This window comes from Rutidosis leptorrhynchoides, chromosome 9 (genome assembly GCF_046630445.1).
Source record: "Rutidosis leptorrhynchoides isolate AG116_Rl617_1_P2 chromosome 9, CSIRO_AGI_Rlap_v1, whole genome shotgun sequence".
Classification (NCBI taxonomy): Eukaryota; Viridiplantae; Streptophyta; class Magnoliopsida; order Asterales; family Asteraceae; genus Rutidosis; species Rutidosis leptorrhynchoides.
In genome coordinates, this window is record NC_092341.1 from 331,691,689 (window position 1) to 331,763,777 (window position 72,089).

The 72,089-nt window shown below is 33.0% G+C and overlaps 1 pseudogene; it reads left to right on the plus strand.

Moving 5' to 3' along the window:
* Nucleotides 1-32,554: 32,554 nt before the first annotated feature.
* LOC139869063 (subtilisin-like protease SBT1.3) lies at nucleotides 32,555-37,267 on the plus strand (annotated as a pseudogene).
* Nucleotides 37,268-72,089: the final 34,822 nt, after the last annotated feature.

Consider the following 72,089-nt stretch of genomic DNA (forward strand, 5'->3'; position numbering starts at 1 on the left):
CAATATTGAACCTCAATATTGATACGTTCGTGAATCCGAGGCCAACCTTGCATTTGTTCAATGATGTTATATGTATTTTTACTACAAAATACAGTATGGTGAGTTTCATTTGCTCCCTTTTTATATATATTTTTGGGCTGAGAATACATGCGCTGTTTTATAAATGTTTTACGAAATAGGCACAAGTACTAAAACTAATTCTATGTGGGTTTAAACCAGAAATATACCCTTAGCTTGGTAACATTAAACTACTTGTCTATGTACGGTAGGCGCGAATCCTAAAGATAGATCTATTGGGCCTGACAAACCCCATCCTGACTATGGGATGCTTTAGTACTTCGAGGTTATTTTAAACACACCTGATCTGGTGTACTTCAGAGGGTAAAACATGAACGTTAAGGCTTGTTACCGGGTGCCTACAACTTATAGAATACTTTTATACACTTGCGAGTGTACATATATTTATAAACGGAAATCTTGTGGTCTATTAATATATTGAAATGATTATTATGATAAACCTATGAACTCACCAACCTTTTGGTTGACACTTTAAAGCATGTTTATTCTCAGGTATTAAAGAAATCTTCCGCTGTGCATTAGCTCATTTTAAGGATATTACTTGGAGTCATTCATGGCATATTTTGAAAAACGTTGCATTCGAGTCATTGAGTTCATCAAGATTATTATTATGTCAATTATAGTTGGATGTATTATGAAATGGTGTGCATGCCGTCAACTTTCGTTGTAAAGAAAGTTTGTCTTTTAAAAACGAATGCAATGTTTGTAAAATGTATCATATAGAGGTCAAATACCTCGCGATGTAATCAACTATTGTGAATCGTTTATAATGTATATGAACGGGTCCTTTCAGTTGGTATCAGAGCGGTGGTCTTAGCGAACCAGGTCTTGCATTAGTGTGTCTAACTGATAGTTGTTAAGATGCATCAGTGAGTCTGGACTTCGACCGTGTCTGCATCTCAAAAGTTTTGCTTATCATTTTTAGTCTGAAATCATCTACTTACCACTCTTAGGAAATTATCTGCTTATCATTCTTAAGTCTAGACGCGTTTTCCTACATTTATTGCATAATAGTGTATAGACGAATTCTTATCTTAGCATATCTGTTACTGTGAACTTTGACTGACATCTTTCAAAGATTCCTCCGTAATTTATGGGATTTTGGTATTATATATACATATGTAAATTATGTAGTGAAGAATACCAAATCTAAATTCTACAATCTATTTCATACAAAAAAAAAAAAAAATTCTTTCCCTGATCATACAAGATGCATCCCTCAACCAGTTTGAGTTCCTCGGATTCCGACAGCTATGCCGATATGGATTTCCACATGAGCTCCGAAAGCAGCGTGACCGGAATGGATCAACCAATTAGCCATCATCTATTCTGGATGAATTGGGGATGGGTTCGTAATCTACTTAACCATTGGAGACAAGAAGAAGGCGATCCCTTTCATCCACCACATTGCCCTCTTGGCAATGAACCTGAAGCACTTACTGGCGAACCTGTCCGAAACACCATTTTCTCTCTCATTTCCAGAGTATCTCGCCATGATTATATACTACACCAAATTCTAGATCTTATTTATCCGCTCGTCCGAACCGACAATCACCCCGGTGTAATAGAAGAAGTCAACGAGCTTCGCGCTCGGGTAGTGGCTTTGGAGAATATGGTGCAAAGGTTACAAACACCAGCAGCAGCACCAGCAGCATAACCAGTACCACCATCAACAACATCAACAGTACCATTACCACCACCAAGAACAACCGCATCGCAAAACTCAACTTCACAATCTGTCCCACGAGCATCGACGTCATACGCCATGTAGATACCAAGGAATACCACAACGATTAAGTATTGATTCATAACTTCATTGGGGAAACATTCTACGGCGATTATGTAATTTCTAAAGTTTAGAAATTATCTATCCTAGCCTTAACCATAAATCAAATGAGTTTAATTTAATATTAACTCATTAAATCTATATTACATCTGAAGAAATATACACATATATATTTCCATAAAGACTGTAATAAAATTCTTTTGTACAAAATATTAATTGTGATTTTTTTTTATTTTTTTTAACGGGTAGGTAATACCCGAGAGATATATAAATTCACAATTAATATGTTACATTCTTCGAATCTGATTCAGCAAGTCATCCATTATACTCCCTACTTTCACAACAATATACATTCTTTTATAGAAATCAAAACAACCATACTCATTCAAAATATAATTACATATTCTGATTTTAAAATCTCAGAATTCGATTCAAGATATAACCGAAATCATCACTCTTAGATTCCTACATCTTTCAAAACTATACTTTGACTTCAAAACTGTCCTAGAACCTCATTTCTATTCATGGAACTCACAAAAATATTTATATCATTCAAAATCTTAGAACATCATATGTATATTAACAATTACAATATGTGTTCAAACACTTCGAAATTCCTAAAGACATGCGAGATGATTATCCAACCACACATTACCCACTGTCATGCACCTGAAAAGCTCTCGAAACCAAATTTATAGTTTAACATGTTTCCATATCAGATCCTTTGATATTTATTACCAAATATAATTTTTCAATCTCTTTCCAAAATAGACAGTTTTGTCACAGCTCCAGCAAATCACCTTCATTTGTTTATACGAATAAACCCTTCATCATGGTTACCGGGGAACCTTTCATATCTCGTCACATTAGCAGTAAACTTATCAACAACTTCATTAACCTTCGACTTAAGCCTCTCCGAAAATCCACTATACTTATTCATTAAAACCCCATCATGTACTCACCTACATCCTGTAACAATAATTGTCACACCAACTACTGGGAATTATCAATCAGTATTTTGAATTTCGCGACAATTTTACGTCAAAAGTTATACATATAACGTCTATCTCCTAGACTTACATACTTCGAATGTGAATTTTCTGAAAAACATCCCAAAATATGAACTAGTTCTCCGAAATTGGAAAAATGCCGATGAAGTAGCAAAAAAAAAAACTGTAAACGACTTTAACAGTCAAAAGTTTGATGATAAAGAATAGTATGGTGGTAAAGCTGAGAAAAAGAGAAGGTTTGAAACTGAAAAACGGATTGAGCAGACCATGAAGGAGGCTGTGGATAAATCACAAAGACTAAACCTGCCTTCAAAGGATCAAAATGATTCAATGTCTACTGAAATCGTTAGCAAACAACTTACTTCTTATTCTAAACCTTCACAGACAAATCTTCTTCATCATCCATATTATCGTATCTTTTATTATAATATCTTCGATATTCCTGAAGATATTTTCACAACTATTCTTATCTGAAATCTTTTATCTCTTCGCAATATCTGCGTTACAACATAAAAAGAAACTGTGTTAGTTTCTAAATTCTAAAAAAAAAAAAAATTGAACTTAAAATATGAATGTTTTTGAAGTGGTGTTGGGAACTGAGGCATGGGTTAGTATAATATAATGACACTTGATCAACGTCATTATATTACAATAATTCATGCTGAGTTTCTAATGGACGTGATGATTCACAGAACATACCGTCATCATGTGTCATTTACACGACTCTTGCATTCTACTTAATCTCTAAATATATCAAGAAAATATTTCTTGATGATTCGGTCTTTTCCAGGATATTCTGGTAATTTGACAAATCAAGATTGTACCCTTTCAAATTCCTTCTTAGAACATTAACAATGTTCATTCCGAAATCCATAGTTAGGAATTCCGGACCATTACCAGAGTTATTTAATCGCAAGAAGAAGAAACGAAAGGACAAAGCTCCGAAATAGAAATTTGGGGTATAAACCACAGCAAATAGAAGAGAGCATTAACTATGTATGACGATGACTATAGAAGACAGAAGCAGGGACATCGAAATATAAGGGAGAGTGTAAAATCTAACAACAACCCGGAAATTACAACCCGTATATATCAATGTATATAGTAATGTAAAGACATGGGAGAACTAGAAACACTATAAACCCAAGAGTATAATAGAAGTAAATGGATTCTTTCGGTGGCAGACTAAAAAGAAGAATGACAGATATGAACGTTAGGAGTATATCAAGGATCAGGATGGGATGGAGCATATTAACGAATATTTTAAAGTATGAATTGAGGAATGAAGAATAGAAGATGTGAGTTGTAAAGAAATGGAGAGGGTGGATTATTAGGAAAATATTCGACAGAGCAATCGAAGCAGATTATCGCGTTTAACCAAAGAATATCTGAATCTCCTCAATTATCGAAGAATCAAATCTTAATATGAAGATTTCTTCTAAATTCCTTAAATTCCGGAAATCAATCTTGACTACGACACCGGTTAAGTCAAACTTACTTTTATTCATTTTCACTCTTAAGTGATAGCTTCATTCGTACTCTTCACAAAAACAAATCGTTTTATCTATATTAATCAATGATGATAAAATACTATTTATCGGTTCATATACGTCATGAAAACATTCTTACTGTTAGCCATGACGACCTCTATCAAATTTCGGGACGAAATTTCTTTTAACGGGTAGGTACTGTGATGACCCGGAGATTTCCGAACAAATTTAAACTTTAACCTTTATATATATCCTACACGATAAGCAAATCTGTAATGTTTGAGTCTCGAAAGTGGTGAAACTATATTCATTTAATCAAATACCCTTTGACCATGCCAAGCGATTCACGAACAATTACGTGTAAATAAATATATATGTATATATACATGTGTACTTATTAGATTGACATATATTATAAAACATTGAACGGATTAGTTGATATGAACATAAGCTATGAGATCTATTTTATGAACTTGGAAATGCTATCAAGGTATTGAATAGATAATACTTTACATGAACGTATTTGTTCGATGTAAGTTAATCAACAAGATTAAAAGATGATTTCAAATGATTGAATTACCAGATACATTGATTTATGATTTCGAGTCTCTGTTATGAGGCCCACTTTGAATTAGAAAACTCTTACTTTTAACGGTATTCGGAATAAATGGTAATGTGATTTACAAGTAAGAATAAAGTATCACTTATTGGGAGTTAGACAAAAGTTAGTGGAGAATCGAATTTCATAATACTCGATTTATCATATAGAAGGAATAATTGGGATAAGATTCGTTGACTAGATAAACCCTTTTGATATGTTATATTAAGTTATATTATTTAGAAAGTTAAGAAAATTAATTAAACATCTGCGCATACAAGAATTAAATCAAATTAAGTTTTAAAGCATAAACGTTATAGGATTTTCGATTATGTAAATGATCTTAAATTATACTTTGAAATATATCTAGTTTTGAAAAGTTAACTAGTATGTTATTAGATAAATATTTCAAAAATATGTATTGTGTATAAGATTATAAATTTTAAATATATATATATATTTAATTAGTCATAAAACGTTTTGATTTTTTTAAAACTAATATTAATAAATAGACTTTGATAAATAACAAGATTATGAATTATAAAAGGAAATGACCAAAATACTCAAAAGTTTAAGTTACACTTTGAGTGGGTTAATTTTTCATTTATTAAGTCTATATTTTGATAAAGGTACGAGTCATAAAACGTCCTGATTTAAAATAATATATTTTGATAAATAACGAGTCATTGATTTATAGAAGTAAATGACCACAACGGTCAATTTTATAAGTTATATTTTTATAAAAGAAATTTATTGATGAGTGAGTCTAATTTTTGTAAAAGGTACACGTCACGTAACTTAAAAGGCTAGTTTTCTAAACGTACGAAAGTGCGCCCGAAAAATCGAAAGTGGTACATGAGTCGTGAGACCACGACCGTGTCATTTTTGTAAAAATTATATTTTTACCATGAACGTAAATATAATATAATATTTAATTAATTCTAAAGATTAAATATATTAAATATTAAATAATATTATAAAATCTATATATAAAGTTTAGTTGGACGTGTTTATGTGATGTTATGTTAGGCGCAAATTACGGACCTTATTTCCTTCATCACTCCGAGATTGCGCAGTTAATGGGTCCCAGCAACATTATATAAATCTAGAACGCGTTTTTTGTTCAAACTGAATTCATTATTTTCATTCTTCCATTCTCTCGTCTCTCAAATCTCTCTACATATATATTAATTATAATTATTATTATTAATAATATTATTAATAAGATCAATATTTATTTTATGATTAGGAGTATTATTATTAGTAGTATTATTATTATTATACATAAAATATTACGACGAGTTCATGAGCGGGTCATTTCAAGACAAGTTTTATGAGTAGGATAGGGCTAGGGAAATTATGGGTTATGGCTATGGAGGTGATGGGTAATGTTCGAGGGTTATGCTCGTGGGTCAAATCTAGTGTTTGTCATCTCCGTTGCGTCTACGTACCTTTCCTACAATATTGAACCTCAATATTGATACGTTCGTGAATCCGAGGCCAACCTTGCATTTGTTCAATGATGTTATATGTATTTTTACTACAAAATACAGTATGGTGAGTTTCATTTGCTCCCTTTTTATATATATTTTTGGGCTGAGAATACATGCGCTGTTTTATAAATGTTTTACGAAATAGGCACAAGTACTAAAACTAATTCTATGTGGGTTTAAACCAGAAATATACCCTTAGCTTGGTAACATTAAACTACTTGTCTATGTACGGTAGGCGCGAAACCTAAAGATAGATCTATTGGGCCTGACAAACCCCATCCTGACTATGGGATGCTTTAGTACTTCGAGGTAATTTTAAACACACCTGATCTGGTGTACTTCAGAGGGTAAAACATGAACGTTAAGGCTTGTTACCGGGTGCCTACAACTTATAGAATACTTTTATACACTTGCGAGTGTACATATATTTATAAACGGAAATCTTGTGGTCTATTAATATATTGAAATGATTATTATGATAAACCTATGAACTCACCAACCTTTTGGTTGACACTTTAAAGCATGTTTATTCTCAGGTATTAAAGAAATCTTCCGCTGTGCATTAGCTCATTTTAAGGATATTACTTGGAGTCATTCATGGCATATTTTGAAAGACGTTGCATTCGAGTCATTGAGTTCATCAAGATTATTATTATGTCAATTATAGTTGGATGTATTATGAAATGGTGTGCATGCCGTCAACTTTCGTTGTAAAGAAAGTTTGTCTTTTAAAAACGAATGCAATGTTTGTAAAATGTATGATGTCAAAGCTAAGGGGTATAAAATACTATTGAAGTTTACAACGAAACACTATTAAACACGATACAATTTTACACAAGATATTTATTTATTTATAGAATGGATATACTTAAACCTTGCTACAACACTTATAGGCAGTGTACCTAATCGTAAAGTAGTGTAGTTTTTAGTAAGTCCGGTTCGTTCCACAGGGAAATCTTTAAACAAAGCTTAACGCTATATTAATTTACTTTTATAAAAATACAAACATATATCTAAGTAATTTTATTATAAAGGGGGGGTTTTTACCGTTTAATGACCGGTTTGTCGATTTTAAAACTTTAGTCGCAGTTAAAACCTAATGTAAAATATTAAATAAATAAAAGACTTAATTTAAAGCGTAAAGTAAATAACGATAATGAAATTGCGAATAATAAAAGTGCGATAAAATAAAATTGCGATAATTAAAAAGTACGATAATTAAAAGTGCGATTAAATAACAATAAATAAAAGTGCGATAATTAGAAGTGCAATTAAATATAAAATAAAGGAAATTAAATATGAAATAAAAGAATTATGCTTATTTAAACTTCCGTAATCATGATGTTTGACGTGTTGATTTTAGTTTTATGCCCATGGGTTAATTGTCCTTTGTCCTGGATTATTTAATATGTCCGTCTGGTTTTTGTCCATAACAGTCCATCAGTCATAAATATAAAGTGCGAGTGTCCTCATCAAATTATTCTTATACCCGAAGTTAAATATTCCAACTAATTGGGGATTCGAATTGTAACAAGGTTTTAATACTTTGTTTAATGAATACACCAGGTTATCAACTGCGTGTAAACCAAGGTTTTACTACTTTGTTAGCAATTACACCAATTACCCTTGAATGTAATTTCACCCCTGTTTTAATTATTCTAGTGGCTATTAATCCATTCCCGTGTCCGGTTAAATGAACGATTATTCGTACATATAAATACCCCGCCCATCGTGTCCGATCGAGTGTATATGGTAATTTATAGGGACGCCCAATTGTAAATCTTTATATTAACATTAACAAACTATCATTTAGTTAAACAAATATAAAGCCCATTAATAGCCCATAGTCTAATTTCCACAAGTGTCGTTCTTTTGTCCAAACCCCAATTATGGTACAAAGCCCAATTACCCAATTTTAGTAATTAGCCCAACATCATGATTACTTCGTTTTAAATAAGCATAATAATAACTTAGCTACGAGACATTAATGTAAAAAGTTTGAACATAACTTACAATGATTAAAAATAGCGTAGCGTTACACGGACAGAATTTCGACTTACACCCTTACAATATTCGCTAACATACCCTTATTATTAGAATTATAATTAAAATTAAAATATAAATTATAAATATAAATATAAATTTTACGTATGAATGAGGAAGAAAAAGATTATTTTTACGATCAGAATTCGGTTGGCTTTATAGGCAGTTTTTCATTTTGGGGCTCCGCGACTCGCGGCATTTTTGCCTTCAAACTCTGCGAGTCGCGGAGAATGAAATTACAGCTCAGTCCCTTGGAGTCTTTCTCTGCCGACGGTTTTTATTTATAAATATAATATATATATAATTAATATAATTAATTATATATTATATTATATTTATATACATAGTTAACTTGTAATTTTTAGTCCGTTGCGTCGAGCGTTAAGAGTTGACTCTGGACCCGGTTCCGGATTTTTGAACGTCCTTGCGTACAATTTAATATCTTGTACTTTGCGTTTTGAATCTTGTACTCTTGTAATTTCGAGACGTTTTTTATCAATAATTGGAACCTTTTTGATTGTCTTTTGTACTTTTGAGCTTTTTGGTCGTTTGCGTCTTCAATTCGTCGAATCTGTCTTTTGTCTTCACCTTTTATTATTTAAACGAATATCACTTGTAAATAGAACAATTGCAACTAAAAGCTTGTCTTTCTTGAGGAATAATGCTATGAAATATATGTTAGTTTTTAGCATTATCAAATATTCCCACACTTGAGCGTTGCTTGTCCTCAAGCAATATCGTCTTGAAATACTAGAATCACTTCTTTATTTTTCACACTTTGTACATCAGTGATTTCTATACGGTGGTATGAACAATGGTAGTAACGATATGGTTTACAGTCCCACATGACTATAAAAAATTAGATCCATTAAGGAAATTGGATCTTTATGAAAACATTTGATCTTTTGAAAATTAAATCTAGTTTTTACCCTAGATAAGTTTTCCGGAATAACCCTTTACCGGTGTTTGCAAAATATTTTTGTGGGTTTGGTGGGTTTCAGATTTGAAAATTTTAGCTCAAAACTTATGGTTTTGTGTCACCCACTTGCTAACCTTGTATTTGGAAAGCAACACGTCCAGTTTACTTGTCCCGTATATTACCTTTCGGTAAACTACCGTCCGGTTGTAAAGGAAAGCGTTGAACAAGCAACTGTTAAGGCAATGTCCCCTGACATGCTTTTAATTATGGTCTATAACGTGTCGGACGCAATTACTATCCTTGGTAGAAGCAATAGTAAAGCTCACCCTTAAAATTTTTCGGTATGGCACAAGATCCTGTCTTTGACCACTATGCAACCACCGTTCTTACGGTTGACACCCGTTTTAGTTCAGGTGACCTAATGAATTTCAGGTGAATTCCTAGGATTTTACGTTCAATGGTAATGAACGCATTGAAAATAGGGTTTTCAGAAAACAAATCGGTTTGTAATTTTGATCAAAATATTTTCTCGTTCAAGCTCGAGTTTAGATATCATTGAATTCCATGAGTTTGTAATTCTCAATCTTTAAGGTCAATCTCAAGGATTGAGTAATATCAGTCTTAAAAGCTGATTTTTAATCTTTAAGGAGATTATCCTTTCTGGGGATCTGATTCATTAGTCTTGTCCAGCTAATTTGCATGGTGCCCCCCCATTGTACGAGATAAATCCTTCTCATGGTTAGGATAAATCTGACCACTTGGCAACCCTGTTTAATGCTGAGGTCCGTGGATTTCCTGCTGATTTTAGTGATGACTTTTCTAGATTTTTCGTCAACCTACAGCTGGTCTGGACGACAACTTCATGACCTAAATCAAGAAGCGCGTTTCTTTTTCGGAAGACTTTACTTCCTTTTAATGATGGAATTGATTCATCGTGTAGATCCATCTCTTCTTTTCTTTCATTGGGTAAAACAGTTTAGTTTAGTCCAAAGCAGAAGTATTTTCAGTTATTTGTTACAGATATATGTGACATATGTTTAAGATAACTTGGTAAATTTTCTCACACTTGGCTTTTATTTTCCTTTTTATCGTCCTCTATTCCATTTTAAATGAATTTTAACATTTTGGTTTGTTTCTCAATTTATGTCCTTTTTGAGGTAACAATAATTTCGGTGTTAAAACCTAGTTTTATCGTTCATAAATATATATAAACATGAATTTGAGTTCATTTAGTTGAAAATTTTTAAAAATTTTACTAGAATTGGGTAGTTAGTATATAAGACTAGGGCTGTTCTTTTTTATCAGAGAGCACTAGATTCTAATACAACTACTACTTTACTAGTATTTTTAATGGTAACCAAGTGTTTAAGATAAAAATTTTAAAATCCGAAAGAATTTAACCCCTTCCCACACTTAAGATCTTGCAATGCCCTCATTTGCAAGAAATCAGTAACAATTTAAATTATTGAGGGTGATTAGTGTGAAAATGATTAAATTTTTACCAAAGTTTCCAAATATATTGGCGTTTGTTTGCTGAATGATAAATGGTGCACATCATTTGTTCATTCCGTCTTGTTGTTATTTCACATATATTTTGCATCTTGTCGTCAAAATTAGTTGCTTTTGCTGAACTTAATGCCAGTCTTTGAAAATGCGTTGTTTTACCTTGTTGTGTACATAAGATAAACTGCAAACATATATACATATTTTTGAAGTTTGGTATATTACCCCACATTCAAAAATTATTAAAATCTAAGAATAAAAGTTAGATAATTATAAAAATGATTACAATATTAACAAAAGCATTAAACGTATCTATAATTACAAATTACAAAAAAAAAATAAAACTAAGTATACTAGGGATGATACTGGTACCAATAGGGGTTCCAGGCATAACCATAGGTGCTATAGAATGCTTCGGCAGGGTCATACGTAGGATACGGTGGCTGCATCTCTATAGACCAGGGAGGGAAGATGGGTTTCGGTGTAGGAATATAGTTTCTACCTATATGTTGGCAATGAGCTATGATTTGGTTCTGATGAACTTGCCAATCTTCAAATGCTCTCTGTCTAGCATTTTCGTATTCCTGAGAAGCTATAAACCTTTGCATTTCTTGCATCTCATTCCCCCCTCCTACATTACCTTGCTGTTGGTTTCTCTCCACCTGTGGATGTCTACCATGGTATCGTACTGCGGTGTTATTTCGCCTCTTCAAAACTTTCGCACCATGGTATACATTTAAACCTATAGTATCGCGGGGTTCTGGTTCTTCTACTAATAATCCCCCCCGACTTATATCCACACCGAGATATTCACCAATCAAAGTAATAAAAATACCACCTCCTATTATGCTATGCGGTCGCATCCCCCGAACCATAGCTGATAAATAATAACCCACACAATATGGTATACTTACAGCGCTTTGTGGGTTTCGAATACACATATGGTAAAACAAATCCTGTTCATTTACTTTTTCCTTGTTCTTACCCCTTTGTGTAATCGAATTAGCTAAAAACCTATGTATCACTCTTAATTCGGCTCTATCTATATCCAAATAAGAGTAATTTCCCCCTTTGAAACGGTGATGGCTTGTCATTTGACTCCACACACCGTGTGTATCAAAATTTTCATCTATCTTTCTACCGTTTAGTATCAACCCTCTACAATCAGCGGATGCTAACTCCTCAGGCGTATATATACGTAAAGCCTGAGCCATGTCCAGTAAAGACATGTGGCGCATCGAACCGCCTAACAAAAATCTAATAAAAGAACGATCGGTTAAACTAGCTACCCGATCATTCAACTCTATACTACATAACAATTCTTCACACCATACTTTATATACAGGTCTACGCATGGTGAATAAACGTACCCAGTCATTAAAAGAAGAATTACCATACCTCTGTACAAGTAATTCCCTAATTGGCCCGGCCAATTCTACAGCTTCTAAGGGTCCCCATTCTATGACCCTCGGTACCTCAACAACCTTAGAATGAAGAGTATGCAAACCCCTTTGATATTTTGGATAATCTATCCAAAGTCTGTCAAATCTCAGGTTCGGGTGCAACTCTTCCAAGTGCATATCGGAAAAGGTCATGACTGGATGAGGTATATCCTGCTTGTAGTAGTTATCCACCTCCTGTTGTTCCAAATTCTCAGCAGGAGCATTGCGGGCTTGGGATGAAGATTCACCCCTTTCATTCTGCAAAACACATCAAACACAATTTTTGTGCATCCAAATATGCATTAGTGTCAGCAAAATCATCAATCAAAATAATTACAATGACATTATCAATTTATATCAAACTTAAGCTCATTTTTATCAATCAAAATAATTACAATGGCATTATCTTTCAAAAATCAAGTTCATGAATTTTAGACTTGAAAAAGTCCACTTTAATTCTCAAAATCATGTTTAGGCTCAAAGTTTGGATCATTTAACTACCTAAACATGTTACACTACTTAATTTAGCAACAATTTATGACAAAAATCGGCCATAACCTGTTTATATCAAAAAGCCCCAAATTTGCTCAAGAACACAAACCCTAGATTACTCAAAATTTGAAGTTTAAGGCTTCTAATCATGTTAAACAGCATCAATCTAGGTTATACAAGCATAATACATAAACAATTTAAGTCTAATTACACTAAAAAGCATCAAAATCAAATTGGAAAAAAAATGACTCAAGAACACCAAATTTCGGATTAAATGGTGTTTAGGTGTAGAAATTTACCGTTTTTCTTGAGTAATTCTTAGATAGCATCCTTCTCAACATGATTTTAGCAAAAGATTTGGTGATTAACGGTTAAAAATTGTGATTTTGGGGTGTATTTCGCGGGGTTTTTCGGCAGTTTATTTCGCAGTATTTTGCTGTTGTTTGAGTTGTGTGGTGCACTGATCTGTTTTTTTACGTTTTATTTTTTTCTGTAAATTGGTCCCTCCGCGACTCGCGGCATTTAACCCTTCAAACTCCGCGAGTCGCGGAGTTTGCTATTTATTTTTTTTTTTATTTTTTTTTTATAATCATTAACTTATGAAACAATTAAGTACTTAATTTTAAAATTTTGTTTCCCTTGTTATTTAGGACGAGGTCATTTCGGATCGATGTCCTAGTCCGTCCCTCGACAAAATTTTAAAATTTGTCTTTTTGTAGCGATTGTTTTAAAAGCTAAGATTTTTGAGTTTTTTCAATGTTTTTGGCATACTTTAATTCAATAAGATTAAAAATAATGATATTAAAAGTTCTCGTCCCTTCCTTGGGTAAAGCAATTTCGGTTCAAAGACCTAGTCTTCAACTTACGACGAATTTTAAAAATCATATTCTTAACTTAATGAGATAAAGTAAATTTTTGTTTTTAAATTACACAACTTAAATATAAAATTCAAAATTTATATTAAAAATTCACACCAAACTTAAAATTTGAAATGCATAAAATTAAAATTTTATATTTTAAAAATTAAAAATTCACACCAAATTTAATTTAAAAATTTATAAATTCATATCAAACTTATATTAATTTTTCAAATATTTACAATTTTAAATATATTGTTTTTACAAAGTTTACAATATTAATTTAAGATTTAAATATTAATTTTAAAAACATGGTAAAAATAAATTTAAAAATCTTTTTGTCTTTTTATCTCACTTTAATCAATCAAATATTATCAAAAATATGCGCCCCTCTTTTCGGTAAAGTAATTTCGGTTCCAAGACCTAATTTAACTCATGACGAATGTTTGAAATATTTTGGGTTGATTGTTTAAAGATATTTATACCTTAAGAATAAACGTTAAATTTCGCAGTGATGTAATAAATTTTTGAATGATATCAATAATTTCGGTCGCCAAACCTAATTTTATTCAATACCAATTTAATACTTTTTAGCGAACAAATTAGCGTTTATTATCAAAAGGTTAAAAATAAAAATAAAAATAAAAACTGTACAGACATACCTGTGAAATAGATTTCTTAGTTATATGATCTATCCCATTCATAAGATAGTCGGTTTAATTGGTTTTCCATGGCTACATAGGCGTAACCTCGCGCATTCAGTGTCTTTTCTTCTAAACATATGAACGGTCCGTCTCTGCATAAAGTAACAAATTCGGTATTTGAATAGGTTTGATTATTTGAACATTTACCTCCATGTGACCATTTTCCGCATTTTTGACATCGTTCTAGGTGTCGTGCTCTTCTTTTCGCTGCGGATTTTGATTTTCCTTTACCAAATTGTAACTTATTATCTTCGCATCTGGATTCTTTTCTAACTCCGTCCATTCTTTCTCTGATTACTGATACTAATTCACTCGGTAGTATGTCATTATTACGTTTAGTGATCAAAGCGTGTAGCATTAGACCATGGTTTAGTTCACAGGCAGTCTTCATTTCGTAAAAACCTAAAAAAAATAAAAATTTAGAATGGGGGGAGAAGACTAGTTCTTTAGGGTCTGCTAGGGAAAGACCATTCGAGTTCCATTTTCGAGAACTACACGAAAACAGACAATCTAACTCTAACAGAAATACATATTATCCTTTAAAGACTTGATTCTCCCCACACTTAGTTAGCTGTGGTGTCAAAATTGTGATTAACTTCGTTGTCGACTTCCATCGGACCATGTATGTAATGTTTAACTCTGTGACCATTAACTTTAAATTCAATCCCATTTGAATTTATCAATTCTATCGTTCCGTATGGGAAAACTCTTTTGACTATGAATGGTCCAGACCATCTTGATTTCAATTTTCCAGGAAATAGCTTGAATCGTGAATTGAAAAGAAGAACTCTGTCTCCTTCTTTAAATTCTTTTGAACTTCTGATTCTTTTATCATGCCATTTCTTCGTTCTTTCTTTATAGATTAACGAATTTTCGTATGCTTCATGTCTTAATTCTTCTAATTCATTTAGTTGACTTAATCGTAGACGTCCAGCTTCATGTAAATCAAGATTACATGTTTTCAAAGCCCAAAATGCTTTGTGTTCAATTTCTACTGGAAGATGACATGCTTTTCCATAAACAAGTCTAAAAGGTGTGGTTCCAATTGGAGTTTTGTAGGCTGTTCTAAAAGCCCAGAGTGCATCCTCCAATTTAATGAACCATTCCTTCGGATTTGATCCTACGGTTTTCTCTAGAATACGTTTTAAAGCTCGGTTGGTATTTTCAACTTGTCCACTTGTTTGTGGATGATATGCGGTGGAGATTTTATGAGTTACTCCATATCTTTTAAGAACTTTCTCAAGTTGATTATTACAGAAATGAGTACCCCGATCACTTATTAAAGCTTTCGGTGTTCCAAACCTTGCAAAAAGACGTTTTAAAAAGTTGACTACAACTCGTGCATCGTTAGTTGGGAGAGCTTGTGCTTCCGCCCATTTAGATACATAATCAATGGCTATGAGTATATATAGATTATTATTAGATTTTGGAAATGGACCCATAAAGTCAATACCCCAAATGTCAAATACTTCACATACTTGGATGACATTTTGTGGCATTTCATCACGTTGACTTATTTTTCCGGCCCTTTAACATGCATCACAGGATTTGCAAAGAAGGTGTGCGTCTTTGTAAATTGTAGGCCAATAGAATCCAGCATCATAAAATTTTCTTGCTGTTAGTTGAGGCCCATAATGCCCTCCTGTTGGTCCTGTGTGACAATGGTTTAAAATTTTACTAGCTTCATCTCCAAATACACATCGGCGTATTATTCCATCGGGACAACTTTTAAACAGATGTGGATCTTCCCAGAAATAGTGTTTTATATCACTGAAGAATTTCTTTCGTCTTTGGTACGATAATCCTTTTTCAAGGAATCCACAAACTAAGTAGTTTGCATAGTCTGCAAACCATGGGATTTCTTTATAATCTATCTTCAATAGATATTCATCAGGAAAGTTGTCTTGTATGGCCGATTCATTTAGAACTTCTAATTCGGGATTTTCAAGACGAGAAAGATGATCAGCGGCGAGATTTTCTGCTCCTCTTTTATCTCGAATTTCAATATCAAACTCTTGTAAGAGTAAGATCCAACGGATTAATCTTGGTTTAGCATCTTGTTTTGAAAATAGGTATCTAAGAGCAGAATGGTCGGTATAGACCACTGTTTTTGCTAGAACGAGATATGATCGAAATTTGTCAAAAGCAAAGACAATAGCAAGGAGTTCTTTTTCAGTAGTTGTATAGTTTATTTGTGCTCCTTGTAACGTCTTACTAGCATAATATATAGGTTGAAATCGTTTTTCAATCCTTTGTCCTAAAACGGCTCCCATTGCAAAATCACTTGCATCGCACATTAGTTCAAATGGTAGATTCCAATTTGGTGTTATCATGATCGGCGCATTAGTGAGTTTCTCTTTAAGAATATTAAAAGATTTGATACACTCGTCTGAAAAGATGAATGGCGCATCCTTTTCTAGGAGTTTATTCATAGGAGTGGCAATTTTAGAAAAATCTTTTATGAAACGTCGGTAAAAACCGGCATGCCCTAGAAAACTCCTAACTCCTCTAACATTGGTGGGATGTGGAAGTTTAGCAATTACATCTACTTTAGCTCTATCCACTTTAATTCCTTCTTTTGAAATTTTATGTCCAAGAACGATGCCTTCTTTAACCATGAAATGGCATTTCTCCCAATTAAGTACTAGATTTGATTTTTCGCATCTAATTAGCATTCGTTCCAGATTAACTAGACATGATTTAAATGTATCACCGAAGACTGAAAAGTCATCCATGAAAACTTCCATGCATTCTTCTATCATGTCGTGAAAAATCGCCATCATACACCTTTGAAAGGTTGCAGGGGCGTTACAAAGTCCAAATGGCATGCGTTTGTAAGCAAAAGTACCATAAGGGCACGTGAATGTGGTTTTCTCTTGATCTTCGGGTGCTATTGGAATTTGAAAATATCCGGAAAATCCATCTAGAAAACAATAGTAACTATTTCCGGCTAATCTTTCCAACATTTGATCAATGAAAGGTAAGGGAAAGTGATCTTTTCTAGTGGCGTCATTTAATTTTCTATAATCAATACATACACGCCATCCTGTTACAGTCCTAGTAGGAATAAGCTCATTTTTCTCATTTGTAATGACAGTCATGCCACCCTTCTTAGGTACACATTGAACTGGGCTTACCCATGGACTATCAGAAATTGGATATATCAAACCTGCATCTAGCAGTTTAATAATCTCCTTCTTAACTACATCTTGCATATTAGGATTTAGTCTTCGTTGGCGTTGCACATACGTTTTATGACCTTCTTCCATAAGGATTTTATGTGTGCAATACGAAGGACTTATTCCTTTAATATCATGAATCTTCCATGCAATGGCTGGTTTATGAGCTTTCAACACAGAAATGAGTTGTGATTTCTCATTTTCAGTAAGAGAAGATGATATTATTACAGGTAATTCAGATTCACCATGTAAATAAGCGTATTCCAAATGGTTTGGAAGTGGCTTTAACTCTAATTTCGGAGGTTCTTCTATCGATGATTTGTATCGATATCTGTCTTCTTCTTTTAGCATTTGAATTTCTTCTGTTGTTGGTTCATATCCATTAGCTATAAGTGTAGCTAACATTTCAGCTTCATCAATTGGTTCATTACCTTCTCCTAAAGAACATTCTCCTGTTCCTTGTAATTCTGGAAATTCTTTTAATAATTCTGCATGTGCATCTATAGTTTGAATATAATAACATGTATCATCTGCAGATTGTGGTTGTTGCATTGCTCTATTAACTGAAAAGGTAACACTCTCATCCTCTATACTTAGGGTCAGTTTCTTACCGAACACGTCTATCATTGCTTTAGCCGTGTTTAAGAATGGTCTTCCTAATATGAGAGGAACTTGAGAATCTTCTTCCATGTCCAGAACAACAAAATCTACTGGAAATACTAAAGTACCAACTTTAACTAGCATGTTCTCCATTATCCCTCTAGGATATTTTATTGATCTATCGGCTAGTTGTATGCTTATTCTGGTTGGTTTCAATTCTCCAAGGTCTAGTTTAGTGTATAGTGAATACGGCATTAGATTTATACTAGCACCTAAGTCTGCCAATGCTTCTATTGAACTAAGACTACCCAGAAAACATGGAATTGTGAAACTTCCTGGATCAGATAATTTTTCTGGTATCTTATTCAACAGCACTGCTGAACAATTAGCATTCATAGTAACAGCCGAGAGTTCTTCCATTTTCTTTCTATTTGAGATTAGATCTTTCAAGAATTTAGCATATCTAGGCATTCCTGAAATCACATCAATGAAAGGAAGATTTACATTTATCTGTTTAAACATATCCAAGAATTTGGATTGCTCGGCTTTAAGTTTCTCTTTCTTCATTTTACTCGGGTAAGGAAGTGGTGGTTGGTACGGTTTAACATAAGGTTTATCCTTAACTGTGTTATCTTCATTAACCTTTTCAACTACCGGTTCTTTTTCCTTATCTTGATCAGGTTGTGGTTCTTGTAGAGTAGGAATAGTTTCATCAGAAGTTACAGGTATTTCAGGTGGTTTAAGTGTTATACCACTTCTTGTGGTAATGGCTTTAGCTGTTTCATTCCGGGGGTTAGCATTTGTATCACTAGGTAGACTTCCCGGTTTTATTTCACCTATTAACCTTGCTAGGTTACTCAATTCTTGTTCCAGATTTTGAATAGAAGCTTGTTGATTTCTAAATGCTTGAGCATTTTGTTCATTAGTTTGTTTTTGAGAGGTGAAAAACTGCGTTTGAGTTTCAACTAGCTTCGTCATCATATCTTCTAAATTCGGCTTTTTATCATCGGTTTGTTGTGGTGGTTTGTTTTGAAAATTAGGTCTTTGCTGATTATAAGTATTATTGGATACTTGTTGATTGCTAGGACCTTGTTGGTTGTTGTATGGAATATTTCGGTTATAATTCTGGTTTTGATTGTAAATTGGTCTTGGCGGTTGATAATTATTCTGATAATTATTTCCAGGCCTTTGGTTTATGTATGAAATATTCTCTCTTTGTTCCATTGTTAATTCAATACTGAGACAATCTTTTGTCAAATGTGGTCCTCCACACTGCTCACAACTAATTCGTATTGAGTGAATATCTTTAGTCATCTTTTCCATTCGTCTCTCCACAGCATCTATCTTTGCGGAAATGGAATCTAAGTCATGGCTAGAATCGGCTCTAGCTGCTTTAGATGATCTAATGATATCTTTTTCTTGGTGCCACTCATGTGAGTGGGAAGCAGTGTTATCAATAATTTTGTAAGCATCAGTTTCGGTTTTCTTCATAATTGAACCACCAGCTGCTATATCTATGTCTTTTCTTGTAGTGATGTCGCATCCTTGGTAGAATATTTGTACTATTTGACAGGTGTCTAAACCATGTTGCGGACATCCTCTTAATAACTTTCCATATCTTGTCCACGCCTCATATAGAGTTTCATTTGGCTTCTGTGTGAACGTAACAATTTCTGCTTGAAGTCTTACGGCTTTAGATGCAGGAAAGAATTGTTTAAGAAATTTGTCAACTAAAACATCCCATGTATCAATCGCCCCTTCAGGTAACGATTCCAACCAATCTTTGGCTTCTCCCTTTAAAGTCCAGGGAAATAACATGAGATATATCTGTTCATCCTCCACTTCTCGGATTTTAAATAGTGTGCAGATCCTATTAAAGGTACGTAGATGTTCATTTGGATCTTCCTTCGGCGTACCACTAAATTGGCATTGATTAGTCACCATGTGTAGAATTTGTCCTTTGATTTCATAATCTGGCGCATTAATGTCTGGATGAGTAATTGCGTGTCCTTGGCCAGTGCGTTTAGCTCTCATTCGGTCTTCCATACTTAAAGGTTCCAGATTCTCCATAATTGAATTTGTTGAATCGGTATCACTAGATGATTCTGATTTAATGGTTCGTTCCTCAACAATCTCTGTTTGAATGATTGGTGGCTCCGGAGAAAAGTTTAGTGGTTCAGGATCTACGAACCGTTCCTGAATATTTTCCGGATTCTCAATTGTGAGGCCGGGTTCAAAAAATGGATTATCGGAAATTTGAACTGAAGTACTTGGTCGACTGGATGATGATTCTAAAGAAAAATCAACGGCGGTTATATTTGCTAAATGTCTTGATCTAGTTACAGGTGGTGAACGTACAAAAGGTGGTGAACGTCTTGCTCGGTGCATTCACTGAATATCCTATTAGTTTAAAAAGGAAAGAAAAATTATAATAAGTTATCCAATCAATAGACTTTTCTGATTTTGCCCACGTTTCGAATAGCCAAAAGATGCAGCAGAGGGGCAGGATTCGTTTGGTCTCAATATAATTGAGGATTGTTTGGCTCCAATAACCCGGTCCACATACAAATCCAACTATTACTACGAACCAGAAAATTTTGATGTCTATCAATTTAACCACTCAAAATAAATTTTCGTAATTTTAAGAAATTTAGATAAGAAGTAGAATAAAAATCTATGTCCTAAAACTAGAATAGCGAGAAATAAGAAAGAAAAAGAGTTCTTCGAAAAAGGTCGAAAAAGAAAAATGGTTGAAAAATAAAAGGTGACGAAAAAAAATAAAAGAAACTTATAAAACTTAAAAATACTTGACTAACCTAATCTTATTACTACAACTAACTTAAAATTATAATCGCAAATTGAGATTACTAATTGAAATGATAATTGATACATAGTAAAAGGTGTCTAAAAATATTAAAGCTTACAGGAAAAACTAAATCCCAAATGGAAATAACTTAAAAAGAAACTAAAACTTAAAAAGGCGTCGCAAAATTCTAAAGCACCTAAATCTTAGTCTAAAGAAAAAGCACTTAAGGAATTCTACGGCAAAGCCTAAAAATCTAGGAGTAAAAATGACTATGGTAAAAACTAAGTTTAAAATTAAATATGAGCTAAAAATACAAATATTACGCTACAACGATTAAAAAGGGACAAAATATAAAAATATACAAAAAGTTGTAAAAATTACAATTTTTATAAAAATATTATTTATTTATTTAAACTATTAATTTTACAATTTAATTAAACTTAATAAACTAAAATATAAATTAAATAAAACTTAAATTAAAATAAAACTTAATTATAATATTAATAATAATTAGGGTTAATAATAATTATAATTAATAATAATCCGTAATAAATGCAGTTTAGGGTTTCTGTCGGTGTCAGAGAAACTCCGCGATTTGCGGTAATTTATAAAGAAAACCCCGCGAGTCGCGGGGTTCAGAAATTCAGATGACAGCTTATTAAATTCGACGCGTTTTTCTTTATTTATTTTTTTTTTATTTTCTGTTTTCTGTTTTTATATAAATAAAAGATATTTAAATAAAACTTATATTTTTATAAACTAAAATAAAAATAAAGAAACTTATAAAACTTAAATATTTAACAAAATCTTAAAAATACTTATATTTTTGTTTTTCTTTTTATATTTTTGAATAATTAAAACGTATTTTTACAAAAACGAATTTTAATAAAAGTTAACTAAAAATCTTTTTTTTTTTTTATATTAGCGTTGCGCTTTCGGCGTTTAAGAGTGTCCCCGGCAGCGGCGCCAAAAATACTTGATGTCAAAGCTAAGGGGTATAAAATACTATTGAAGTTTACAACGAAACACTATTAAATACGATACAATTTTACACAAGATATTTATTTATTTATAGAATGGATATACTTAAACCTTGCTACAACACCTATAGGCAGTGTACCTAATCGTAAAGTAGTGTAGTTTTTAGTAAGTCCGGTTCGTTCCACAGGGAAATCTTTAAACAAAGCTTAACGCTATATCAATTTACTTTTATAAAAATACAAACATATATCTAAGTAATTTTATTATAAAGGGGGGTTTTTACCGTTTAATGACCGGTTTGTCGATTTTAAAACTTTACTCGCAGTTAAAACCTAATGTAAAATATTAAATAAATAAAAGACTTAATTTAAAGCGTAAAGTAAATAACGATAATGAAATTGCGAATAATAAAAGTGCGATAAAATAAAATTGCGATAATTAAAAAGTACGATAATTAAAAGTGCGATTAAATAACAATAAATAAAAGTGCGATAATTAGAAGTGCAATTAAATATAAAATAAAGGAAATTAAATATGAAATAAAAGAATTATGCTTATTTAAACTTCCGTAATCATGATGTTTGACGTGTTGATTTTAGTTTTATGCCCATGGGTTAATTGTCCTTTGTCCTGGATTATTTAATATGTCCGTCTGGTTTTTGTCCATAACAGTCCATCAGTCATAAATATAAAGTGCGAGTGTCCTCATCAAATTATTCTTATACCCGAAGTTAAATATTCCAACTAATTGGGGATTCGAATTGTAACAAGGTTTTAATACTTTGTTTAATGAATACACCAGGTTATCAACTGCGTGTAAACCAAGGTTGTACTACTTTGTTAGCAATTACACCAAATACCCTTGAATGTAATTTCACCCCTGTTTTAATTATTCTAGTGGCTATTAATCCATTCCCGTGTCCGGTTAAATGAACGATTATTCGTACATATAAATACCCCGCCCATCGTGTCCGATCGAGTGTATATGGTAATTTATAGGGACGCCCAATTGTAAATCTTTATATTAACATTAACAAACTATCATTTAGTTAAACAAATATAAAGCCCATTAATAGCCCATAGTCTAATTTCCACAAGTGTCGTTCTTTTGTCCAAACCCCAATTATGGTACAAAACCCAATTACCCAATTTTAGTAATTAGCCCAACATCATGATTACTTCGTTTTAAATAAGCATAATAATAACTTAGCTACGAGACATTAATGTAAAAAGGTTGAACATAACTTACAATGATTAAAAATAGCGTAGCGTTACACGGACAGAATTTCGACTTACACCCTTACAATATTCGCTAACATACCCTTATTATTAGAATTATAATTAAAATTAAAATATAAATTATAAATATAAATATAAATTTTACGTATGAATGAGGAAGAAAAAGATTATTTTTACGATCAGAATTCGGTTGGCTTTATAGGCAGTTTTTTATTTTGGGGCTCCGCGACTCGCGGCATTTTTGCCTTCAAACTCCGCGAGTCGCGGAGAATGAAATTACAGCTCAGTCCCTTGGAGTCTTTCTCTGCCGACGGTTTTTATTTATAAATATAATATATATATAATTAATATAATTAATTATATATTATATTATATTTATATACATAGTTAACTTGTAATTTTTAGTCCGTTGCGTCGAGCGTTAAGAGTTGACTCTGGACCCGGTTCCGGATTTTCGAACGTCCTTGCGTACAATTTAATATCTTGTACTTTGCGTTTTGAATCTTGTACTCTTGTAATTTCGAGACGTTTTTTTATCAATAATTGGAACCTTTTTTATTGTCTTTTGTACTTTTGAGCTTTTTGGTCGTTTGCGTCTTCAATTCGTCGAATCTGTCTTTTGTCTTCACCTTTTATTATTTAAACGAATATCACTTGTAAATAGAACAATTGCAACTAAAAGCTTGTCTTTCTTGAGGAATAATGCTATGAAATATATGTTCGTTTTTAGCATTATCAATGTATCATATAGAGGTCAAATACCTCGCGATGTAATCAACTATTGTGAATCGTTTATAATGTATATGAACGGGTCCTTTCACAATACGTCTTAGTTAATTCTAAGACAATACGTATACAATACGTCTCTGGGTTGATGCAAAGACAATACGTATACAATACGTCGTGGGGTAATTCTAAGATTATATATATAAACCGATTATTGGACAATTAAAAATGAATTAAAATATTGATTATAACATATGAAACTAAACAATTCTTCAAGTTTGCCACTTGATTTCATCTTAAACCTCATTTGTACCTTGACAATTTTAATCTGCGTTCAAACCTTTCATGATTCTTAAAAACACCTCAATCAAGAGAATGAACCAACCGCACTTCATCTACGGAAGGAAAGATTTATGCATATAGTTATGCACCTGAAAAACTCTCGAAAACTGAGTAAACGTTTAACAAATAGTTGTGCTAATTCCTTTAGTGTTATTATTACCCAAAATAACTTTACAGTTCTTTTTCAAAGTAGCAAATTTTGTCACAGCTCCAGCAAGTCAACTTCGACTTTTCACTCAAAATGACCTTATTATAACCTTGATATATATGCGTGCTCATTTATTGTTACCAGAGAACCTTTTATATTCCACCATATTATCATCAGCGTTTAATCATCTAAAAACACAATTCTCTTGAAACTCCTCAGTTTGATAACCAATGATCCAGATCTGTTAACTTTGAAAATGCTGACGAAGCAGCATGTAGTAAATGGTCTTAATGGCCAAAAGTGATGATAAAGAAAATGGAGTGTTGGGAACACCCGATAGAAAATTTGGTACTAAAAGATGAATTGAGCTAACCATTAATGAGACCAAGGACAAATACAAGGACCAAACCCTATATTCGAAGAATTCAGGTAATTCTAGATCCGATGAAATCTTTAGAGAATATCTTGCTCCGAAGTCATGTTAAAATCTTGCGAAAAATTTTTCTTCATAAACCTTCGAACTTAGAAATTCTAAAATATCATCATAAATATCTTCGATATTTCTGAGGATATTTTCATAAATATTTTTGTCCGAAATTATCTACCTCTTCGTGTTTTCTGTATTCCATTATATTGGAAACTACTGTAAGATCTAAGTATAAATTAAGAATGAATTGTGGAGATGTGTTGAGAATTGAAACATGAGTTAGTATAATATAATGACGCCCGGCCAACGTGATTATATTACAGTAGGTCATGCTGAGTTTCTAATGAAACGTGATGATGGTTCACAGTAGATCATACCATCATCATGTGTCATGTTACATAACTCTTTCATTCTGTTAACTTCTAAACATATCAAGAAAATATATTCTTGATAGTTCCATCCTCAGAGATTCTGGTAATTTGACAAATCAAATCGTGCTATTACGTTCTTTCTTGATTAGAACATTAAGTTCATTCAAAACTCCATACTTACGAATTCTGGACCGTTACTCGCTTTACTAAAGATCGAGAAGAGAATAAAAAGGCAAAGAGCTCTGAAATATAAGGGAAGATATAAAACCCGACAATAACACAGAAATCACAAACCGTGTACATTAATACGAATAGCAATATAAAGACACGGTAGAATTAAGAATAGTATCACCCCAAGGTAATAATAGAAGTAAACAAATTCTTCTGGTGGAAGATTAAAAAGAAGGATGACAGAAATGATAATTAGAAAAATATCAAGGTTTAGAACTGGATGAAGCATTTTCACAATCTTTTAGAAGTAAGAATTAAGAAAGAAAGTATAGGAGTGATCAAAATAATGGAACGGAAGGGGTTTAATTTATAATGAAAATATCAGACGTAGCAATCAAGATAGATGACCACATTTAATTAGAAAGATCCTAATTTCCTTAAATTCCGAAGACTCAGATCTTATTTAGATTTTGAAGATTTCCTTAATCCCTTGAATTCCGGAAATTCAACCAAGACAACGTTAAAAGATTAGACGCACCTTATTTTCTAAATTCAAACGTGATAACGTCAAAAGTTAAGATGAACTTTATTTTCTAGATTCACTCTTTAAGTGATAGCTTCATTCGTACACTTCGAGAAATCAAATTGTTTTATCCGTATCACTCAATAATGATAAAACTCTATTTATCAATTCATATTCGTCATGAAAACATATTTATTGTCAGCCATGACAATCCCAATCAAATTTCGGGACGAAATTTCTTTAACGGGTAGGTACTGTGACGACCCGGAAATTTCCGACCAAATTTAAACTTAATCTTTATATAATTTCGACACGATAAGCAAAGTCTATCAAATCGAGTCTCTAATAATTGAACTATTTTTTTTCATGAATGCATGTGACTTTGATTATTCTGACGATTCACGAACCATTGTTTGTAAATATGTGTACATAAATAAATATATATATGTGTATATAACTTGAATTACATTAATATTATATACAATTATTGTTATAAATATGTAAAATAATAATGTGCGTTGTAATGAAAACTATTACCTTATATATATATATATATATATATATATATATATATATATATATATATATATATATATATATATATAGGAAAATCACTTAATATATATATTGTTACAATTCAAATTATTCTGTACAAAATATATATTTAATATATTCATTTATGTAATAAGAACTTGTAATGTAAATTATATATATATTTTATTTCGGAATATATATAATTATATATTTTACGAACTTTTTTTACATTATTTAGAAATACTCATTCTATTTTCTTAAGAAAGTTAATGATGATTATTTTATATATGTATAATTGTAAGTTAACATATGATATATATATATATATATATATATATATATATATATATATATATATATATATATATATATATATATATAATTTCTATACATAGTTATTTAAATGAATATTGTAATATATGTAATTTACAAAACTTATATTTATAGAAATTGTTAATATTTCATAATTATGTGTTAATATTAATATGTTATATTCATATTCATATTATTATTATTATTATTATTATTATTATTACTATTATTTTTATAACATTATTAATATAGATATTTATTATTAATTATTAATATTAATATAATATATATATAATCAGATATATACAAAAATGCGCAAGATTTTTCCTCATCTGCTTTATTTTTTTATTGCGTTCCCCTTGGATTGAATAAACTGTCGGGTTATCCAGCTATATATCAATCGATCATTTGAAGGACAAAAGCCATTCAATATTCCATCATCCATCAATTATACACTACTGCTTATGATCATTATATCTGTTAAGTTATTTTTTTTATTTCTTTTATATATACAGCACGATATCCTATTAATAATCGATTAAATCAAATAGCCTATTCTCGAATCGATTTTCAAAATCTATATTTACAGTTGTGTTAGTAATCTTCTAACAAATCTTTCTGCAAAATTTGAATTACCAATTCCTCATATCGAATTCGAAATTTACGAGTCAAACTGGATTTTAAAAAGTCAACCGTTTTTATTCATGAGGGAATTCGAAATCGTTTTCATGTTTTTGGTTTAATTGATGATTCATATAGTTTTAAACAACGATTTAGAACATATTTCATTTAGGATTCACGAGCTAAAACATCCTCAAATTGAAAATCAATTTTTTTTCCTTCTTGTATCGCGAACAGAATACCAGGTTTATTTTTTTATTTTTTTTATTTATTGTTTGATTTAACAAAAATAACCAACTCAAGTTATTTATAACCCATTTCAATTCTCAAATCTTGTTAAGTATTCGTATTATGAAAAGGGTAAACTGGGTCGATTCAGTTTCATGGTGAAGAAGGAGAAGTAAGAAAAACAGAAACAATATAAAGTAATTAAATTGTAATATAAATCAGAAAAGCAAGAGTAGTGGGATGGTCGTGGGTGTTGTCGGGTTTTCAAGAGGTCGGGGGTTCGAGCCTTGCATGAGGCACAATTTTTTTGAAAACCTTTCCTAAGGTAGTTTTCTATTTTATTATTATTATTGTTATTATTATTATTAACATACTTATTGTTATTATGTTAAAATGTTATTATTAACAAAATGATTATTAATATACTTTATGATATTATCATTACTATTACTAGTATTATACTTAGAAATTACTAGTATTATCATTTAAAACTTATTATTATTATTATTATTATTATTATTATTATTATTATTATTATTATTATTATTATTATTATTATTATTGGTATTGTAACTATTATTATTATTATTATTATTATTATTATTATTATTATTATTATTATTATTATTATTATTATTATTATACTTATAAGTATTATAAAATTATTATCATTAGTATTATAGTAATTATTATTATTAATATAATTATCATTATTAGTAATATTATTATTATTATTATCATTTTTATTATTACCAGTATCATTATTATTTTTCTGAAAACCCTATTATTATTATTTTCAATATTACTATTAATATTATTATTATTACAATAAAAGTTAGTTATATAAAAATGTACTTAATATAACTATATTAATAACTTATAAATTTTTATAAAAAAATATATTTACATTAATAACGAAACACATAACTTATTAAGATAACATTTATATCACTAATAATATATAAATTTATTCGATTACGATTATGCGTGTTAATATATATATCTGATATAGGTTCGTGAATTCGAGGCCAACCCTACACTTGTTCACTGCTGTCATATGTATTTTTACTACGAAATACAGTATCGTGAGTTTCATTTGCTCCCTTTTTAATTGCATTTGCAATATATATTTTTGGGCTGAGAATACATTCGCTGCTTTTATGTTTGACGAAATAGACACAAGTACTTAAAATATATTCTACGTTGAGTTGTACCACCTTGCATATCTTCCCTAATAGCTTGGTAACTAATATTTACATGTTGTAAGAACATGTAAGCGCGAATCCTATTGATAGATCTATCGGGTTTGACAACCCCAACTGGGCTAGTCGCTCTAGTATCGTAAACGGTTGCATAGTACTTCGTTTTTACTACACTTGGTACAGTGTAGGGAGATTTCATAATAAAGGGAATATGCCACATTAATTGTTAAGTATGGTTACCGAAGCGCTCAACAACTTATAGAATACTTTTATACACTTGCGAGTGTACATATATTTATGAAACTGAAATCTTGTGGTCTATCAAAATTACTGAATTTTATGATTGTATATGATAAACCTATGAACTCACCAACCTTTTGGTTGACACTTTTAAGCATGTTTATTCTCAGGTATGAATGAAATCTTCCGCTGTGCATTTGCTCATTTTAAAGATATTACTTGGAGTAATTCATGGCATATTTAGGCCAGTACCTCGCAATGGGACCAGATATTGATGACTTCTTCCAGGTGGATTATGACGGGTTGTTAAACCTACTAGTGAATTCAAGTTGGAACGTGGGGTTAGACAAGGTGACCCGTTATCACCATTTCTCTTCATAATTGCGGCGGAAGGTTTGAATGTGATGACGAAAAGAACCGTATGTAATAAGAAGTTCATTGGTGTTGAAATTGGTTCCCGAAAAATACCTATCTTGCATCTTCAATATGCGGATGATACGATTTTTTTGGTGAATGGAGTGCGAGGAATCTCCGAAATCTTTTCAAAATACTAAAGTGTACTGAACTCACTTCGGGGCTTAAGGTTAACCACCTCAAAGTAATTTGCTTGGGATTGGTGTCGGGAAGAATGAAATTGAAAGCATGGCTACAATGTTTGGGTGTAATACCGGATCATTTCCATTCACTTATATTGGTCTTCAGGTTGGGAGTAGAATAAATAAATTAGAAAGTTGGAATCCGGTTTTAGATAAATTTTTATAAAGACTCTCGGATTGGAAGGCATGTTCGGTATCTTATGGTGGACGCTTGACTCTTATAAAATCGGTGTTGAATAGTCTCTCGTTGTACTACTTCTCTCTCTTTCGCGCCCCGCCATGTGTGGTGAAAAAACTCGAGTGTGTAAGACGTTCTTTTTTTTGGGGTGGGTCGGGTTCAAAATCTAAAATTTCATGGGTTAAATGGGAAGAAACCCTTCTTCCTTTCAAGAAAGGAGGGTTAAATTTGGGTTCTTTAGAAAGCAAAAACTTAGCTTTGATTGGCAAGTGGTGGTGGAGGTTTAAATCCGAAACTAACTCCTTGTGGGTCAAAGTTATTTCTAGTATTTATGGGTCTTCGGGGGCTTTACTACATCCTTTTGATACTAATGCGTTTCCTTACAATTCGGTGTGGACTAACATAATAAAAGCAGAAAAATGTATCGATGATCTCGGAGTTCCATTCCGGAACTCTTTTATTAAGAAGATTGGGGCGGGAATACGAATTCTTTTTGGAACGATCTTTGGGTTGGGGACTTTACTCTCAAAAGCAGGTTTAAACGCCTCGTGTATTTGGAATCAGATCTCTCAGCTTCGGTTGGCTCCAGAATGTTGCGGGTTGGGTCAGAATGGGTGTTAAACGGCTGCTGGGTTCGAGAACCAACGGGTCGGGCGGTTGGTGAGCTGTACGAACTGAAATTGTTGTTGCGTTCGACTGTACTTCAGCTAGAAAATCCGGATCAGTGGGAATGGACGTTGAGTAACAAAGGTGTGTTCTAAACAAAATTTTATCGGAGCTTGTTGACAATCAAATTCTCCCTTCGAATACTAATACTTCTTCGGGTACCTTGCGTAATGTGCTTGTACCCAAAAAGGTAGAGGTGTTCGTTTGGAGGGTCTTAAAAAGTAGAATTCCGGTGTTGATTGAATTGGATAAGAGGGGTGTCGGCCTACATTCGGTTCGTTGTCCAAAATGTGATAACGATATCAAAAGTATTAGCCATTCCCTCTTATCTTGCGAAAAAGTTCGTGACGTTTGGGTTAGAATCTTTGATTGGTGGAGTATTCCAAGACCACCAAATTTTGATCTTCGAAATCTTTTAGAAGGTAACTTGGGACAATTTGGTTCGGATTTGGGTAAAAATATATGGCAAGCGGTAATATGGACGTGTGTGTATTTAGTGTGGAAAAACCGTAACGAAAGGGTCTTCAAAAACAAAGATTGGAATGTACTGGTAGTGGTTTGTGACATCCAAGTCAAGAGTTTCGAATGGGTTGCGGAAAAATGCAAAGTAAAAGTTATCAATTGGAATAGAGATATTTCACCCTAATTAGTAGTGCGAATGTAATTGTACATATTGTTTCTCTTGTTTGTTGCCATCTTGACACCTTTGATTGTAATTCTTGTGAACCGGGTAGCTACTTGTATTGGTTTTGCAACTCTCCGTGTGAGATTATAATAAAATTTTTGGTTGTCTTTCAAAAAAAAAAAAAAAAAAAAAAAAAAAAAAAAACTTGACAAGCCTTTATACCCTTTTTGTTCTTGTCCGTGTCTACCCAAAATTATATGAGCATATTTATTTTATTTTTTTAACCTAAAAATAGAATTAGCCCATCCAATAATTTTATGGTCCAGCGACCTGTTAAGTTTTTTAATTTATATATAATTAAATCACATTTAATTAGATTATCTTTTTCAAACTATAGGTTATAATTATAATTATATATTAACAATATATAATAATTGGTGATTATAAATATGCATATACGATATATACATATAGCCGAATATCTAAGTGCCCATTATGTGTGATCATGTACTTGTATATAAGCGGTAGTATAGATTTGTGTTATGACCACACTAAACCAACGGTACTATCATTGATTGAAATGGAAACCACATGGACTCTAAGTGATGGGAAAAAGTACATGGACTAGCAGTAATTTTTGTTACAAATCACGTGGACCTTTTTCCTTGATGTTTTTTTTTTCTTTTTTTGAACGGCGATTTTTTAGAATCAGTAGATCATTTATTTTAACGACCCTCATCATTTGCACGTAACACATACGTTCGGGCGGAAACCCGAACCCGATTGACGGTACCCGGGGAACACATCCATTCGGGCAGTGGTCCAGGCAGAGGTCCGTGAACGAATCCGGTAAAACCTCCCTATATGGTCCATATATACCACCATTATTGGTGTTCAATTGGTTTAAAGAAAATCATGTCATCCCTAAAAATCGAACCATGACCTCTCCCTATTCCATGACACAAAGTACATGGGAGGAACCGTTGAGCTATGCCCGCAAGTTCTGTTCCTTGATGTTATGTCTAGTTTTTAAGGATGAAATCATATATACCGTAACCAATTGCATTCGTCCTTGCATTGCATTTATAAGAGCTTACAAAATTCTTCTTTCTATTGTTTGAAAATAAATCAACATGAAATATGTTACTTAGAAATTAAGATAAAGTTTTTGTATAGGCTAACAACTATAAACAATAGTTATATCTGATCATAAAAGTTTGAACCAGCAGAGAAAAAGAGGCGAGTGTCTCCTTTTATTAATAGTATTGTTTAATTTGCATTTGTTTAATTTGCATCAAATTCAAACGTGAAGCAAAGAATGGGTACATCCCCAAAAAATTTAAATCTTGTACAATTGAATGCTATATTCAGATCCACTGAAGCTCATTTTTGTATTTTCTTTTTCAAAAAAAGAAAAATAAAAAATGGGCGAGATTCGAGTGAAATGGTGTATATTGCTATTTCTGCAAATGTTAAATCTTGTTACTGTCAGTTGTGTTATGAAAACTTACATTGTTCATATGGATAAATTATCCATGCCTACAATGTTCACTTTTTTTTTTGAACAGCAGCTAAATTTTAAAAAGAGACTAGCAAGAAGCTAGGAAGAAAAAACAATTACAGAGCGTTCATAGGATTGTCTAACCACACATTCCAATTAATTCTACATTTTTGCCATCTAGCGTAAAGCCAATTAAAACTACAAACAATGATATTATCAACGATATTGCCTTTGCGGATCTTATTGTCTTTGAAGATGATATTGTTGCGAAGAGACCAAATGTGCCAAAGAGTAGCGATGACAATAACTCTGATGATGACTTGTTGGTGTTGTGAGTTCGGAAAGCCGTCCACCCAAGCCCAAATACTAACCAAAGAATCCCATGCTGGAATATTGAGATTAACCCACGTTGCTATGCAAGACCAAATCTCTTTTGAAATAGAACATTCAACGACCAGGTGATGTTCGTCTTCTTCGTGAATACCGCAAATGCCACAACGAATATCAACCGTATCAATACCACGGGTCAGAAGGTTCATCCTAGTAGGTAATCGACAAAGGTTGAGACGCCAAATGAAAGTATTAATTTTGATCGGAACCCATTTACACCACATTGTAGGCCGAGAAAAAGATGAAAGCGAATGATTGTCGATAAGATGACGAGCTTCTGAAACCGAGTAAAGACCATTAGAGAAACCGTGCCATAACCAAGAATCGTGATTGTCTGAAAGAACCACGTTAGTGAGAGAAGCAATGAGATTTAAAAGTTGTTGGTTTTCAATACCCCCCCTAGGATCTCTTCTCCAAGACCAAACCATTCCTTGAGCCGAGAAGTGGCTTGAAACTGAGCTACTGGGGTCAATATTAAGAGCATATAAGCGAGGGTATCTGGAATCAAGGGGAGATTTATCGTGCCAAGGGTCGGTCCAAAATTTAGCAGTTAAACCATTTCCAATCGACAATTTCAATGAGGAATCTGAAATGGAAGTAGACAAATGTATGAGGTTAATATTTTTGCAGATTGAACCCCAGACCCGCGAGGAGTAATTGTTACACGGTAATTTATTTCCTTTAGCTGAACCATGAATCGCTTGAATAAGTTTAACCCAGTTTGCTTCTTTTTCTTTGAAGAATCTGTCACGCCATTTATATACTAAGGCTTCCTTTAGCCTACAATGTTCACTGATCATGTTGAATGGTATGCATCTCTTATACAATCAGTATCAACAATTTCACTACAAGATATCGACAATAAAGAAAACGAAAGAGTCATTTACGCGTACAAAACCGCTTTACATGGCGTTGCAGCCCGTTTAACCGAAGAAGAAGCAGAAAGATTAAAGGGCGTAAAAGGAGTTGTGAGTGTCTTACAGGACACAAAATACCAACTGCAAACTACAAGAAGTCCTATATTTCTTGGGCTTGAGTCACAAGATGGAAGTAATATGGGCTCAGAGGAATTGGCCCAAAATGATGTTGTAGTTGGCGTTGTGGACACTGGGATTTGGCCCGAGAGCGAGAGTTTTAATGACACGGGCTTCGTCTCTATCCCAGCCCATTGGAAAGGAGCATGTGAAGTGGGGTCGGGTTTTGAGGAACGACATTGAAATAACAAAATTGTGGGTGCGAGATCGTTTTATCGAGGATATGAAGCAGCTAATGGAGGTACCGTTGGTAATACATGGTTTTCATTTTGGTAACATAGTAATAATAATTCTAGTACAAACTAGTTTTCGAACCATCGCTTCGCGGCGGAGGTTCGATTTTTAATGTATTTTATTGTATTTAGTTACGGAGCCTGCGAGTGAAAAATCAACATATATGAAAAGTACCCTAAATATTTAACGTTTTTTTAAAAGTGTCCGTTTTGCGTATAGTTAGTGACATTGTGTTCATAAAATTATTTCGAGTTTAAGGATGGTGTCGGAAAAATTTAACTCGTTGCGAGCGAGAAGATATGACCTGTTGAATATTTGAGTGGAGTTTATTTAAGATATTTTATGAAAATTTTGATTTGACGCTTTAACCCCTTGTGTTGGGGGCCGATTTTAATTTTTGAACAAAGTGTGGGGGGCTTTTGTGGTGTTACTTGAAAGAAAGAAGGGGTAAAAAAAAAGTGGAAAGACGAAAATACCCCTAATACTATTCATAAGTTTTGTTTAGTAGTTAATATGGTAATAACTAATAAGTTGCGCATTATCTTAAAACATGCATCTAGCCCTTTATCTAGTAACCATTTTAATAACAATTTGAAACTTTTGTTACACTTACTTCAATAAAACAAAATAATTAAGCGTTAAAATAGTTCAAAAGATCTGAGTGATATAAAATTTGGTTTTGAAATACACTTCGTATCGTACCATGTTTAATAATCATTCAGAGTGCACTGAATGAATGATGTAATATATACGCGTGATAATTTTTAGATGAATAAACGTAAAATAATAATTGTTTGATAAATGTTTATATATAATTGAAACATAATTTTAATTGAAAATGGATGTGCTTAAAGAGTAATTCACACATATTTTTTTTAACGTTTAGCATCACTTGTCATTTAGAAGTTACAAGCAAATGCGTTAAATACTCAAAGGTTAAACATCAAACAGAAAATTATCAGTTTAGCCAAAAAAAATAATAATAAATAAAATAAATAAATAACTCACCAAACATATAAAAACTGTAAAATTTGAACTCTTGAATAACGTTAGTTTCAACTATTTCTGCTAAACATGTTACTTTTAAATTAAGAGACAGTACAATTAGCTTTGAATAATCCTTGAGTCGAGAAACCTATAATTAATCGGAATTTCAAACTATAAAATAAGTTATTATCAGCCCAACTTAATATAACATGTTTAATTTGGGTCATGCGAGTTGAGTTGTACGGAGTAGTTGTTATGATTTCGTCTTAAACAAAATTTACAGGTATAGATGAAGCCATCGAGTACAAATCTCCAAGAGATCAAGACGGCCACGGAACACACACAGCAGCAACGGTTGCCGGATCACCGGTGCCGGGAGCTAATCTTTTCGGGCATGCACGTGGCACCGCACGTGGAATGTCACCCGATGCAAGAATTGCAGCTTTTAAAGTTTGTTGGAGTGGTGGTTGTTTCAGTTCAGATATTCTCTCAGCAGTTGATCAAGCAGTTGAAGATGGTGTTAACATCTTGTCGAACTCTTTAGGAAGCGGTTCGTCATCGTATTATCATGATAGTTTGTCGATAGCGACATTTGGTGCGATGGAAAAAGGTGTCTTTGTTTCATGTGCTGCTGGTAATGAAGGGCCCGAACCGTCTAGTGTCACGAATGTTGCGCCGTGGATGATGACGGTTGGAGCGAGCACGATAGATAGGGAGTTTCCGGGCAGGGTGAAGTTAGGGAACGGGCAGTTATTAACCAGAGTTTCGATTTATAAAGGGGGAAGGAATCACCTAGTAGGAAAACAATATTCTTTGGTTTTTGTTGAAAAAAATTTAACGAGCCCTGATTCAGGCTCGTTATGTATGGAAGGAATGCTGGATGAAACTCTGGTTAAAGGAAAAATTGTGATATGTGATCGAGGGGTCAACCCTCGGGTTCAAAAGGGTCAAGTAGTGATTGATGCAGGTGGGGTTGGTATGATTTTGACTAATAGCGCGGCTAATGGGGGTGATTTGGTGGCCGATAGCCACCTTCTTCCTACGTTAGCTGTTGGTCAAAAGGAAGGACAAACGATCAAGGAATACGCGATGTCAAATCGGAAGCCCGTAGCGAATCTGGCGTTTTTGGGGACGAGAATAGGTGTAAGATTGTCCCCGGTGGTGGCTGCTTTTTGTCTAGAGGACCGAATGCTATATCGAAGGATATCTTGAAACCGGATGTCGTGGCTCCCGGTGTCAACATACTTGCAGCTTGGACCGGGGATGCGGGCCCGTCGGGTCTTGAAACGGATCATCGAAGAGTGAAGTATAATATGCTCTCGGGAACTTCAATGTCATGCCCTCATGTTAGCGGGGTGGCTGCTTGGCTCATGGCGCAACATCGGGATTGGAGTCCAGCTGTTATTAAGTCAGCATTGATGACAACGGCTTATATTCATGCTCACACGTTTGATCCGTTAACAGACTCTTCAACCGGTGCACCATCTAGTCCATATGACCATGGTTCGGGCCACATAAACCCGTCTAGGGCAATTGACCCCGGTCTAGTTTATGATGTCAACCCACAAGATTATTTCGACTTTTTGTGTACTCAAGGTCTGACTCCATCCGAGCTTGCCATTTTTGCCAAATTCTCAAATCGAACCTACGAACACTCATTTTCTAAACCGGGCAAATTGAATTACCCGGCTTTATCAGTTGTGTTCCCAGACGATGATCAGGTTCGATACGTGACACTTGAGCGAATAGTCACTAATGTTGGCCCTCCTAATTCTAAGTACCATGTAGTAGTCTCAGATTTCAAAGGGGTTGATGTGAAAGTTGAGCCAACAACCTTAAATTTCATGGATAAAAATCAAAAGTTGTCATACAAGGTTACGTTTACTACAAAATCTAGGCAACACACACCTGAATTTGGAGGGTTGATATGGAATGATGGTGAGCATAGAGTAAGAAGCCCAATTGTAATAGAATGGTTGCCACAGGTATAAAATAAATCATGTTTTTAGAGTCTACAAATACTAGATGGTGAAATAATTACTGTGTTATAAAATTAACACTATCTCATTTGTAATACTACTTATGTTTTTTTTCTTTTTTTTAATCTATATGTGTTGTATTGTGGGCTGGTCTTTCGAACCCAGTCTTTGTTACAAAAGCATATAAAGTTCAAAGGCCCATCTATCTATCTATCTATCTATCTATCTATCTTCTATCTATCTATCCACTTGTATAAATCGTGTAGTATAATCCTAGGTGTCAAATCAAGATTAACTCACTAATTAATATGCTGATGTGTTAATTACAGGATTAATCAACATTAATCCCGATTAAGCCCAAGAAAGTACACGTGTCGGTAGTGATATTCTATCAGGGTCATTCGCTTTAATCATCTTTTAGGGTTTCAACATTTTTTTTCTTTGCACACAAATTTTCACAAAACAAGCCGATTCAATCTCTACAATTATTATAATTCGTAAGTATGAAATATATACACAATTTTAGGGTTTTAGTTATCGCTCCAATTGATTAGGCAACAGAAAAGCCTGAACAGCAAGCATTGAAATGATGTTCGATTGCAAACGGAACCGCGATATTGAAGATCTACGATTTGTATACGAAGCAATATAACTACGATTTTTAAGATCCACGATTTTGAAGCGTTTTTTTAATCGACAGATTCGGCAACAGATTACAGAAGTAATTAAACGAAGTATATCCGCTGGGATTAATCTTGAAGAAATAATATCGATCTCCATGACGAAATAATTAGTACAGGTTTGTTATTAACTTATTATCCATGAACGAAAATTTCAATTTTTTCCGATTTTCAAGTTTCTTATTAGTTTTTCCTTTTATGTTTAATAATGTACTCTGACGACTTTAGTATTTCTTTAGGCAAGCGTTTTCAGGGTATGCGTTTTTATTATTGATATGGGTTTCTTATCAATTTGTGTTTGAATATGATCCGATTTATGAACACATAAGTTTGTATGTCTTCATAGTCTAAAGCATTATTTACATGCTCTTATCAATATCTGATATGACACTTTATTTCACAATATGCTAGAACAATATCATGTTATATTGCATAACTAATTTTGTAACAATAACTTTATGATTAGGGTACCAATACTGAAAGTCATCTGGGCACGTCTAACTTGGATAACCAAATTCACAATTATGTTTTCTTTTCCTTGTATATTGGATAACCAAATACTAAATGGTCAAATGGATGGGTCGTGTCATGGGACAAAACATGTTATTTTGAAACTAAATAAAAAATGTATGGGTCGGGTCAATAGGCAAAAGTGGTCGGTGCATAACCAGTTCAAACGTGTTCCATCGGATCATATAAAGTTAACCTACTACTTGTTATATTTAGTTCGGAACCTTTTAAACAAGTCAAAATGAAATACTACATTTTATTGTTACCAATTCCAGGATGGGTATAAGACTCAAAATTATTTCACACCGAATAGAACTTTTGAGTTACTGACTATTGGTTAGAAGGAAATTACAGATCAATCAAGTGAGTTTGTATAGTTAGAGTTGATGCTTTGTTTTTTTACAATGACTTTTGTGTATGATATATGTTAGCTGCATATATGAATTTATTTCTATTAAATATACAAATGAAGTTTACCGCCTTCATATGCTTTGTTTGTATAAAAAGGTTGATCAACTTTATTTGTATTCCTTTTTGAAACTTCTTATCCCATCATTTCGCCACCGAGTTCTGATAAATATAGTTTAACAAGTTGGGTTTTGATTTTTCTTATTTTGACCAGGTGTTCGATATAGTTGATAAGAGAATTGAAAAAGTCGTTCGTTGAGGAGAAAAGGGTTGGATGTCTTTCGTGTTGGAGATAATGCCACGATTGCGAATTAGAGCGTGCATATCCAAAAGACTTGGGCATCTTTACCAGCATGTGACTCAATTGAACTGTCACCATCACCTTTTTTTACTGGTAATATTATAATAAACTGTCTCTATCTTTTGGTTGGTGTTTGTTCCTATTTAGAATGGGATATGGGTTATTCATATTGTCTTGAATACATTTAAGCTTAGTCTGTAAGTGATGAAGAAAGTAGTTCTTCAAGAAGAAGCAGCAACCTTTGCCCAACAATCCATCTTACAAGTAGTAATCTAATGGAACTTCAGGTTTGAATTTTCTGTTAACAAATAAAATGAAATACTTTCAGGGTATGTTTCACTCATATTTTTTACTATTCTTGGTCTACCACAACAGAATTATACAAGTTTCCATCTTATATAATAAGTGTAGAAGCCTAATTTTCTTCGATAATCTGAAGGTAGTATTTTATATCTTAATTGGTTATATTTTTAATCTAAGTTCTAATGTAAAAGGATGAAGGACACTATCTGAACAAGAAATACACAGAGGCAAATTTGTATATGTTTCACCCTTTATATTAAATGTATTCCAAACCAACCCTTTCATTAAGTAGTTGGGCTGAATTGACCACCTATAATATGATCGCATCATGGTTTTTCTTTTTCAATTTTGAGATACTTTATTGGGTTCCAAGGTTGTCTTTTATTTAATGATGATGATTCTAGATTCTAACAACCCGACCTAATCCATCTGGACGAATACATTACAATTGGTTACATTGAGAGGTACTTGACCTCTATATGATACATTTTACAAACACTGCATTCGTTTTTAAAAAACAAACTTTCATTTCATCGAAAGTTGATGGCATGCATACCATTTCATAATATATCCAACTATAATTGACTTAATCATAATCTTGATGAACTCGGCGACTCGAATGCAACGTCTTTTGAAATATGTCATTAATGACTCCAAGTAATATCTCTAATATGAGCAAATGCACAGCGGAAGATTTCTTTCATACCTGAGAATGAACATACTTTCAAGTGTCAACCAAAAGGTTGGTGAGTTCATTAGTTTATCATAATCAACCATTTCCATAATTTTAATAGACCACAAGATTTCATATTTCCATTTTTCAATAACATGCAAGCTGCATAAAAATCATTCATATGGATTGAACACCTGGTAACCGACATTAACAAGATGCATATAGAATATCCCAATCATTCCGGGACACCCATCGGACATGATAATTTCGAAGTACTAAAGCATTCCAAATTCCAGAAAGGGGCTTGTTGGGCCCGATAGATCTATCTTTAGGATTCGTGTCAATTTGGGGGTCTGTTCCAAAATTCTTAGGCTACCAAGCTAAAAAGGGGCATATTCGGCTTCGATCCATTCAACCATATAATGTAGTTTCAATTACTTGTGTCTATTTAGTAAAACAGTTATAAAAATAGCGCATGTATTCTCAATCCCAAAAATATATATTGCAAAAGAATTTAAAAAGGGAGTAATGAAACTCACTATTCTGTATTTTGTAGTAAAAATACATATGAAAACATTGAACAATGCAGGGTTGGCCTCAGATTCACGAACCTATATCATTTGTATATTTATTAATATACATAGTTGTAACCGAACAATATATATATATAAATTTATTAGTTATATACTTTTAATAATATATATGTTTCATATATTCATTTTGTTATTACTTTTCGTTATGTCATATGTATTAAATATATTTTTAACATATATATTTGTTTATTAATAATAATAATAGTAGTTATAATAAAACCAAAATAATAGTAATAGTAGTAAAAATGATAGTAATTATAATACTTAATGATAATTATAATGATATTAATAATTATAATTGTAAAATATTAATTTTACTGTTAATGATAGCTATGTTACTTTTTAGTAATTACATAATAATAATACCCGTGATAATACAAATAATACTACTTATGTTATTATTAATAATTCTATTATTTATAGAAAGATACTAATACTAATATTTACGAAAATAATAATAATTCGTATTATTTTCATACTAATAATAATCATAATCATAATTTTGATAATAATACTAAAGTGGTAAAAATTATGTTTTTTTAGTAATACTTATAATAATACTATGATAATATTAATAACATTACTACTTAATAATAAAACTAGAAATGGTAATAATATTAGTAATAACAATAATAATAATCATATTTGTAATTTTAATTATGATAAATAATAAATGGTAACTAATACTTGTTTTAGTAATAATAATAATAATAACCATAATGCTTGTACAAATAACAATCACTAATAATAAAAATAATTAGAATATTAAAATAATAATAATAATGATAATAATAATAATAAAGATAATAATAATAGAAGTATTAGAAAAAATACCTCAATGTGATAAGCCTTAAAAAAAAGGCTTACGCCCGGGCTTGAACTTAGGACCTCTCGATCCCTCAAGACACACCTTAACCATAACACCATCTAATTCATTCTGTTATATTTCATATGTTTAATCTATTTAACCCGTCAATTATCATCTCGGCCCAACAATTAACTAAATCCTCGGCCCAACTTCACAAGCCCAGCTAACTTTAAACTGCCCAAGGAGTAAAATGATTATGGTGGCCCAAATAAAATCTCATTCATTGATCCAGTAACAAATAAATATAAACGGTTGGCCTGTATTAAAAATCGTAGATATACAGTAGGGTTTAGTTTGGGTTTTGCTTCGAATAGGAAGAGAACAGACAGGATCATCATCATCACCATCAACGTGATTCATCATCAACTCGTATCATCATCTTCTATTGTTCATCATTATCATTAACTCGTGCCTCATTCTACTGTATTATCATGGCAGCAGATACAGGAGCTGTAACAGTAATTTGAACGAAATAGATATGAAAATAGTTGCAGGTTTTTGTGGGATTCGTGTTCTGGGTTTCGTCTGACTCACGATACATAAAAAAAATAATAATTTGAAACTCGATTAATTGAATAAAATAAACCAAGTTGAATAATCAGATTCAGTCATTGTTTAAGTGGGAGACACAAGGTGGGGTCTTCGGTTTATCAATCAATCATCATAATCGACATTTCCTCATCATCATCTTTTATCATCATTATCACTTCGATCTTCATCATCTTGATTCATTATCATTACCATCACATAACACCCATCGTTAATCATCATCATCTTCATAGATGTTTTACTGTTGCAGGTGTCGATAGGACGGGTGGTTTCAACAGAATAATAACAGCAGGAGTTACTGTTTTGTACAGGAACTAGAAACAGAAACATAAAGCAGTTGCAGAGGTGGTTGTTGATGGTGGTTAGCGATGGTGGTTATGGTTTATGACAGAAAATAGTAACAGCAGCATGGTTACGGGTGTGGTGTGGTGATGGTATTTGAAACAGAAAAATAGATTACACAGTTATGTGGCAGTTTGAAGAAGAAGAGAGGGGAAGAGAGAGAATGAGAGAGAAAGAAGGTGTCGGTTTGGGTTTGTGATGGTGTTTTCTCGATGGGTTGAAACAGAAATAGCTGCAGCAGGAGATAATAGTGGGGTGTGATGGTTTTTGGTGGCAAGATCAAACGAAGTAAGTAATACAATAACAACAACTATGTTGATCAAGTTATGATTTTTTTTATGATAGTTGTCGTAAATGATGGTGGTTGTGGTGGTTTAAGGTGGACTAATGGAGGGTGGCGGTTCAAGATGGTGTTTAGGGTGGTGGAAGGTGATGATATCCAGTGGTGGTGGCGATGAGGTTGTGGTGATGGTTGGTCGTATGAAAACAGAAAATATTAACGTTGTAGTTAGCTTACGGTGGTTGTTCAAATGATGGAGATGGTGGTTTAGTGATCACTAAAAGTAGTAAGAAGACATGTAGGTTTCGTGAGTTGTGACCAACGAGTAGTGACAAGAAACTATGATAATTGGTTTTGTGGTTCTCGGATGGCAGCACTTAGCAGCGAACAACAACAAGTGGTGTTTATTGTTCATGGTGGTTCCGGTGAGGTGAAGGTGGCCGGTTAAGGAAGGCGTTCAAACTTTGATGGTGGCGGTTTGTCTAAAGAGAAGAAGAAGGTAGAAGGAGGTGGTGATAGGTGAGTCTAATATCTAACTATATATAAATATATTACCTGTATATATGTAATTCTTTATATATTAATATAAGATAGTTAGGTAGATGGAAGAGAACAAGAAAGCAAAAAGAACAGTACGAGAACTAGCGGGTTTTAAAATATGAAAAGAATTACACAGTTTCAAGTTCTAATAATCGATCATGCACATGGATATGAATATTATATACATACAATGATTTAATCGAAGGAAATAATCACCAATCATACACAGTATATACAATGAATTAAATTTTAAAGAGTTAGCTGTCATAATTTAGAATCTAGTTATCGACAAGTACAAATAATTAAATAATATAATAATTATAAATTATTTTAGAAATGAAACGTGTGAAATTATTAATCCACGGACTGAATTTCGTACCCCGTCGTTACTCAGTGGCATATAAATGTATTCAGAAAAATCCCATATTTTTAAATTAACTATATTTATTTGTTTTAGTCATTATGGTATAAAATTCGAGTATTAACTATTAAATAAAAATTACATTAATTATTCACTCCCAACCCCAAGTAAAATTTGAACAGTTTTAAAATTAAACAAATGGTTCCTAAATATATCTTTAATAAGCCTAAAATTTATAGAATTCGTTTTCGGGTTACCGTTTATTTTAAAATAATATTAGTTTGAATTTAACTTGCTTAATATCAATCGGAACATCAATGAGTATTACAATTATTTAATATTTATTTTTAATATACTTTATTAGTATTTAGATATGTTTTATATATTAATTATTATTTTTACATAATTAATTTCTAACAATTACATCATAAATTATATTTTGAATCATATACATATTTTTTTTAAATATATACATACCTATTTACAAATCGTTGTTCGTGAATCATCGGAAATAGTCAAAGGGTAATTTGAATATATGAACATAGTTTCCAATATTTTCGAGACTTAACATTACAGACTTTGCTTATCATGTCGAAATTATATAAAGATTAAGTTTAAATTTGGTCGGAAATTTTCGGGTCGTCACAGTACCTACCCGTTAAAGAAATTTCGTCCCGAAATTTGGTTGGGATGGTCATGGCTGACAATAAATATGTTTTTATGACGTATATGAGTTGTAAAAATATAGTTTTATCATCATCGAGTAATATGGATAAAACAATTCGATTATTTGAAGAGTACAATGAAATTATCGCAAAAGAGTGAAATGAAAGAAATAAAGTTTCGTCATATCTTTTGACGCATATAGGGTTGATTTTCGGAGTTTAAGGGATTTAAAAGAAAATCTGGGAATCTATAAGATCTGATTCTTCAGGATTTAAGGAAATTAAGATCTCTTTAATTAAATGCGATAATCTGTTTCGATTTCAACGTCTGATACTCTCACTATAAATGAACCTATTTCGTTCCATTATTTTCCACAACTCTCAACTTTTATACTCCAATTCATATTTTCAAAACATTTGCCAAATTATCAGAAGTCACAGAAAAAGATGGAATTATCAAGAAAATATGTTCTTGATTTTGTTTAAAGACTTAGTAGAATGTAAGAGTCGTGTAACATGGCACATGATGACGTTATGATCTGTGAATCATCATGTTCCATTAGAAACTCAGCATGACTTACTGTAATATAATCACGTTGATCAAGTGTCATTATATTATACTAATTCATGCATCAATTTTTTTGCATTTCTCCATAATTCATTCATAAATTAAACTTAGATTTTACAGAAGTTTCCAATATAATGAAACACAGGAAGCACGAAGAGGTATATAATTTCAGACGAGAATATTTATGAAAATATCCTCAGAAATATCGAAGATATTTATGATGATATTTTGGAATTTCCAAGTTCAAAGGTTGATGAAGAAAATTTTTTCGCAAGATTTTAACATGACCTCGGAGCAAGATATTCTCTAAAGATTTCAACGGATCCAGAATTACCTGGATTCTTTGAATATAGGGTATGGTCCTTGTATTTGTCCTTGGTCTCCTTCGTGGTTAGCTCAATCCGTTTTCTAGTTCCAACTTTTCTGAGCTTTTCCCACATACTATTCTTTATCATCAAACTTCCGACGATTAAGGTCGTTTACGGTTGTCTACAGTTTCTACTGCTTCATTCAGCTTTTTCAAAGTTCAATGTATTGTTTCGTAGGCTGGGTGCTTTTCAAAATTTCATGATTGAAGATCGTAATTCTAGGAGGTAAATGTTATGTGTATACATATAACTGTTGATATAGAACTGTTGCGAGATTCAAAATACTGATTGCTGATCTCCAGTAATTAGTATGGAAATTCTCATTACAAGATGCGGATGAGTATATGATAGGGTGTTAATGAACAAATATAATGGTTCTTCAGAGAGACTTAAGCTGGTGAGTAATGAAATTACTGGTAAGTTTACTGCTGATGCGGTGAAATATAAACGGTTCTCCGGTAACGATGATGAAAGAGTAATCGTTATAATAAGGCTTGTTCAAATGAACAACTGAAGTTGATTTGCTGGAGCTGTGACAAAACTTACTACCTTGAAAAGGGATTGTAAAGTTATTTTCGGTAATAACAACGCTAAAGGAATTAGTACAGATACGTGTTAAACGTTTATTCAGATTCTGAGTGTTTTCAGGTGCATAACTATATGCATCGATCTTTTCTTCCGTAGATGAAGTGCGGTTGGTTCATCCTCTCGATTGAGGTGTTTTCAAGAATCATGAAGAGTTTGAACGCAGATTGTAATCGTCAAGATACAATTGAGGTTTAAGATGAAGTCAAGTGGCAAACTTGAAGAAGTTTTTAGTTTCATATGTTATAATCAATATTTTAATTCATTTTAATTGTTCAACATTATTAGTCCACAGTCGATAGTCCACAGTTAACAATTCAATAATTCATATATAATATTCGAATTAATTAATACGTATCGTGACCCGTGTACGTGTCTCAGACTCGATCACAACTCAAAGTATATATATTATTATAGAATAAACCTCAACCCTGTATAGCTAACTCTATCATTACTGCATATAGAGTGTCTATGGTTATTCCAGATAATATATATAGATGCGTCGATATGATATGTCAAAACCTTGTATACATGTCCCGATATTTAAAGTGCGTAAAATAAATAACAGAAATTAAATGACGATAAATAAAATTACGAGAATATAAATTACAATAATTAAATTGTGATAAGTAAAATGTAATCAGTTAGCTAGGAACAGTTAGCTAGGAACAGTTAGCGTGGATTCTTAACAAATTTTTTATTTTTTATTAGTTATTTTGTTTGTTTCTAACAAATTTTATTTTGTCCAATGTTTTCTTCATTATGCCACTTGTTGGATTCTGATAGATCAAAATCCAAATATGAAATTGAATGAAAATGGTTATTTTGCGGTGAACGGATACATATATCGGTGGTTGTAAATAGGATAGTAAATGACTATTGAATCAGATTTGAAGAATGTACAGTGTAACTTATTAATGTGAAATCTAAATGTTTCTAGGGTATTACCTACCCGTTAAAATATTTTCACCATTAACAGTTTGTACAAAAGAATTTTTAATTACAATCTTTATGAAAATATACTTACATATATATTTTCTTCAGATGTAATCATGGATTTTAATGAGTTAATATGATATTAACTCATCTGATTTACCATTAGAACAAGAATATATAATCTCTAAAACATTATAGATTACATAATCGCCATGTCGAACGAAGATAAATGATGTAGAACGTCATGTAGAACGATGATTATACTCAAGGTACAGAATGAGATATCAAAGCTGGTGACGCGGATGTTGTTGTTGGTGGTACTAGTGCTGTTGGTGCTGAGGCTGGTGATGTTACTGGTGCTTGCAAATTGTGTACCGTGCTATCTAAAGTTAACACTCGAGCTCGAAGTTCTTTAACTTCTTCTACTAACCCTGGTTGGTTATCAGTGTGAGGTAGAGGTCGGATATCTTCTCTAGTTCCGTTAATGGTATCCTCAAGAAGAAAAATTCTTGCAAAAAGGGTATAAACGGTGTTGCGAACAGGTTCGCCGGTGAGCGGGTCGAGTACTCCAAGGTTAGGTGGTAGATTCGGTTCATGATATGGAGTACCTTCTTCCCTTCTCCATAGGGTGAGTATGTCACGAACCCACCCCCATTGTATCCAATAATCACGGTAGTTGATTGGTTGGTGTGCTCCTGTCACGCTGTCTTCAGAGTCAGAGGAATGTGGTCGATTCGTAGAGGCCATCTTACACGATCACAGAAAAGATTTTTTGGTATGAAGAGTTTAGTGACAGCAATTGAGAGTTGGTTGTATTCTCAATGCATAATATGCATAAATATATATAGTACCAGGATCCCTTAAATTACGGAGAAATTTACGAGAGATATCAGGCAAGGTCTACAGTAACAGATACGCTAAGATATGAATTGTCAGATGCGCTAAGAAATGAATTTTGTCTATACACTATTCATGCAGTCAATGCAGTAAAACGTGTCTAGACTAAGAATAATGAGCAGGTAATTTCCTAAGGATGATAAGTAGATGATTTCCGACAAAAATGATAAGCAAAACTTTTAACATGCAGACACGGTCGAAGTCCAGACTCACTAATGCATCCTAACGACTATCAGTTAGACACACTAATGTAAGACCTGGTTCGCTAAGACCACCGCTCTGATACCAAGTCTAACAACCCGTCCTAATCCATCTGGACGAATACATTACAATTGGTTACATTACGAGGTACTTGACCTCTATATGATACATTTTACAAACACTGCATTTGTTTTTAAAAGACAAACTTTCATTTCATCGAAAGTTGATGGCATGCATACCATTTCATAATATATCCAACTATAATTGACTTAATCATAATCTTGATGAACTCAACGATTCGAATGCAACGTCTTTTGAAATATGTCATGAATGACTCCAAATAATATCTCTAATATGAGCAAATGCACAGCGAAAGATTTCTTTCATACCTGAGAATAAACATGCTTTCAAGTGTCAACCAAAAGGTTGGTGAGTTCATTAGTTTATCATAATCAACCATTTCCATAATTTTAATAGACCACAAGATTTCATATTTCCATTTTTCAATAACATGCAATCTGCATAAAAATCATTCATATGGATTGAACACTTGGTAACACACATTAACAAGATGCATATAGAATATCCCCATTATTCCGGGACACCCATCGGACATGATAATTTCGAAGTACTAAAGCATTCCAAATTCCAGAATGGGGCTTGTTGGGCCCGAAAGATCTATCTTTAGGATTCGCGTCAATTTGGGGGTCTGTTCCCAAATTCTTAGGCTTCCAAGCTAAAAAGGGGCATATTCGGCTTCGATCCATTCAACCATATAATGTAGTTTCAATTACTTGTGTCTATTTCGTAAAACAGTTATAAAAATAGCGCATGTATTCTCAGTCCCAAAAATATATATTGCAAAAGCATTTAAAAAGGGAGTAATGAAACTCACTATTCTGTATTTTGTAGTAAAAATACATATGACAATATTGAACAATGCAGGGTTGGCCTCAGATTCACGAACCTATATCATTTGTATATTTATTAATATACATAGTTGTAACCGAACAATATATATATAAATTTATTAGTTATATACTTTTAATAATATATATGTTTCATATATTCATTTTGTTATTACTTTTCGTTATGTCATATGTATTAAATATATTTTTAACATATATATTTGTTTATTAATAATAGTAGTTATAATAAAACCAAAATAATATTAATAGTAGTAAAAATGATAGTAATTATAATACTTAATGATAATTATAATGATATTAATAATTATAATTGTAAAATATTAATTTTACTGTTAATGATAGCTATGTTACTTTTTAGTAATTACATAATAATAATACCCGTGATAATACAAATAATACTACTTATGTTATTATTAATAATTCTATTATTTATAGAAAGATACTAATACTAATATTTACGAAAATAATAATAATTCGTATTATTTTCATACTAATAATAATCATAATCATAATTTTGATAATAATACTAAAGTGGTAAAAATTATGTTTTTTAGTAATACTTATAATAATACTATGATAATATTAATAACATTACTACTTAATAATAAAACTAGAAATGGTAATAATATTAGTAATAACAATAATAATAATCATATTTGTAATTTTAATTATGATAAATAATAAATGGTAACTAATACTTGTTTTAGTAATAATAATAATAATAACCATAATGCTTGTACAAATAACAATCACTAATAATAAAAATAATTAGAATATTAAAATAATAATAATAATGATAATAATAATAATAAAGATAATAATAATAGAAGTATTAGAAAAAATACCTCAATGTGATAAGCCTTAAAAAAAAGGCTTACGCCCGGGCTTGAACTTAGGACCTCTCGATCCCTCAAGACACACCTTAACCATAACACCATCTAATTCATTCTGTTATATTTCATATGTTTAATCTATTTAACCCGTCAATTATCATCTCGGCCCAACAATTAACTAAATCCTCGGCCCAACTTCACAAGCCCAACTAACTTTAAACGGCCCAAGGAGTAAAATGATTATGGTGGCCCAAATAAAATCTCATTCATTGATCCAGTAACAAATAAATATAAACGGTTGGCCTGTATTAAAAATTGTAGATATACAGTAGCGTTTAGTTTGGGTTTTGCTTCGAATAGGAAGAGAACAGACAGGATCATCATCATCACCATCAACGTGATTCATCATCAACTCGTATCATCATCTTCTATTGTTCATCATTATCATTAACTCGTGCCTCATTCTACTGTATTATCATGGCAGCAGATACAGGAGCTGTAACAGTAATTTGAACGAAATAGATATGAAAATAGTTGCAGGTTTTTGTGGGATTCGTGTTCTGGGTTTCGTCTGACTCACGATACATAAAAAAATAATAATTTGAAACTCGATTAATTGAATAAAATAAACCAAGTTGAATAATCAGATTCAGTCATTGTTTAAGTGGGAGACACAAGGTGGGGTCTTCGGTTTATCAATCAATCATCATAATCGACATTTCCTCATCATCATCTTTTATCATCATTATCACTTCGATCTTCATCATCTTGATTCATTATCATTACCATCACATAACACCCATCGTTAATCATCATCATCATCTTCATAGATGTTTTACTGTTGCAGGTGTCGATAGGACGGGTGGTTTCAACAGAATAATAATAGCAGGAGTTACTGTTTTGTACAGGAACTAGAAACAGAAACATAAAGCAGTTGCAGAGGTGGTTGTTGATGGTGGTTAGCGATGGTGGTTATGGTTTATGACAGAAAATAGTAACAACAGCATGGTTACGGGTGTGGTGTGGTGATGGTATTTGAAACAGAAAAATAGATTACACAGTTATGTGGCGGTTTGAAGAAGAAGAGAGGGGAAGAGAGAGAATGAAGAGAGGGGAAGAGAGAGAATGAGAGAGAAAGAAGGTGTCGATTTGGGTTTGTGATGGTGTTTTCTCGATGGGTTGAAACAGAAATAGCTGCAGCAGGAGATAATAGTGGGGTGTGATGGTTTTTGGTGGCGAGATCAAACGAAGTAAGTAATACAATAACAACAACTATGTTGATCAAGTTATGATTTTTTTTATGATAGTTGTCGTAAATGATGGTGGTTGTGGTGGTTTAAGGTGGACTAATGGAGGGTGGCGGTTTAAGATGGTGTTTAGGGTGGTGGAAGGTGATGATATCCAGTGGTGGTGGCGATGAGGTTGTGGTGATGGTTGGTCGTATAAAAACAGAAAATATTAACGTTGTAGTTAGCTTACGGTGGTTGTTCAAATGATGGAGATGGTGGTTTAGTGATCACTAAAAGTAGTAAGAAGACATGTGGGTTTCGTGAGTTGTGACCAACGAGTAGTGACAAGAAACTATGATAATTGGTTTTGTGGTTCTCGGATGGCAGCACTTAGCAACGAACAACAACAAGTGGTGTTTATTGTTCATGGTGGTTCCGGTGAGGTGAAGGTGGCCGGTTGTGGAAGGCGTTCAAACTTTGATGGTGGCGGTTTGTCTAAAGAGAAGAAGAAGGTAGAAGGAGGTGGTGATAGGTGAGTCTAATATCTAACTATATATAAATATATTACATGTATATATGTAATTCTTTATATATTAATATAAGATAGTTAGGTAGATGGAAGAGAACAAGAAAGCAAAAAGAACAGTACGAGAACTAGCGGGTTTTAAAATATGAAAAGAATTACACAGTTTCAAGTTCTAATAATCGATCATGCACATGGATATGAATATTATATACATACAATGATTTAATCGAAGGAAATAATCACCAATCATACACAGTATATACAATGAATTAAATTTTAAAGAGTTAGCTGTCATAATTTAGAATCTAGTTACCGACAAGTACAAATAATTAAATAATATAATAATTATAAATTATTTTAGAAATGAAATGTGTGAAATTATTAATCCACGGACTGAATTTCGTACCCTGTCGTTACTCAGTGGCAGATAAAAGTATTCAGAAAAATCTCATATTTTTAAATTAACTATATTTATTTGTTTTGGTCATTATGGTATAAAATTCGAGTATTAACTATTAAATAAAAATTACATTAATTATTCACTCCCAACCCCAAGTAAAATATGAACAGTTTTAAAATTCAACAAATGGTTCCTAAATATATCTTTAATAAGCTTAAAATTTATAGAATTCATTTTTGAATTACCGTTTATTTTAAAATAATATTAGTTTGAATTTAACTTGCTTAATATCAATCGGAACATCAATGAGTATTACAATTATTTAATATTTATTTTTAATATACTTTATTTGTATTTAGATATGTTTTAAATATTAATTATTATTTTTACATAATTAATTTCAAACAATTACATCATAAATTATATTTCAAATCATATATATATATTTATTTAAATATATACATACCTATTTACAAATCGTTGTTCGTGAATCGTCGGAAATAGTCAAAGGGTAATTTGAATATATGAATATAGTTTCCAATATTTTCGAGACTTAACATTACAGACTTTGCTTATCATGTCGAAATTATATAAAGATTAAGTTTAAATTTGGTCGGAAATTTCCGGGTCGTCACATAGATATCTTCACTTTTTGTTCGGACTTTTGTGGCCTGCAATTGCTGGTCAAAGATCAATTGGTTGAACACTAAATTTGTCACGAGTTTGCTCATTAATAGCAGATTACAATATGCTCGAGGGTGTGAAGAGAATAGCCGATTCTGCCAAGAGAAGAAAAGTGCAGCTCTGCAGGGAATATATTGGGGTTGGGATTGTTCACCATCTCAAAAACTTGCAGAAGGCTACTGGCCATCGGCGGATTAGACTTATCCTTTTTCCAAGTGGAATGCCAAATATGGAAACCAGCCAAACATCTTAAAACCGCAAGTAATCTTTTTACCTTAAACTCCTCATACTAATTTACAGTTTTTTTTTTACTTATCTGTTTTGATTGACTGTTAAGGCAGAAAACTATATCTGCAACAATAGAATGGCGCTTTCATTCAACTGACATCGAGTTTGATTGACAGCTGGGTAAAGCTTATTTACTATTTTAAACGATACGCTTGTCATGGATTTTTTTTACATTTGTTGATTACTTTCAAAAAATTCGACCCTGTTTTATTTCAGAGTCTACGAAACTCCGATCTCTACTCGGTGAAATAGTAAACATTTGAATCCAACAGTGGTTTCTTAAATCGTCCATTGAAACCCTTCTATCTCGAGCCGGTGGACCTCTTAATTTATACATTAGCAAACACCTAAAGGTCTATTTCCGTCTCAACCATTCTTATTAAATATCTATGTTGTTCTTGTACATTGATCAACGAACCAATTTGGTTAGTTGGTCCTCACTCAACGTTAGGAAATTGTAAGCTGCAAGTGATCTTAAGCTTGCGACTCTTGTATCACGTATCATCCACTGTATTTACATACACACGAAAGTATGCGAATAATTAATGCATAACATTCTCACATTACTGTGATGGTTCCTCCCAATATTTATTACCTATACAAATGGTGTTTCATTTTCTATCGCAACCTAGATCTCCATTACCTCTTTTCAATACATAAATCCCGAAGAGTATTTTACGGTCCTATAAGATTGATGGAACATTCCACATAATCCATCAAAAGGCAGTTTATTTTAAGCCTTATAGTCTACTTATTAGTTTGATTTGACAGCACATTACCCTCTACAGCTATTTCATTTTTGGCGTGTTTAACTAGCTGCAAAGCTGGTTAACATGACATTGGGTTTATTGATATTGGATTTTTCTTTCTGTACTATTCTTAGAACATTCAGATGTTGTTTGATGTATGGCATAAAGCTGACCATTGTATGCTTTGACGTGAACAACACAGACTGCGTGAATGAAGAAGGCATTGATGAACTTGCAGAGTTTTGTGAAACTGGTAAATGGGTCAAGTAATGTGTTGCAGCTAGGAAATAGGTCAAACTCATTTGCATATAGTATTGATACTAGGCGAATTAGGTGTTTCAAGTGAATTTGACCCTGAGGTCTGTTATCAAATTGCATTCTATGTGTTGCAAATTACATCTAAAAAGAGACTAAAGGTGCTCATCTTGAACAAAAATATCAAAAACTACAAAAAATGTTGTATTCATTATTAATGTTTACAATACTTATCGTTTAAGGTTTCTTCATTATAATTGTATAATAAAGCTACGGGATTATCACCAAAAAGCCCATTTTTTTGACCCTTTTTGCGTGAGAGACCAAAAAATAAAAAAATTACCAATTTGCCCTCGCAAGGAGCAAGACGCCTTGCTCCCTTGCGCCTTGCGTCCTTGCGACCTTGGTTTCACATGGGAGCAAGGAGCAAGGTGCCTCTTGCTCCCTTGCTTCCACCTGGGAGCAAGGATGCAAGGTGCCTCTTACTCCCTTGCTTTCACCTGAGAGCAAGGTGCCTCTTGCTCCCTTGCTTCCACCTGAGAGCAAGGGAGCAAGGTGCCTCTTTCTCCCTTGCTTCTACCTGGGAGCAAGGACGCAAGGTGCATCTTGCTCCCTTGCTTCCACCTGGGAGCAAGATGCACCTTGCGTCCTTGCTCCCAGGTGGAAGCAAGGGAACAAGATGCAACTTGCGTCCTTGCTTCCACCTGGGAGCAAGGAGCAAGGTGCCTTGCTCCTTGCTCCCCAATGGAAGCAAGGTCGCAAGGACGCAAGGGAGCAAGGCACCTTGCTCCTTGCGAGGGCAAATTGGCAATTTTTATTTTTTTTGGGCTCTCACGCAAGAAGGGTAAAAAAATGGGCTTTTTGGTGATAATCCCTAAAGCTACTCAGTCTCAATACTAACGTTTTCAAATGCTATTTTTAGAGCTACCGTGCAACGCACGGTCTCTTAAATCTAGTCTATTCTATCTATCTATCTATCTATCTATCTATCTATCTATCTATCTATATCTATCTATAATCTATCTTCTATAATCTATCTATCTATAATCTTCCACCTGGGAGCAAGATGCACCTTGCGTCCTTGCTCCCAGGTGGAAGCAAGGGAGCAAGATGCAACTTGCGTCCTTGCTTCCACCTGGGAGCAAGGAGCAAGGTGCCTTGCTCCTTGCTCCCCAATGGAAGCAAGGTCGCAAGGATGCAAGGGAGCAAGGCACCTTGCTCCTTGCGAGGGCAAATTGGCAATTTTTATTTTTTTTGGGCTCTCACGCAAGAAGGGTAAAAAAATGGGCTTTTTGGTGATAATCCCTAAAGCTACTCAGTCTCAATACTAACGTTTTCAAATGCTATTTTTAGAGCTACCGTGCAACGCACGGTCTCTTAAATCTAGTCTATTCTATCTATCTATCTATCTATCTATCTATAATCTATCTTCTATAATCTATCTATCTATCTATCTATAATCTATAATCTATCTATAATCTATCTATAATCTATCTATCTATCTATCTATAACATCTTATAAATCGTGTGCATTTTACTGAGGTGTCAGTCTCAGAGTAATTCTAGGGAATAATGCTGAGGTGTAATTATTTCATTAAACCAGATTAATAATCCACTTAATTTCTAATCCCAATTGAAATCGTAATTAAACACAGGATCTTAAAACCTGCTTTCTTCCCATTTGCTTCATCATACCGTCAATTAGGGCAACGAAGAAAAAAAAATTGTGTCCTACAATCTGCTCGGAAAAGCCTCACGATCTATTCAGTTTAAACACCATGATCTTCATCCCACAATTGTCGATCTTGATTACAAACAACAACAACAATCCGTCACTTCTAAATTTTGATATCGATTATCCTCTGCCGTCAGTTTTCCTAAATCGGTCATCAGATTAATCGATTTCGGGATAGCCAAATCAGATTAATAGACGCACACTTCGTCAATTAGGTTCCGATTCGGTTTCATCCCCAATTCAGCAATCAATTCAGATGATTCGGTCAGTTCAATTTGGGTATATAATTGTCAAAAATCTTATTACTCTTAGTAACAGAAGTAATTAAATTGTTGATCGAGTATTTTTATTTATGGTTTTTTTTCTTTTTTTTTGTGTGTTAAAAATCGTTTTTGAAAAGTATTATTTACATTCATATTAATGTCTGTATATTTAATTATTTATCTATATGTATAGATTTGTTTTAAAAATTGTTGCATCAAGTAAAGTTTCGTATTCGTTTTGTTATTTTGCAACAGGTCAATATTAATTTTTTTTTTAAGATTCATGGATTGGTTTAGTTTTCCCAAATATATAGTTGTTGTGAAACTATGTGTGTTTATGGCTTAAGAGTTAATGTGACAATTGTTGTTCGTTATTCAGGTGTTTCCTCATGTTATTCGGATTTGGGAGATTGCTACAACATTTGTAATTATTACAATGCTGCCTTTTGGTATGCAGAATGTGTTAACTCGCAATCGAAGGAAACTCATATTCATTATAATCAATCTCACTTTCATACCTTTTACCTTAATTGATAATGCCTTATACATTGTCCTTTTGCCTTCTAATGTTGCTGCCTTCTATTGCCGTTCTAGGATTACTTTTTATGACTTTTATACAGTGGAATTGATTAGAGTTGGTTATATCGATTGGGTCATGGATTTTTTTAGTGTATCAAATGGGCTCTTAGGTCGACAAATCAACTTTGAAGGTAGTGACTGCACCTCTACCTTCTTTATTAGTTATAAATAAGTTTGTTCGACAACTCAACCTTCTTTTTTATGACCATACATGTGATTATGTAATTTGGCATGTTAAGTCTTGGTCTAGGTTTATATTGATCTGTATTTGATTCATATTTTGTTAATCTAACGACTTTCCTTTTGAGTATCATTCACAGCATTGCAATTATAGGATATTTGGTGCAATGTAGATGATTTGTTTTGGTGCTTTTCCATTAAAATGTAATACTACTCTGCATTTCTTCTGGAAATTATAATAAAGCAATTGTGTTACACTATTAGTACTTTAGTTTCTGAAGGTATCCAAATTTTATTTCTGTTTATAATTGTTTGGCATTTGCTAATAATTCTTACTCATGTTAATCTCTTAGTTGTAGTTTAATTTAGATGGTATGTCTCAATATTTAATTTAGATGTAGTTTAATCATTATGGAATGATGAATGTTATAATGAATCCCTTGATTGAACATAGCTTTTGGGTTGAAATAACCACCTGGGTCAAGTTGAGTCGACCATACCATGCACAAACAGACCCAAGTGTATGTATGCTGTGTGATTTGCATCCTTGATATTTCTTATGTTTATATGATAAGTGATATATGTTACTCGATTTACAAAACTTTTCGTTTGATTATACATCGTTGGATATGGTTCTTGCATCAACTTTTGCTCATGTGGATTTTAATGGTGGCTTTGTTTTAACACAAATTAGTGTTAAAAAGAATGATGGAAACTAAGAAAAGGCAAAATAATGAAAAAAATGTTAGTAATGAATGTGTGTCCCCTGAGGTTGGTGGTGTTAGTTTTGTGGCAAATTTTGCTTCACAAAAACAAAGCGCTCAAACGGGTTTATTGCAACATGCTAACCGTCTAAATCGATTCCCCTATAGTACTTTATCAGAACCTGTATTAGTCTCTCCTTCTCCTGTAGTTTATCTACTGTAAACATCATCTTCATCTGCCATCAGCTTCCTGTCTAGAGACCAGCTGTATGATGGAGGTCTCCTTGGTCCACGTCTTCTCTCGAATCAGTGGTTTTCACCTAAGGTGCCTTTTTCCTCATTTGCTTTAGTTTGTTCTTACATCTACGACTGTACACTTCAGTAACACTACAATTATTAGTGTTTCAGTAAATAAATAATATATATGTTCAACGTTCTGTTTACATGTTTTGCAGCATCTATTTGAGGGTTTATTCGGATTACCATTGTGACATTTAGAGTTTTTATATTGAAGACTGGAGTTTGTGTATCAACAAGGTTTGATGTGATTCTTATAAATGTACTATGTATTTGTTAATCTGCTGATGAATTTTGTAATGGTCATAGGTGTTTTCACGTATCGTCTTTGGAACCAATTAATAGACAGCTAAACTTTGTTGTGCTCATTTTTACTTTGTTGGAACCAACTAATCGAGAGCACCATCTTGCACATCAACGGCTAATGGATGAGTACTTTGTTGAAAACTCAAAATACCACCAGTTGGAGTTTAAACGAAGATTTCACATGAGGTAACGTGTTTTCATCTGAATTATGGACGATATTCTCAATTACTCTACACAACCTTTACCCAACTCTTTTAAACTGTTTCAACGAAGGCGTGATGCTCGTGGCGAGTTAAGTATTTCGACTCATTTGAAGATTACCGTTGCACTACGTCAATTAGGATACACTAATTCACCGGATGCTTTTGACGAGCATTTGTAAATGTCGGAAGATGTGTCACTTGAAAGTCTAGCAAAAATTTCAAGGTGTATTATTGATTTATATGTAAATGTTTATATGTGGGTACCTACTCATGATGGCATGCTTCTTTATTGATTTGGTTATGTTTGCACCATACTATTCCACTGTCTCCATGTCATTCCGGAGGACAGGTGTCACTAACATTTTTGGTTAGAGCAACACGTCCAAATACGCTTCATCCGAATGCAGGTTGAAGCGTTAGTAAATTGTTTTTACCTATTTTGCGCTTATTAGGTGTTGATTTATTATATATTATAGACGAAAGTTTAAGATGTAAGATATTCTTTGTAGAGTGGTAGAACTAATAAATTCCATGTAAGTTACCAAAACTCTGAAAATTGGATGTGTTGAGTCAAGGGTCGGGAGGGATCATGATGGTACATGCCAATATGGTTCATGTTAGGTTGACTATGTTCACTTTTTGCTAAATGTTTAAATTGGTTTTTGTTGACCGATGAATGACTATAAAATCATAAGTACATCAATAAATAATCAAATGACGAGTATGATTAGCTGGTTGTATGCATCAACGATACACTTTGTGTGACTTTCAGCTTCTTTGACCGATTTCATTTTTAGCTACATTTGCTTTTCTTAACAGGTGTAGATAAAAAAAGTTATTTGAATTGACCTTTTCTCATAACTATACGGGTCGATATTGCCACCTCTATGTATCAAATTATCTTTATCATTAATCAATTTATGTACCTTTGGCCAATTTTTGTTATGTTGCATATTTAAGATTCAAGAAAGCTTGATTATCATTTGGATTGTACAGTTATGACAATGTCATTTCTATCTATTTAAACGAAACCATATACTCAGATTAAGAGCTGCCGTGCAACGCACGGGCTCTTAAATCTAGTTACGTATATAACGTGTGCTGGCCCAAACATTAATTTAATGCTATAAATAAAATAATTTTACATCTTTTAGTTGTCGCGTATTACCACATGGATTTCAAATATAATGTATATAAATATAAATATATTTTTTTTTTCGAACGGCAGAAATATTATTTTAAAAATGCAGCGTGGTCTTGTGGCGGGGAAAAATCCCCCGGACCGGACGGTTTCTCATTTAAATTTGTCAAACATTTCTGGAGCCTTATTCAGTCTGATGTCTTTGATATGGTGTGTAATTTTCAGGACTTGTGTATCATTCCTAAGGGATGTAATTCTTCATTTTTTTCTCTGATTCCTAAGAAAGATAGCCCAGTTTCCATTCAGGATTATAGGCCTATTAGTCTAATTGGCATTCAATATAAAATTATTGCTAAACTTCTCTCTATTAGGCTTGCCTCGGTCATTGATTCTATTATCGGCCCGGAACAATCCGCTTTCATTTCGGGAAGACAAATTTTAGATGGCCCGTTAATTGTTAATGAAGTGATGGATTGGTGTAAGAGGAAAAAGAAAAGAGCTATGTTATTCAAGGTCGATTTTGATAAAGCTTTCGATTCAATTCATTGGTCGTACATTTTTTCTATGATGCGTTTCATGGGGTTTGACATGAAATGGATTTGTTGGATTAAAGCATGCTTAGAGTCGTCGCGAGCCTCTTTACTCCTAAACGGTAGTCCCTCTTCGGAGTTTCCAATTGAAAGAGGTCTACGTCAGGGAGATCCTCTATCGCCATTTTTGTTTATCATTGCTATGGAAGGGCTAAGAGCGGCAATTCTTGATGCTTCGGAAGCATCTCTTTTCTCGGGTTTGTGTTTAAATGATTCAACTTGTCTAAGTTTGTGCTCCTTCGCAGATGATGTATTGTTTGTGGGTGAATGGAATGATCAGAATGCTTGTAATTTAGTCGCCATCCTGGGTTGCTTTTTTGCTGTCTCTGGTTTGAAGATTAATCTGCACAAGTCTTCGGTCTTTGGTATTCGTGTTGACACTTTGGAAATCAATCGTCTAGCTAATGTTCTGGGTTGTTCTTCTTCCACTCTGCCATTCACGTTTCTTGGAGTTCCAGTAGGCCAAAATATGCAGCGGAGTGTGGGTTGGAAAGGTGTAATCGAAAAAGTCAAGAAACGTTTATCTTCTTGGAAAGCGAATCTCCTTTCCATTGGAGGTAGACTCACTTTGGTCAAATCCGTACTAGGAGCTATCGGTACCTACACGATGTCATTGTTTCAGGCTCCTAAGAAAGTTATTCAGAAAATAGAATCTCTCCGTGCTTCATTTTTTTGGGGGGCTAAAGAATTTGAAAAGAAAATTCATTGGGTGAATTGGCGCCTTATTCTAAACCCTCTCGACAAAGGTGGCCTCTCGGTTTGCTGCCTTAAATCGTTAAACCTTGCTCTTCTTTATAAATGGCGATGGAGATTTTTTTCAAACAAGGATGGTTTTTGGTCCAAGATTATCACTGCGATTCACGGGAATAGAGATGGCAACTCTTTGCCATGTGCGCCCAATGCTACTGGTTCATGGGCTAACATCGTATCCTCTATTTCAAAAATGCATGACAACAACTACCTGATTCCTTCTAAGTTGCACATAAAAATTGGCAATGGTGAGTATTCAGACTTCTGGCGAGATCCGTGGATTGGTAATGACATTCTCGCAACGCGTTTCCCTCGTTTATTTGCTTTAGACTCGGTTAAAAAAGGTTCAGTCGCCTCTCATCTTGCATCTGTAGGCTGGTTTTGGGAATGGCGCAGGTCTATTAGAGGAGGGGCTGAGCAAGAGCAACTTTTGCATCTTCTTTCCTTGTTGAGCACGGTCTCCATTTCAGAGGGTGAAGATCGATGGTGGTGGGATTATTCAACAGATGGTTTGTACCGAGTATCCTCTGCTAGAAGCATTATTGCATCATTTGATTATGCCCCGTTCACTCATCAAACGGATTGGTGCAATAGTGTTCCGATTAAAATAAACATCTTCGTTTGGCGGCTCAAGCTCCATAGGCTTGCAACTCTCCGAAACCTAGAATCAAAAGATTTATCATTTGATAATTCTTGTTGTGCCCTCTGCGATGTCTCTGAAGAATCTCATAGTCACTTGTTTGTTCGGTGTGACACCTCATATCAGTTATGGTGTAAAGTTGGTAGTTGGCTTGATATTTCTATCCCCATTTGGAATTCGGTGGACGATGTTTGGATTTGGATTAACTCTTTCTCGCATAATAGGAACAAGAAATTAATAATTTCAGTGATTGCTTATTCTACTATATGGAATATCTGGAAACTTCGTAATGACATCATCTTCAAAGAGCATAAGTTTCGGAAATCTCATGTTTTTGACGCCATTGTAGTTACAGGGTTTAACTGGTTGTACGCGAGATATCACAAGTCCACTTTAAACTGGACAGAGTGGTTGCAAAATCCGTTGTGTTCCTTGTAACTTTATAATTGTTTTGTCTTTTCTTTTGTTCCTTTGTATTTTTGCCTAGCTTCTCGCTAGTTTTTGTTTTATAATAAATATAAATATATTTATTTATATGCAAGTGTCATTCTGAATGTTCTGAAGTTGCATAATAGCAACAAAACAGATACAAGAAACATTTCGATTTATCTATTTTTAAAGTATATAAGTATTATTTTTTCATTGATATTTCATATCAGGTGATAAAAAGTCAAAGTGAAAATTCAGAGGAATATTCAAAAATTGACGGCTCATATGTTCAGACGGATATACGGATACCCAAGAATAATAAAGAGTCGGATTTGGAAGTCAAACTATTAAGGTTGCCTGTCAACGTTCAAAGAATGATATGGACCATATTGTGGTGAATTAAAATTAAAATTTAATTCAAAGAATGATGATACGGACCCGTAGTTATTTTTTTTTGGTAAGCGAGGAAACTCTTCTATAAACGAGCACATTGGCTCCTCCATAGAAGGTAAAACCTCGGGTAATCAAGCCCCACGAGCGCGAGACCTGGTACCGGGTGAATTACGCATTATGCGCACCCTCTAGTCACACTCACTTTTTGAACAATTTGGCATGGCCAGGAATTGAACCCGGGTGGTGTGCTTCATTTGGCAACTCGGTGGCCACTCAGGCAAGCCTGAATGGTTACGGACCAGTTGTTATTAATTTCTTCTTCTTCTTCTTTTTTTTTTTTTAAGAAAATACTATAACTATATAATAACGTGAGAAAATTTCATCAAAACACTCAAAACAAAAACAAACAAACCATGGCCAAGAAACGTAAACACACGATCCTACCACAAGCCAACTAAACAAGGGAAAGACAAGTTAAGAAAACTAACAAACAAGTCATCAAACTAATCACAACTCATCGAACATAAAAAAAACGTAAGAGCATCATTAACCTTCGACGTTAAAGTTTCTTAGCTCCTCTCCATAGATCTTCCTTACCTTAGACTTATTCTTTTTTTTTTTTTTTTTTTTTTTTCCGTTTAGTACCCGGTTTCGAACCTATCACTTAATTACCCTCAACCCTTTAACATTAACATATATATTAATATATTTATATGAAATATACTCCCTCTGTCATAATTTTATACTCCAGTATTCCTTTCATCAATATTGATTGTCCACATCCCATGATAAAAATAATGTGTTAAAACTCTTTTATGTCTTTAGTTTATACATGTGGATAAAAATATATGTAAAAAGTCAACGGTAAGATTGAAAAAAAAAAAAATACATGTAACAGTCACTTTTTATACTGTGCGTTTTTGTCTAAGAACAATAAATTTGAGACGGATGGATATAATAATATATACGGAGTAATATACATTATTCAATATATAATATATATGAGTATTAATATATAACTAGAAAAAATCCGACCGCGCGTTGCTGCGGTTGTATTCGACGCGCGGTCCAATTTGGATATACGATGTCTATTTCGCGTATAGTTAGTCGTGTTGTATATGTATATATATGTATGTAATATAGCCCGAAATATTTATTTTTTTTAACGATGTCCGTTTCGCGTATAGTTAGTCGCGTTGTGTTCGTAAAATTATTTCGAGTTGAACGGTGGTCTCGGAAAAATTTAACTCGCACCGAGCGTGAATATAGGGCCCGTTATTTAGTGTTTTTTTAACGATGTCCGTTTTGCATATAGTTAGTCCCGTTGGGTTCGCGAGATTTTTTCGAGTTGAACGGTGGCCTCGGAAAAATTTAACTCGCACCGAGCGAGAAGATAGGGCCCGTTATAAATTCGGGTGGAATAAGGTTTTTTTATTTTAATTAAATTATAAATTTACGTTTTGTACCCCTGAAAAAGTGTAAAGTTGAGGGGTTGTTATGTAATTTGTGCGAAAGTTGAAGGACCATTTGTAGTGTGAACGCAAACTCAAAACGACAATAAGATAAAACTGAAACGACCAAGATTGGGGGAGGTTTAGTATATAAGGTTAAGGTTAATAATTAATAATAATAATAATAATATATAATAATAATAATAATAATTAATAATTAATAATAATATATAATATAATATTAAAATAAAATATATACAATTTGTATATATGTGGAAAACGAGACATAGTTTTCATTGCAAAATGCGATAATCTTCACTATGACGTATGCCGTATATATACCGACGATATACGTCCAGAAACATTGTATTTTCGTTCATTTGGATATTTTATATGAGCCTTTCTATGATCGAAAAGCTACTAACATTAACTTAATATATATGTATATAACCTTTAGTGAAGCTATCCGACTATCCGTCTATTTTTATATTTTCACGGAAAAAAATATTTCTTTTGCAAAAATAAAAAAAGGTTAAGCCAGTAGAATAAGAACATGTATGGATTATACTATACTATATACTAAATATGGACAACACCCTCCAATCATAACCCGTCACATACCCAAAAACACTGTAGCTACTGTAGCGCACTGTAGCTACAGTAGTTTTTTTTTTATAGATAATTTATTTAATCTTCTGATTTTATACAACGACCACCAGTTAATATTCGTCTTTTTACATATATTCAAAAAAAAAAAAAAAAAAAAAACCATGAACTTATTAATTTTTGGGTCTCTTTTCCATCTACACCAGTATTCCATGTTCATCAACCACCTGCAACCGCCACCATCAGCCACTTTACACCACCATGCACTACCACCTACCACCGTCGATTTCACGGCCAGCTACGACCGTCACCGTCCACAACTTTCAACCACCATCAAATCTGATCTAAATAAAAAACATCCAGATTCACACATGAGACAAACTTCCGGAACAAAGGGCAATTTAGTGTTTGATGAAAAATATAAAAATACTTGAAAACTTAAAAGACACCCAGCATATCAAATACCTCACGAGTCCACCCAATTGTCTGATTTAAGGGGGGGGGGGGGGGAACGATAAACGTATATATTAAAGGAACAAAAACAAATCTAAAAATCAACCGATCAATAAACAAATCTGAACATAGGACGGTTTGGTAGTGGTTAGAAAAAACACATACCTGAAAAGTAAAGTTTTTGAGTCGGGTTTTTCACGACCGTGGCTCTGATAAATGTCAAGCGCTGGACCTCCTGTAGGAGAACAACTACAATAGCCCAACACACCACGAGAGTGGCGGTAGAAAGCTACTTCCGGCAACAGTTACGATCACAACAGCCGACACCGCCGTCGACCTTCACCGTCGGCCAACACCTTACTATTGTAAAAAAACATCAAAAATTATAATTTTTTCCTTACCTGCATTCTTGAGTACAACTAACTATTCACATATATATTACAACTAAATATTCACACGGTACAACTAACCATACAAATAGTATAACTCTATTGAGAGTGGGGTGTTAGAAAAACCCAAAAACTAAATCGAGTTCAGGTGGTCGGAACTACTGGAAACCACCGAGTCAACCGCAACCATCGATATAATTTTTCTTGATTTTTTTTTTATGATTTTAGTGTAAGATATTATAATGGTAGTGAAAATGAGAATGGAAAATTGGGGAAGATCGGTGGAGAGGATAATAAGCTGTTAAAGGAGAGAATACTGAGTACTAAAGATAGGGTAGGATGGATATGTGGATGAAATCAACCCATTTTACTTTATTTTTTTTATTTACACCCCCATTTACGATGAAAATGACAAACTGAACCTCTAAGTTATAAACATTACCACTTTAAATTCTTTTTTTTTAGCTTCAATATATGTTACACAAAACATTGAACCTACATAAAATTGTAAAGATTTATATTTCGAACATCAATTAAATTAAATTCTTATATTATACTCTATATAAACTTTAAAGTATGTTAATATTACCGGTAACCGTTTTCCTTTTACGTATACTTAACTTATCGTTAACCGATCAAAATCATCCCGCAGCGAAATATGATATCGGGTTGGAAAACTAATTTTTTATCTCATGACCGAAACCACTTATTCGATTAATCGAGAGTAAAGGGGTAAGACAAAGTAGTAAAGTAATTGTTGACCAAATCATGTGGCTACCAAATACGAAGTCTAGTTGGCCGTTGCATCTTCCAACTTTTTTTAATCAAAAAAATACTGCAATATTACGGAGTATAAATCCTTTCATTTTTCATATATTTTGCTCTCAAAAACATAATAAAAATAAATGTCTATAAATTTATAGTGGGGATAAATGAGTAAATAATCAACGCTAAATGCGTACAACAAATGTTTTGTCAAAACACGTTATTGCAAAAACGTTATGACAAAAACATTGAGAACCTCAGCAACGCGCGGGCTTCCGAATCTAGTTAAGTACTATTTGACGTAGCACTTTACGCAAGGTGTCCAGCGGAATACGGAGTAATTTTTAGCCCTGAAGTATTGTTCGTAAACAAAGTTTTAGTTTTAATATACATCTACAAACGTGTAAATGAAACCGATCATGAAATTACGTAACGAATTTAAACATAATAAATTGACTCTAGCCAATGTCAGAGTGCGCTAACACATGCCATACTCATAGAAAAACCTCGAACGTGTACTCAAAACCGATGCATGTAGTGGATTAGTAGGAATACCTTTAGGCGCGAATATCATAAGACTATGGATTAAATAAGGATCAAATGATTCCATATTCATATCAATTTAAATAAAAAAATTACACCGTTAGTACCTGTGGTTTGTTCACATTTGGATCGTAACACCTAAACTTTTATTTTTGCATAGTTGGTACCTCAGTTTTGCTTAACTATCATAGTTAGTGCCCCAATCTAACAGCCGTCAAAATTTAATGGTTAACCCCTCACATATGTCATGCATGTGAGGGAAAATTCGTCACTTTCCTTAATTCGTCCCTCACCACTTTTTTTCAAACCCAAATTAAGTTCATCATCGTGAGTATCCACATCCAAATTAAATTCATTTCCACACACTCGTTATACTTTCAAAGATCTATGAAACCTTTGAACAAAAGATCAGTTTGGTCTTGCTTATCATTTCCACAAATTAAATTCATTTCCTCAATTGGTTAACATCTAGCGTGAGGCATCAACTGAAATGTCCCGTTCATATTGATTATAAACGTTCCATATTAATTGATTTCGTTGCGAGGTTTTGACCTCTATATGAGACATTTTTCAAAGACTGCATTCATTTTTAAAACAACCATAACCTTTATTTTATCAATAAAGGTTTCAAAAGCATTACGTAGATTATCAAATAATGATAATCTAAAATATACTGTTTACACACGACCATTACATAATGGTTTACAATAGAAATATATTACATCGATATATGTTTCTTGAATGCAGTTTTTACATAATATCATACAAACATGGACTCCAAATCTTGTCATTATTTTAGTATGCAACAGCGGAAGCTCTTAATATTCACCTGAGAATAAACATGCTTTAAACGTCAATAAAAATGTTGGTGAGTTATAAGTTTAACCTATATATATCAAATCGTAACAATAGACCACAAGATTTCATATTTCAATATACATCCCATACATAGAGATAAAAATCATTCATATGGTGAACACCTGGTAACCGACATTAACAAGATGCATATATAAGAATATCCCCATCATTCCGGGACACCCTTCGGATATGATATAAATTTTGAAGTACTAAAGCATCCGGTACTTTGGATGGGGTTTGTTAGGCCCAATAGATCTATCTTTAGGATTCACGTCAATTAGGGTGTCTGTTCTCTAATTATTAGATTACCAGACTTAATAAAAAGGGGCATATTCAATTTCGATAATTCAACCATAGAATGTAGTTTCACGTACTTGTGTCTATTTTGTAAATCATTTATAAAACCTGCATGTATTCTCATCCCAAAAATATTAGATTTTAAAAGTGGGACTATAACTCACTTTCACAGCTTTTTACTTCGTCGGGAAGTAAGACTTGGCCACTGGTCGATTCACGAACCTATAACAAATATGTACATATATATCAAAGTATATTCAAAATATATTTACAACACTTTTAATACATTTTGATGTTTTAAGTTTATTAAGTCAGCTGTCCTCGTTAGTAACTTACAACAAGTTGTCCAACGTTAGATGTACAGAAAAAAATTGATATATATTTTCTTGAATCAATCCACGACCCAGTGTATACACGTCTCAGGCTAGATCACAACTCAAAGTATATATATTTTTGGAATCAACCTCAACCCTGTATAGCTAACTCCCACATTACTGCATATAGAGTGTCTATGGTTGTTCCAAATAATATATACACATGGGTCGATATGATATGTCAAAACATTTGCATACGTGTCTATGGTATCCCAAGATTACATAATATATTAGAATACATGTATAATACAATATAAGTTAGCTAGGATATGATTAATATAGATTTGTTACCAATTTTCACGTTGCTACAACAAGAAAAATTATCCAATCTTGTTTTACCCATAACTTCTTCATTTTAAATCCGTTTTGAGTGAATAAAATTGCTATGGTTTCATATTAAACTCTATTTTATGAATCTAAACAGAAAAAGTATAGGTTTATAGTCGAAAATATAAGTTACAAGTTGTTTTTGTAAAGGTAGTCATTTCAGTCGAAAGAACGACGTCTAGATGACCATTTTAGAAAACATACTTCCACTTTGAGTTTAACCATTATTTTTGGATATAGTTTCATGTTCATAAGAAAAATCATTTTCCCAGAAGAACAACTTTTAAATCAAAGTTTATCATAGTTTTTAATTAACTAACCCAAAACAGCCCGCGGTGTTACTACGACGGCGTAAATCCGGTTTTACGGTGTTTTTTGTGTTTCCGGGTTTTAAATCATTAAGTTAGCATATCATATAGATATAGAACATGTGTTTAGTTGATTTTAAAAGTCAAGTTATAAGGATTAACTTTTGTTTGCGAACAAGTTTAGAATTAACTAAACTATGTTCTAGTGATTACAAGTTTAAACCTTCGAATAAGATAGCTTTATATGTATGAATCGAATGATGTTATGAACATCATTACTACCTCAAGTTTTCTGGATAAAGCTACTGGAAATGAGAAAAATGGATCTAGCTTCAAAGGATCCTTGGATGGCTTGAAAGTTCTTGAAGCAGAATCATGACATGAAAACAGTTCAATTAAGATTTTCACTCGAAATAAGATTGTTATAGTTATAGAAATTGAATCAAAGTTTGAATATGAGTATTGCCTTGTATTAGAAAGATATCTTACTGTAAATAATAAAGATTTCTTGAGGTTGGATGATCACTCTACAAGATTGGAAGTAAGCTAGCAAACTTGGAAGTATTCTTGATTTTATGAAACTAGAACTTGTAGAATTTATGAAGAACACTTAGAACTTGAAGATAGAACTTGAGAGAGATCAATTATATGAAGAAAATTGAAGAATGAAAGTGTTTTTAGGTGTTTTTGGTCGTTGGTGTATGGATTAGATATAAAGGATATGTAATTTTGTTTTCATGTAAATAAGTCATGAATGATTACTCATATTTTTGTAATTTTATGAGATATTTCATGCTAGTTGCCAAATGATGGTTCCCACATGTGTTAGGTGACTCACATGGGCTGCTAAGAGCTGATCATTGGAGTGTATATACCAATAGTACATACATCTAAAAGCTGTGTATTATACGAGTACGAATACGGGTGCATACGAGTAGAATTGTTGATGAAACTGAACGAGGATGTAATTGTAAGCATTTTTGTTAAGTAGACGTATTTTGATAAGTGTCTTGAAGTCTTTCAAAAGTGTATGAATAAATATTAAAACACTACATGTATATACATTTTAACTGAGTCGTTAAGTCATCGTTAGTCGTTACATGTAAGTGTCGTTTTGAAAAATTTAGGTTAACGATCTTGTTAAATGTTGTTAACCCAATGTTTATAATATCAAATGAGATTTTAAATTATTATATTATCATGATATTATGATGTACGAATATCTCTTATTATGATATATATACATTAAATGTCGTTACAACGATAATCGTTACATATATGTCTCGTTTCAAAATCATTAAGTTAGTAGTCTTGTTTTTACATATGTAGTTCATTATTAATATACTTAATGATATTTTTACTTATCATAATATCATGTTAACTATATATATAACCATATATATGTCATCATATAGTTTTTACAAGTTTTAACGTTCGTGAATCACCGGTCAACTTGGGTGGTCAATTGTCTATATGAAACCTATTTCAATTAATCAAGTCTTAACAAGTTTGATTGCTTAATATGTTGGAAACACTTAATCATGTAAATAATAATTTCATTTAACATATATATAAACATGGAAAAGTTCGGGTCACTACATCAACAAGGATCAGTTTGGTTTTGCTAATCGAACAAAAGATGTATTAAACCTCCGGATCTGGAACTCTGGTGAAACCCACTGATCTGAAATTGATGCTTCCGCATTGAGACCGCCGCAGATCTGAAATTTCCGTCGCCGCATTGAGGCCGCTGCAGATCTAAAATTGACGCTGCGGGTAAACTTTCATCTACTGAACCGTAGCCGTCGTTTGTACTTTCATCATTGTCTGTACTCATCGGCCACCATTGATTGCTAATGCTATTCATTGATTGAAGGTGTTGTTTCTCCCGTTTACAATAGCCATTGAAGGTGTTGTTGCAATTCTTCTGTTTCTATATTTGCTACTTTTATATGTAAACATGAAATTAGTTTTGCTTTTGGGTAGTTGGTTAACTTATTTACTGTTGCTATATTCTTCTGTTTATATATCTATATTAACAAAATAATCATTGGTTAATGTTGTGTTATTGGTTTGGAAGAAGCAACAAACAAATGGCTGTTGTTTTCCAGTTGTAATTTGTACGGAGTAATTCTTTTTACATTGTGCTTTTAAATGAATTAAAATTTTAAATGAATGAATTAAAATATCAGTTTGGTCTTGCTTATCATTGTAGCGACCCGACCAAATCATGTTTGACAGCGCCGACTACTTAGGTCCCGTTACGTGGTCATAAGTCTTTAACATGACGTTTGACCAAAATATGTCACATTCATTTCATAAGTAAAAGGATGTTTCAAGTTTACAAATGTAGTTCAAAAGACTAGTTACATTACAATGTTTAACGTACGAATGAAACCTATGCAACACAATTTAAAGTAGTCAAAAGATGCTCCAACTATGCATGTATACTCGACATCCAAGCAAGTATCAAAAAGAGTGCGGAAGCATGTATCAAGTAGCGTTCAAGGACCTGAGAAAACATATAGAAAACTGTCAACGAAAACGTTGGTGAAATCATAGGTGTTTTAGTAAACGTTGCATTTGAACCACAAGATTTAATATAATATGATTATCAAAATCATTTGCATTCCAAAGTTGTTGTTTGTATCGCGGGCACCCAATTATCAAACTTAACTGTTTTGCACCCTTTGCGTAGTGTTAGAACATACACTAGACCCGAAAATATATTTCATCCGCTAACGGTAGCGAACCGTCCGAATGAGGCTCGTCAAGCCCATGTGATCACATAATATAAGTTCTCGTTTACACCCTGCAAGTGTAACTAATGATAATTGAATTGAGGATTTTTTTTCAAACCCATACGTGGAATGTTCGTTTTCGTACTTGTGTTCAAAATGTAAAAGTATGATACGTATATGTTTCTCATCCCATAGTTTAAAGCATAAAAGTTGTTTGAAAGATGGGACTATGATCTCACCTTGAGTGCACGTATGAAAAGTACTTCACAAAGTAATGTGTGCAAAGGATAATGCTAGTCTTGACCTAAACAAATAGGTCGTATCAATAACGGTAAACACGATAGGTCAAAGATGTTCAATTAGTCCTATGGCTCGTTACGACTCGATTATGTAGCATGTGAATCAATTTGTCAAGTTTCATGCAAGATACAAGTATAGAAACAAGTTAGAAAGATTGCATAATCATTTGGTTAAGTTTGACAAAAAGTCAACTTTGGTCGGGTCAAAGTCAACGAAAAAGTCAACACGTTCGGGTCGGGTCCCGAACTATTTTTCTGTGCTAGTTATTCATATATAAGCATGTTAGAACAAGTTTCATGTGAATCGGAGGTCCATAGCATGCCACACATTTTTCGTATATTCGACAAGGAGGTCAGAATCTGGACACGCCTAATGTCGCGCCACGGCAATACACGCGAGCTGGTACCTGGCCAGTTTCAGTTTTCTAAGTCTCAAACCAAAAACTTTTTATGCATAAAACACAAACCGCAAACACTTAGAACTTGCATCTTATATCGTTGGAAAGCTCTTTTGACAAGGAAAACAACTAAGCACATTTCAACAACCAAAAACATCATTTGTAACAATCGACTTTCCAAAATAAATGATCAATTAATGTTCATCATAAATGCTCAAGTTCATAAATGCACAAAATAGGATTCGGGAATTTAATGCATGCATATAATACGCCGTTTTGTAGATAATCAAGCAT